Here is a 72089-nt window from a genome sequence, read left to right on the forward strand (position 1 = left end):
TTCTTAAAAAACTATTTATTAATAATGTCGGAAGTTAATTATGGGGCACATTCCTTCTATGCCTCTGAAAATTAAGCAGCTGTAATACTTTCACCCAGTGTTTTTATTTATTTGGAGAATAGTTCAGCATGCACCTTTTATAATATACTGCAGCATACTACTATATAATGCTGGATATTTAATCTCATAACAAAATATATGAAGTCCAATATGCAGGTGGAAATGTCAGTTAAGAAGGCGAGATCTACCAAAATGGAAAATTTACATTTTGCTTGAAAATAAAACTCTATGTAACAGGAGAGAATACCCTTGAGGCTTCTCTCTTCGCCCAAAATAATGTCAAGGGCACTCAAGCCATGAAGAATGTGCTTAATGTATCAAAAGAGAGGGCCACGCAAAGTGGGTCAATAACATTCAACGGAAGAGCTAAACAAGTCAAATCAAACTCAAGTCACTTTCAGGGTAAGACACACGGGTCGGAGTCATTGCTCACCCCTCTCTCTCATGCACACCGTGACTCTAAGCTCGTTGAGACCACTGGCTCGAGGTCGCTTTGTGCCCACTCCTTAGGTCAGAGGCAGCACCAGGATAATATTCTTCCACGGCGGCCACCCCATTATATCTGCTGCAGTTTCATCTGAGCTTAAGTGGGTGATCTAGTACCCCAGTTTCCCCAGTTAGCAACACTGTTTTGCCAGCAGTTAGCCAGGTGTAGTAGACCCTTCCAGTCCTTCATGGAATCTCTTTCATTCAAAGTAGAAAGTGAGTGACGCCTTGCTCCTCATGGGCCAACATGCCTGACAGGGTGAACACGCTGACTTACACAGGACCTCTTCTTGTAAAGGTGTCATTCCAGTCCTTTCTGGTCCAGGGCCGAATTAGTGCCAGTACGCCTAGTAACCTCAGACCAACTGCAGTACTTTCACATACTCCTAAAAGGAGCATAAAATCAGCACCAAAATCAACATGGCTATTTACATTTCAAATGTCAGGAGAAAGAACGATTGAGTATGACATGGATGGGGAGAGACAGATAAGTAAAATCAATAGAGGCTGCCAGCCAGGGAGCTTAAAAGTTAAACATTGAAAAGCTGTTTCATTTAATACTGAAAATGCTGAAAATTTAAACATGAGCATGACATATACAGCTAGGCCATTATCAAAAGGCAGAAAACCTGCTTATTAGGAAGTCTGGCAATTCACCATTTAGAATAATTCTTGGTATCAGGTATAACCTGACAGATTATTTTAAACCTTTGGCAACAGCAAAACTCCACCTCACAATGGAGATGAGGACCACAATGTTAAAAATAAGCATACATCCTGTAGTCAGAGAGACAAAGATGCAGCATTCTCTAATCACAATATACTGTATGTCCTTTTAGATTATGCCACTGGTAACTTCACTTACAGCTAAAAAGCCTCCACTGGGCACCAGGGAACTGATAAATAAAAAAAGAAAAGCCAGGAGACATTACGAAAGTGAATATCAAGGCCTATGAATAACTCGAGCAGTGCAAGGTGTGGCCTCCAGCACGAAACAGCACTGGTACCCATGAGCACTCCTCCATGCTTTACTGAGCTTGAGGTCTATGAAGTTGTGTCATGCACTGACTTTCAGGCCGCTAAATGCAGGAGTCATCATTGGGCTGACGCTCTAAAACAAACAAGTCCTACGAGCGCAAACAGTATGTGCTTATCGCCCTGACCTCGTCAACATGCCATGTTAATGTGCACACGACCCACTGAACTAGCCATATGGAGTGAGTTAATCACAAGGCAGTTGAGATACTACTGTTAATTACATCTGATTTTTAACCTCAGTAATGAGGCTTTGTTGTTAAGAAAATGGGGGTTTAAAGAATATAATTATCTAGTTTATGTTTTATATGACAGCAACACTGTCAACACAGTAATCAGATTTTGGAAGCCGTCATATATCAGAAGGCTTATGAGTGCAATGTTCATCTAAACAGGACAACTGGGCTGCCTAAATGCCAACAGGCTTACAGACACAGCATCTACAGGATTTATGATGGTGATAACTGAGGAAACAAAAATGAGCAAGTTTAAGATAAACAGGAAATTTGAGTGAATAAAAGAACATCACGTCTACATGTCAAGCAGACCAGGAGGCCCACTGACATTCAGTACCAGCCTATCAAAAGTTGGTTGGGTCTCACATCTAGCTGACAAAAAATCTGAAGCTGATCAATCAATTCAAAGCCAGTGGACACAGGAAATCCAAAGCAGCAGGGCCGTTTAAGAGTATACTAGGGTTGTTGTCACACAAACATTTAGAAATTGTCAATATGAAAAGTAAGTGTGAAACATGTGAGGAACACAGAGAAACAGTGTTGAGGGTCGCTCAGGAAGTCAAACATCTGTTTCTGTAGGTAGCCATCTCGTAGAAGAATCCATGACTCCAACCAACTTTGGCCCATCAAACTGCCTCTTTGTCCACTGGACTACGGAACAACCCTGAGAACATTTTTTTCCCGTTTTCTGTTTTTACTAAGGCTTTTATCAACGTAAGGTCAAGCAGCACTTCCAAATGAGCGGATTCCCTGATGAGTCTAAGTTACTCACAAGCACCACCAGATTTTAAAGACAAAAAACTGAGTAAGAAACGTTCTAAAAAATATTATCTAAGTTAAGTTTGCTTTCAGGGCTTCAAAGTATTGTTAGCTCCTCAAACGTTTGTTCCGATTTAAACGTCTGGTTAATCAGCCCTTTTGAAAACAATTCTCTTTCCAATGTTAAAAAATTAAAAAAGACATTACCTATTTGGTTCAAAATCACACCAGAGTACCATTATGCTCACTGATCTAAGGACTTGTGGAAAAATCAAACACATCACTTCATGTTTCAAAAAGGCGTTATGGAATATTACAGCTGTTAGAAAAAACCATTAGGTACTCTGAAGAACCAGCAGAAGCTCAAATGGTGAACAGGATACAGCACAGTGGTTAGCTCTGCTGCCAACCTCGTCCATCGCTCACACTCACACACACACACACTCCGCGTCCACGTTTGGTTTGTTTTACAAACACAGACTTTCCTCTCACATGTAAGAGGTGTGAGTGTTACATTAATTAGCCATTCAAATTTGATCTTCAATGAGTGAAAGCGTTATGTGATGCACTGGCGTCTGTCTCGTATCTAATGCTACTGGGGACACTGGTCATTACCCTGCAACCCTAAAATTGGGTTAACTTGATTCAATGGGTGAACAAATCCCTATTAACTGAAAGAAAATGTGAAAACTGAGAAAAATGATGTTATGATTTAACAGACAACCACTGGCCAAAGTTAACTAGACCGAAAGGTAACACTTAAAAACACTGGCAGAAAAAAATAATCGCAGCACCAACAGGATGCAAGTGCTTTGTGAACAGTCCACAGGAAGAACAAGATGTGCACAACGCAGGGCTTCACGCTCAACGTTGCATACAGCCCCATCTCAGCAAACAAAAACAGGCGTCACTCAGTGTTACATACCTCATTGGACTGAAAACGACAAATGCAATACGAAGCGTTAACGTCTCCTGAAGAACAAAGAGCTATTCCGGAGATCACATCTCCAGTTATATGTTCCCATTTTTTGTGTTAATGTGATGGCTATGCGGTTACTAAGTAAAACGTTTCCTGCATCCTTTGACTCCAATCCTATTCTAGATGTCATGTCAGTGGTGACTGTGGAGGTTATCCAGCACTTTTGCAGGCAGGCATGATTTACCTCAGTGTCAGTAAACAATTCCAAGCAGCAAACAATTGAGAAGTATTTAGAAATGACTTCCAAATGAACCCCAGGGATGTGTCTTCCATTAGCTTCATAAACCAAATCAATACCTGCAGAATGGAGCGTGGAGTGGAAAATTAACAGTGCTGGAATAGATTTTTTTTAAAGCCTTTAGAGCAAAAATGAATCATTTGGAACAGCGAGGCACAGCCCTTTTCGAAAAAGACTTTTTCCACGGTTTCATATTTAGCTGATAAATGCAATGAGTCTGAATTTACAGCCCTGTGTACACCGCATTGTTCAAAATAAACAAGGGTTTCGCACTGAAAGCCATTGGGTGACTACTTCAAGTTTTACTGTTTTCTTAAATGATTAATTCAGCTCATCTGTTCTGTCAAGAAAAGGCCATGAAAGGACAGCTGCAGATTTTTCTTCTCCTACCTGTCAGCCAACTGAGTAACATCGGTTGTCGCCAAAGCTGCAAAATGTTCTATCCAGTCAAGTGGCACATAAAACAATACAGAGCTGGGAGTTCCGGATGTTATACATGCCTATAAATAAATAAATACATTTAAAATAAATAAATAAAGAAATAAAAGTGAAAATGGAAATTGGAGTGGAAAAAAATCTTATAGTTATATAAGAGCAGTAGGAGAATTTTAAAATTTAAGCACCCTTGTTTCCTATTTGTACCTTCTAGAGCAGAAGCCTGACAAAGCAAGTGTTCCCAGTTCATTCAATCTGCCAGTTTCAGTACGTCTGGTCTTTCAGTGCTGATGTTTTACTCCCTCGACAAGATGAGTCCAACTGACTTTTCTCTGCCATCAACTGATTTTCATTTGTTAATGAGTAAAGACTGGGAAGAAATTCAAACTTTATTTTATACTAATCCTTTCAGCGTCAGCCCTAAGCACTATACAAAGTTGTGTCTTACAAGTGAAGTCCTGGGAACGAATATGAATTCAGTTCACTGCACCCAACATACTGTAATGTGGACTGAATGGGTTACATTCTCATTGACAGTCCAACTGCCTGACCGCAGTGCCAACTACACCCTGCATCAAAACAGGTCCAAATGAAACTGCAATGTGACCTCATGTTTTTCTTCCAGTTAGTGAGGATACTGATTTAGAGTTAGTGATAGGACTACAAAAATGGTGGACTTCTTTTCAGATGTTTTCATTCAATTTAAACTGTCATCTTTTGACTATGAAATAATCCATTTCAGAATGCAGCTATCTTGGACATTAGAACATGAACTTAAAAAACATCCGGTGTGTTTTTGTATTTAACGTATGTTTCTTTGTTAATGTTCAACATTAAGTAATTTCTGTTCAGCATGCTAGGCAAGTGTGCTTATTAAGAATAAACTGGAATTAAATGAACCTGGGACTTTCCAAAGAAGCAAACAGCAACTTGTCTTCAGCCAACCCTAGTCCTCCTACTGTGAGAGCTGTCAAGCTCAATAAATCTACACCTCCAAGCATTTAGAGTATATATTCTAGTGTTGTGGAAAATGAATTCAAGCCTAAAGAATAAAGCACAATAACAGGCCTCGTGCTAATAAAAGAAACGGGGGCAAGTGCTCACCTGAAACAATAACAGCCTAGAAGAGTGGAAAATGCTGCCTCTAAAGAAAGGATGAGGTCAGTTAATTGTTAAAATTATAATCAGTAGGTCGCGTGGACTATTGACTCGAGGTCGGCCCATTGTGAGTGAGTGTGTATTTGGGAACGAGTGGGCCTGTGATGGACTGCTGCCCCAATGCCCTCAGTGCTTCTGGAATAGGCACCAGCTCCCTGCACCACTCTATTGGATAAGCGAATGAGAAAATGCATGAAGAACAGATAAGAGACAATACTGTACCGCTGTTTTAGTAAAAGAGCACATTACTGAACGCTGGGAGAGTGATTTAAAATGAAAACCTGCAGCTCCTGCAGGACGAGTTTAATACCTGTGACCTCTGCACTCTGTCATGTAAACGGAAGCTTTGGAAATGTAAAGATTTAACTGGCATCCTTCTAACTGGCAACACCAGCCAATTTCTCTTGAGGACCTGCAAATGTGTCTTTAGTGGAGTAATCAGACATTGCAATTATATTGCATTATAATTAAAGTGTACTCTGCGAAGGTTAAACAAAATGAAAATTAATGATCACTTAGTATGTAGTCATTTACCTCTGTAAATTTCTATGTCACAATGTGGTTCAATCTTTAAATGCTATGATTTGACTCTGACAATATAAACTAGTGAATTCCTCTGAGTCTTTTTGTCTCTTCAGTATCATATGTCTGTCAGGCGTTCCAGACAGCAATAAAAAACTACTTTCTTTGATAGTCACTAAGAAACAAATAGTAGGTGTAATTAACCTGGGTTTTCTCCCCAGAGCCTTTGAAACGAATTGTAAAATTAATCCTATGTTAAAATGCTTTGCTGATTGTCTCACACGGGAAAGGGAATACTCAGGAAAGCATGCAACTGAAAGTAACCTGAAAAAGTACAATAAATGGGTTTTTAACCCTCACACATGCAAGGAGATAGTAGACTGTGGGCCTGAGGTAAAGGTCTGAGCCCATGTGATAATTTATATTAGAGCCCTGGGCTCTCTCAATAACTTAATGCTAGTAATGCCAGCTGGTGTGCGTCTCTGCTCTGTGGCACTAATTCTGGGTCTTAGTGGGTGTGAACGTGACTTAGGATCTGTGTGCTATATATTTTAGATATTATTGTAAGAAGTAAACACTTTAAAGTGACATCAAACTGAATGATAGTGCGAGCTGAGGAGGTATTGTCCCTAAACCTCTTCCAAAGCTGACTCAATATTACTTCTGTTTTGAAGGCTGAACTTAAAAAAATCGCACCATTTATCTTACTTCTGTTTTTCCACTGTTTTATTTTGCTAAATCAATTCATCTTTAAATACAAACAGCTACTCTGAACTTAGAGAACTTGGCTTTTCAGGCCTATTGTTGTGTGTGCTGCGTCAGGGTAAGGGGTTAGTGCAAATCATTTAATATTATTCATGTTTCAAGTGTTATTTTTATTCTGTGTTTGATCATAACCACAAACACCCAAGTATGTATTTATCTTCTTTTCAATTAATGTCCTGTAGAGAAACAGGCATTTGCATTTTACCTATCAGGTGTGATCTTTTTATTCTAAATTTAATGTTGAAGAGCTCAAACCACTTTCATATCAGGGCCCAATCTTGACCTTTTTAATGCCTTTGAGACCCATTCCTTTTTAAATGCCAGGATGACCGTCAGACCACCTCATCTTGGAGAATCGTGGATAATAGTCAGAGGGGGAACTGTTGGTGTTGTAACTCTTGGTGTATGGACTGGAGAGTGGAGTGCATAGGGGAAGAAAAAGTGTAGACACTGTGATTGGGCAGGGGTCTGCACTCAGTCTTGTGGAGATGAAAAAATGGAAAACTGAGCCACTATGCCCACCCCAGTGATGTCAATTCTCTTTTAAAAAATGGACCAGTGTCCACTAAAACTTAAAAAAAAGTCAGATATTGTGATAGACCAAATGGTTTTAGTTTCTAAAAGACTTCTTCAAAGAACAAGGTTCAAATGCAAATTTGACAACAAAATGAGTCATGCATAAAATGGCAGATTCAAATCTGTAGTCCAACATTATTGTAGACCAGTAGCCAAACCTGCCCCAGATACAGTAATAATAATAATAATAATAATAATAATAATAATAATAATAATAATAATAATAAAGTAACCCCAAATACATATATATTAGTGTTTATTAAGTTTCAAGATATGCCCAGATGAGGTTTCAATCCTTACTTGCTTACAAACTGATCTGAGCACTCGTATAAAACCTTGACTTGTTAGGCTGAATGCATCCTAGTGAGAGCTGAAAGGTTCAAAACAGGGAACTGTCAGAGCTGACGCTAGTTAAAAACATTGTCGTTTCTTGATGACAGATGTAACTAGCTAGTTGATTATACTCTGAAAAAAAGAAAACCAAAAAATAATTTCCTGCTTTTTAGTAACTACAGTATAAAGAATACAGTGTATCTCTGGATCTTAAGTGAAATGGCTTAGAATACTTTCCAGTAACGTAATCTTTGGGTAGCTTTTGCTAACTGCTGTTACTGCCAGCCGTAATGAATATGAATAAGAAAGATATAAAGTGTATCCATGGTCATGCAGTATCATATGAGTAGATATTTTAAGTGATTTCTTCACTAATAACATTTGGAGAAATTGCATCCTCCAGTTGAGATTTCTGACTTGTTAGGTTAGAAATAAATGAATAATAACACCTGAGAGTTCTTTCTATTGTTGCTTCTTACTATGCCAAACCATATAGATATTTTTCTTTTATTGCAGGCTGGTAAATTTGTGATTCTTCATTATCTACAACCAAATGGTCAGCAGTGTGACTTCACTTAACCGTCACAAATCTCTTTTCACTTGACTTATGTTTGCTTTGAGATAAGTTACTCTAATGCCTGTTTCACAAAAAAATTCTAGTCATTTGTAAAATGATCTACAGTATATACTATTGGTAAAGGAAGAAGAAAATCAAATCTCCTTCACTATTAAGTGATAAGATAAATCACATTGAAAGGAATACTAGGTTGGTACCTTTAGACGAAGGATGATGGCCTGCAGTACCAAATGTGCCGTTGCTGCTTTCAGATTAGGATGTTAGGAAAGCGAATCCTGCAGGCCAAACAAACACGTTTCGTCTTTAAAGTAGGCCTCAGTCAGTGATCTGCATCAGACTGTTTTTAATGACATGTTCCTGTAACGTTTTATTCCACATACAGCTTTCATTCTGTGCCACTGCCCAGTTCCGTGGTGTTTTGCACTGGGATGCATGACTGTCATACAGCATGTGCTGCTCTCTATGTGTACTCCCATTTGTTAATTGCTTTCCATTGTAATTTCAGTAACATCATGATTAAGTACTAGTAGTGATTGTTTTCATACATTATTAATTTGTCTTTATTGCTGTTTCAATTTTTGCAATTATTCTGTGTTTTTCAATGAATGTTGCATTTAGTTGCTGCAAATGCAGCTTGTTGCCAGGCAACGTGGTACACACATCTTGACACAATCGCTCTATGAAAGAAGGCAGAACGCACGGCAAAGCTTCCAAACTTTGACTAATCAAAGAAAAGGCTTTGTTAGAAACTAGTCCTCAAATAATAAACCAAAGAAAAAATATTTTAAAGAATAAAAATCTGGTTTGACTAAAATTTCATTTTTTTTTCTGGTTCTGTCCTAATAACATAAAGAAATATTGGTAAAAGATTTTGTGTACTGAATCAGCTAGCATTACTGACTATTTGGCTGCCTACTCTTAAACAAAAGACCTTTACAATCCCGGACGCCTCAATATACACTTGTTCTCTGGACTTGTAGCTTGTTCCATTAAAAACTTGATAAATACAATGAATGGAAGACAGTTACATTGGTCACCCCAGGTTTTGAGACTTCTCGTCCATTTACAAAAAACTTAGTGAAGTGGTTAAACATTGGCCACTGTAGTTATATTTTATTTATTAGCATGTCTTCTACAGGTATATTTTATCATTTTTTGTATTAACTAACTAAATGACTATATGTCTGATTATGATCATATATAATCAAACTTATAATTTTGCCTATGGTAAAGATACATAAATGAACATATTCTGCACGGAACGTGACTTGTTTTTTAAACTTTAACTTGACCTACCTAAAACTGTAGCATAACAGTAAAAAAATCTGCTTGCACAAACATAAAAACATGAATAAAAGCAAAGAGTCTGACTAATCACTTAAATATTTATTAAATACTGTATATTAAAAGTACGTCACTCAGAATGGGTTTTCAGCAGCACTCATCTCTGCTCCTGTGTCTGCCTAATGAATTCTCTTTTGAATTCATCAAATGAAAAACTTAGTCCAAGTAAAAATTTCATAAGCGTTTGTCTTGGCTGTTTTGCAGGTATACAGTATAAGTCGCTTGGAGTACATGAAGTGAATGACACTAGAAATCTTTTTGAAATGTTGTGGACTATATATTCTAACTCTTTTAAGGATACTATAATAAAAATGTTTAACACTATATCCTATAATTCCTGTTTTCAACAATGCCACATAAAAAATGTCAAGTGTATGCCAGAGACCATGGAATGCCCGTAGCTACAGGGGGTTTGGGGGGGCCAGGTCTGCCCAGAATAAAGTAAGCAAACGAAATAAGCAAAGTCAGAGGCCCAAGTAAATAAACAAATAAGGATTTGATATAATTTATTTTACAGGAGAAATAATTATATCACCTGCGGTGGGTTGGCACCCTGCCCAGGATTGGTTCCTGCCTTGTGCCCTGTGTTGGCTGGGATTGGCTCCAGCAGACCCCCGTGACCCTGTGTTCAGATTCAGCGGGTTGGAAAATGGATGGATGGATGGAATAATTATATTAGGCAGCAGAGCAGACCGTGTCCTGAGTTCAAATCCTACGCCAAGTCACTGCCCATGAGAAATCTGGACATTCTCAAAATGTACTGGATATTTAAACTTTACAGTATTACATGCCAATTGTGATTACGGCAGACTAATGTAACTAATTTTGGGATCACACTTAGGGTTTGCAGCAGTACACTTCATCCCAAGGCCTGAGGATCAGAGCCCAGCCTTGCTGCAGAGAAACCCATAAAGGACCTGAGTAAAAGAGAAACATACGTTGATTTCAGAAACTATTCAGACCCCTTTACTCTTTTCACATGTTGTTATGTGGCAGCCTTATGCTAAAATCATTTATTTTAGAAATTGCATATTTATTACAAATAAAAAACTGAAATATCACATTGACACAAGTACTCAGACCCATTGCCCTTTGTGGCTCATTAGAACACTCTAGACGAGAACAGGCCATTCAGCCCAACATAACTCGCCAGTCCTATCCTATCTCTGGTGCGTCCCATTTGACTGATCATCACTGAGACGTCTTTACACCTTGTTTGCAGTCCACCTCTGGTCAATGAAATTAATTGGTTCTGATTATTAAAGGCACACAGGTGTCTAATGACAGTCCCACAGCTGGAAATATGCATCACAGCAAAAGCCAACCTATGAGTCCAAAGGAATTGCCTGCAGAGCTTAAAGACAGGATTGTGTCAAGGCACAGATATGAGGAAGTCTACAAAAAATCCTGTAGCTTTCAGGGTCCCCAAGAGCACAGACATAATTCTTAAATGGAAGAAGTTTGGGACAATCTTGCATCTTCCTAGAGCTGGCCGCCCAGCCAAACTGAACAAATGTAGTAGAAGGTTAGAGAGGTGACCAAGAAGTTGATGGTCACCCTGGCTGAGCTCCAGAGAACCTGTGTGGAAATGAGACAGACTTCCATAAGGGCAACCATCATTGCAACTCTCCACCAAACTGAGTTTTATGACAGAGTGGGCAGGCAGAAGCCTCTCCTCAGTAAAAGACACATGAAACCCCACTTGGAGGCATCTAAAGGACTTTCAGACTGTGACAAAAACGATTCTCTGGTCTGATTAAACTTAGATTAGTTTCACGTCTGAAGGAAACCAGGCACCCCTCATCACCTCTGCAATACCATTCCAATGGTGAAGCTTAATGGTGCAGCATCAGGGTTGAGGGAACACTAAACGGAGTTAACTACAGAGCTAACCTTAAAGAAAACCTGCTCCTGGGCTCTCTGAACCTCTGACTGGGCCAAAGCTTTACTTTTCAACAGGATAATGACATTAGGGTCAGCTCTGTGAAAGTCCTGGAGTGGCTCAGCCAGAGCTTGGACTTGAACCCAACTGAACATCTCTGAAGTAGTCTCACTGAAGGCAGACTATATACTGTATATTATATGTCTGGACAAACATGAGTAAATTTTGGTTAAAATTAGGTGGGAGCAATTAGACTGCTCACTGAGCGTTAGCTTTCTAAATCAATCCAATGCCTCATGAAAGCAGCGCTCAAAATACAAACTGCAAAGATCAGAGGTGCTCTTGTTAACCTGGTCAATCAGAGAGCAAGTTTCTGTTCATGATGAACTGTCTACAGTCGAAAACTCTCCTAAAAAAACCCTGTTAGACATACAAATGTGTGTCACATGTGCAGAGAGCACATTGCACGTTTTATAAATAAGCATAACCTGATGCAAGTGAAAAACCTTTCCATATCATCAGTTATTCAGTACATTACCATTGGAAGGCACCACTGGACGAGTGGTAAAACATGTGCTGTGGGTGCTCTCTGCTGTTCAGTGTTACGATGACAGTGTAGGAGTCCATGTAAGCTTAAAAGAACTGGCAGCTATATTCATGAAAATATGAACTGTAAAATATGCCTTTAAAGTAAATGGTGTGTTACTCCGTTAAAAGAACTGCTGCTGCTCCAGCTACAGCTACAGGACAGCCAAATCAACACATCTGCCTCACAACACCAGTAGACGCACAGTTGAGGCTGCAAAGTATCCACCTTCTGACTGTGCGTCTAAACGAACAACTAAAGGAATTTAACTTTACTCTCTGATTGGAAATGCAAACTTGCCATGACAAAATAGCTGCAGTACTGTAACACGTTATATATTTATGAACCACAAGGCCTATCTAAACTCTGTTTGCTGTAGTTATGTCATACAGGGATGCAATGACAGAAAGATATTGTAGCAGACAGACAGACACACTTCTCAAACTGTGGTGGCTTCAGTGTTTGTGCCTGTCTATCTGTCTCCACAGTCGCAGCGCTCATTACATGTAAGTTAACTGTTAAGCTTCAGTTACCTTGTGCTACTGAGCTCCTGGATGAATAACAGCAAGTTTGGCTTCTTATTATCTTTCACCGTCAAGTCTTTTGTTCAGTATCTTTTGCTCTTTCCCTGAAACCCCAGTGGTTGTTTAAAAGGCACAGACTGGAGAAACTGGGGGAAGGAGTTTTAGGAAGAAGCCCTGTGGATACAGCCTGTCTGGGCAGGATATAATGGCTATCCACTATGCACTTGTTAACCGTTGTTCCCTGACGTGTATTCTCATTTGAGACTATCTCTGCGCACCAACAGGCATCGTCCATCTTGACAGAGCTTGAGAGAATGAATGAATGAATGAGATGAATGGCAGAATATCCCGGAATCCAGGTGTGTGAAGCTTGTCATATCACACCCAAGGAGACTCCAGGCTACAACAACAACAACATTTATTTATATAGCACATTTTCATACAAACAGTAGCTCAAAGTGCTTTACATAATAAAGAATAGAAAAATAAAAGACACAATAAGAAAATAAAATAAGTCAACATTAATTAACATAGAATAAGAGTAAGGTCCAATGGCCAGGGTGGACAGCAAAAACAAAAAAAAAACTCCAGATGGATGGAGAAAAAAATAAAAAATAATAGGCTAGAATCATTGCCAAGGGGGCTTCAATGAAGTAGTAAGTAAAGGCTCTGAATACTTGTGTCAATGTGATAGTTCAGGTTCTTTTTTTTTTATACATTTAAAACAATTTATAAATCCTGTTTCGGCTTTGACATTCTGGAGTACTGAGTTGTAGCTGGATTAGTAGGAAAAACAAAATTAAATGATTTTAGCATAAAGCTGAAACACAGAAAAATGTGTAAAAAGTGAAGCTGTCTTACAACTTCTGAATCAACTGTATGTCACTCAGACAGTTGGCATCATGGGGATCTCACTGGGGGCGTTTCAGTGCACAGTAAGTCTTGAATGCTGAACACCATTATAATATAGCAGTAATAGCGAGATAACGTGCAGTGAATACACTTGACTTGAGCATTCCTAGTTTTCATACTCTTTCTCTTTACGTTTAGCATTTGTTTGCTCAGAGGTTGATGCGCTTGCTGCTTCCTGATCAGCTCTTCTTTTCTGCACCCTCTCGGCCCGCTTCTTCTCTTCTTTCGTTGGCATCTTTTCATGTTAAAACTGATTCAGTCAGTGTTTGTGTTGCAATTACTTAGTACATTTTCTTTTATTTTTCACTTAAGCTGGCACTTAAGTCTTCAATCCACCTCAAGAATGATTTAAGATATGAAGAGGTAGGGGAAGTGATGGTGAATGTGTTAGGGATGAGAACGGCGCCTGTACGTATGCACAGCACAGCCGTCCTGTTGGCTGCTGCTGAGAGTTGATTCTACAATAAAATAAAATAAAAATAAAAAGAGAAATAACCTTGGAGGTTAATCATTATCCGGGAAGTGGATAGTAGACATCACGTGGTATATGTGTACCAAATTTCAGGTCAATAGGTCAAATGGTTTGTGAGCTACTGGTGATTTAAAATCCTGGACAGAAACAAACAGCCACAGTAGCCTGTTATATATAAAGATTTGATAACAGATTGGACAAGAGATAAGGAAAGATTCTAAAGGAGAGAGAGAGACAAATCAACATTAGCAAAGGTGCAAAACAAGAAATTACTTTCAGACTTACTTCACCCAGCACAGTAACCCACAATGGATATCTGTTCACACAAGTACACATCTTACTACCTGCTTGGATATGAAGACTGAAAAGCAAAAAATCAGGATGGACATGCAAAGTTCAATGATAAACAGATAAAACAAGATACAAAAGATAAGGTAAGCAGAAAGTCTGTGATTTTATAGATATCATACTGTAGATCTACCAAACCTTAATAATAATAACACATTTTATTTATGTAGCACCTTTCATACACTCAAGGAAACTTTACAATTCAATTAACACATTAACTTACTAACTTTTCTTACTTTTCTTATATTTGTTTTACATATTTTCCTTATTTTTTTAGTGAATTGTATCTTGAGTTTTGTGAAAAAAGGCTCACAGAGTAAAAACCTGCGCTCAATAACATCTATTTTCAAGCAGAAACAGGAAATACCGTGACAAGCAGCTTGCAGTTACTCGGTCAGAGACACTCAACAACGACAGCCTACTAAAAGTACAAAAAAAAGTTAGGTTATATTGTGAGATCGGGTTAATAGACAACAAGCTTGAGTTAGGCCCAAACTTATAAATTCACTAATATATGGCACATTGCTGTACTGTGCAGCTCTGTTTACTACAGGAACAAAAAAAGAAATAAAAAATAAAACGTCAACACTAAAGTGTTACAGAAAAGAGCCACCAAGAGAAGGCCGTCTGCCTGTCTCCACTGTCTCACGCCTCCCCTGCCAATAGTTACTATACTGAGGACAGATTGAGGTCATCGATGTTAGGGAGAATGCCTAGAGGGGGCTGGGTGGTCTCGTGGCCTTGGAACCCCTGCAGATTTTATTTCTTTTTTTCTCAAGCTGTCTGGAGTTTTTCATTTTTGTTTTTTTTTGTCCTCCCTGGCCATCGGACCTTACTTTCATTCTATGTTAATTAGTATTGCCTAATACAATTCTTATATTATGTCTTTCTTTTTCTCCATCCTGTAAAGCACTTTAAACTACATCATTTGTATGAAAATGTGCTATAGAAATAAATATTGTTGCTGTTGTTGTACTGCTGATGCCCATTTCCAGTATTCATAGGGATTACTGGCAGTGACTTGACCCACAGCTGCTAAGTCAAACTTACCCCCACATTTATTTTAAACCCACTAAATTCAATTCAAGCTTGTGTGGGGCTGGAGTCTTTACTGGCAGAATAGCATGTGAGGCAAACTGACCCCAGACAAGCTGCTCATCTGTTACATAGCCCACAAATGGATACCTCAACACAGAGCCAACTGAGAATTGGCAATTATCCTATCTTTGGGATGTGGGCAGAAACCTGCAGTGCGCACAGAAAGGCTCGCATAGACATGGGTAGACTGCACAGTCTCCTCACAGATAACAACCTGGATGGAATTTTGCAGCCAAGGTGCAGGATCTGTGAAGCAACACAGATAACTGTTAAGCAGCAGTGTTACCACCAAGTCCGACTCTTTCTCTCTGGTTTTATGAGTTTCAATTTTGCTTGAAAACTTTGACTTTCTTATTCACCACCTTGTTGTCTGCTTCATATTTTTGATGGCTCCAAATTTCTGTTTCTGCATAGCTGGCCGTGGGCAGGTTCTTCAGGGGCCTGCTTCATGAATTCAAGTCCACTTTTAAGTCATCTTCACCTTTGTCCCATTGCTGTCATCTAATTTTCTGTTTTGTTAAGTCCTTTCTGTCATGACGTGTTGTCGATTCAACAGGAAACGGCTCATGATGGGAGCTCATCTGTGGTGATAACGTGCTCTGGAGTACTTTGACAGATTAAAGGAACTGAATATCTGGGACAGAGAATGTAATCCAGGTGTCTGTATTTGATAAAACCATCAATAAAGTAAAATTGTTACAGCTAGGAAGTATTTGAGGCTACCGATACAAACGGTGGGAATGGGATTTAAAGTCTGAAAACAGGAAGCACTTCTTAACACAAAGGGCTGTTGGATTTTGGAATAAACTACCAAGCCACGTAGCTGAAGCAAAGCCCCTGACATCTTTCACATGTAATGTTTTACTGCATGAATCGGAGAATCGGACCTGCTTGTTGGACTAAATTTTGCTTATAAACTAACTTATGGTCCTATCAGATCAGTTTTATTTTAACAACCGCTACATCATTGAATGTTTTAGTAGGGTGACACCTTATGAAGTATAGATTGCCAGCTAGAGGTCCACTTTTGGAAGTTGGTGCTGAGAATGACTCTTACAGAATTGAGTTGTACCACCAAGACGTGGTTATATTTGAATTGTTGTCAAACATTTTAAAAACATAAACCTGATTATGTTTTGCCATTAAGTAATGAACCCTGCCGATTTCCACAGAAGTTTTACAGCATGCACAAAGGCTGCTGCAGTAGCCTCGGAGATGAGACACGAAGTTAAATTTAAAGCAAATAGCAATCGCCCCAATCCGACATTTGCCTGTTTAGCTTGGAATCATATTGATTTTCCTATTAACACAGACCCCCGGACCTAACTGAAAGCAAACAGACTCTTCTGCCACTAATCGTGTCTCTGCAAGCTTCTGTGCCTTCAATTAGACTTCAAAGCCTGAGCAAATAGAAAACTTTTGAAGCTATTTTTTTTTTTAATAATGCAGTTTTTTGGATAAAAAATACTTATTACATTCAGTGACTCACAGAGGCAGCAAGACCCACAAATTGGTAGCTCTTTGGTGCAAAAGGCCATTTTTAATGTTTTTTTTTGTTGTTTTTATAATAAGTGAAGCTCCCTGCCTTTATTTTTTTTAATTGCTTGCTCGTTCGCTGTAATTGCAGCTACCCATCTCCTCTGTGCCTCTGCCCCAGTTAAGTTGCAAGCCTCAAGCCATTGTTTGGTTAATGGAGAAGTTATCTTCAAAGCTCTGAGAAAATGCTGTGGGCCCTGCATCCTAGCAGCTGGATTTGTCTGGCTAATCCGTGAAATTACACCTGCCACACTAACGGCACTTCATCTCTGATACTTCTTGAGCCTTGTGAAACTATTCAAATTAACCAAACTTTTTTGATATCAAGTTAATTAACATGCTGGCCTCTGCATGAAGGCCTTTTTTAGTAAAAGGTGAATTCAAAGCTAACAATGTTATCAAGGGTAGCGCTAAACCCAGAGGGCCATCTTTGTTTCTGCTTCAGTGGACTGTCCAGACTCCAGCCTGTGCCGTTTTATTAAGTTTATTTTTCTCTCTCCCTGGAGTCATTTTGTTTTTTAGCTGTTGTTTTTTAGTAGAAGCCTGGTGTCAAATCTGGGAGAAAAGGCCTAAGATGTGAACAGCGGGTAGCTTTGACAGGTCTGGTAGGACAGCACTTGATGCCAAACTGTTTAGTGGAGCCCAAGAGCTGGTTAGTCAGATTTGTCTGCTAGCATTATGCACATGAATGGAGCAAAGGTAATTCTGCTAGCACTATCCCTGTTACATGGAGCAAAGTGCAAAAAACATGCTGGGGTCCTTGAAGCCATGTATTGTAACAGTCACACTTTCAAAGCCAACTGCTAGGGAGGAAGGAGGAGGACAAGAAGCTTCTTTGAGTGTCTCCTTCATCAGCTCAACTGAGGTGGAGACACCACATACAAAAATCCTTTAAAGATGACATTTGTACAAGGGGTTGGATGGCAGGCACAAAACCCATCTCTCCCGAGTTTCATGTCTACGTGACTCTGAAGTTGGAGAAATGGAGAATTAATCCTACAGTTGAAGTTCAGCCATTCAGGCCAACGTGGCATCAGGTGCCCAGAGCACAGAAAAAGCAGTTTATAATATTTCATAGTCTCCAAGAAATCCAAAACCTTTTTGTGATTACTGCTTGGACAGACTGGACATTCTCATCTGCTGAAGGAACAGGAAACTCGTGCCACTTATAAATCAGAAACTCATCTATAGGGTGCATTGTGATATCATATTATCAAATCAATATATATCTCAGAAGCTCCATTTTGCTTAACTATATGGAAACATGAAAATCAGTTTTGTGGAGCTCTACCCGCTCGTATAACTGATAGACACAGGCACAGGGAAAGAGGAGACTCCTGCTGAGTACTTAACTGACCAACTCATTTATCCTCCATTTGCATGACCTATGCCCTTTCCCAGAAACACTTTCGTAATATCACATTGCAATTTCTTGTTTGAGACTACAAAATGGTAATAATGCAGTCAGCAAGGGAGCACTGGATGAAGTAATGTACCCGAATCCATGCTGGTTGAAAGACTGACAGGATGACTTACACAAACACGCATAAGAACTGAAGAAATTTGACACATGAGAGTCCATCATCGCTTGTTTGTTTAGCTAATAGCTCAGCAGTGCCAATATCTTACTTATCACTTAAGTTTCTCAAGATTTCTGTTTCAGCGACATGCCTTTTTGTATTCCAGATTGCCACAACTCTTTGCATGAAGAAGTGCTTTATGATCTCGGACCTAAATGTACTTCTTCTCAAATACCTTTGGTGTGTTGTAGTGTGCGATTCAACGTTAAGCTGAAAGAATTCTGCTGGATCTATTTTATCAAGGCCTTTGAGGATTTTGAAAACATGGATTAGGTCCCCACACAGTCTCCTCTGCTCGAGACTTACACAGGTTGAAAATTCTGAATCTGTGGGAGTAGGACAGGTCCTCAAGTCCTGGGATACACTTGAGTGCTCTGCTCTGCCCAGCTTCTAATGCTGCCATGTCTTTCTTGTAGCCTGGTGACCAGAACTGCATACAATGCTCCAGATTGCCATTTCACAAATAGCTGAAAGTGGTCTGGTGATATTTTCAATCATTTTGTTCTCTTCTTTTTTGTGAACACAGGAACAATTTGAAACTACAGTTGCAACAAACCACACCAAGACGTAGATGGCGGAAAAGTGGCTGTCCTCCACCAAGTTAGCAGCATGGATTTTTTATTTTGCATGGAAAGACACAGCTACAGCTCGACCAGACAAATAATAGTCCAAATGCGTGCTTAGCCCTTTGTGAGAATGTTGTGGAATTGGCAGGAAGCTCCCACATTGCTAGCAAAGGAAAAGCAGGCAGAAATTGCATTGCAGTTCTGTGGAAGGTAAAGCCATTTTTTGTAACAGTGATTTTCATAACAAATTTCTGCATAATGTGCATGAGAGTGTGGGCTGTTATCAGTACATTGAGGAAAACTTCACAGCTGTAATGTTAGCTTCAAAAAACAAAACTGATCAGCCCAGCAAAACAGATAGAGCTTGTAATCACATCAGGATGTTCTCTTTGCTAGTCATTTAATCGGCTTTGGCTGTGTCTTTGAAATTAACAGAAGGAAAGTAAAACTGGCCAAAACCGCTAGGCTGTTATGATCACCACGCTCTGGAGATTTGTAGAAGCAGTGCTAAGCATGATGGCCTCCCAGAACACCATAGGAAGGATAGGTTCTCTACACCTTTTTTAAGCTGTGGCATCAGAGCCAATCCTTTTTGTTAGTCACAGGTGATGACCTCCTAGCTTCTTTTGAAGAAAGTGAACACCTTGGTGACTCCTTCAAATTTAGAGCCTTCAGCCTCAAATGGTGACTACTCTTGTAGTGTGCCAGTGACCAACTCTTTGATCACCATAAAGTCTTGTACTTCAAGTACACCTTCTATTAGATCTGTTTTCTTTAATTCTAGTAATTGTGCTGGGCCTTTCATGGCTCATTGCTGGCTTACAATGTCTAACCTAAATGGGTAAAAATACTGTACTTCAAAATGAAGTGTGAACATGACGTTCAAACAAATGGCGCTAACCTTTATCCTGCTGAGCTCGGAGGAAACAGCAGGGACTTCTGTCACTTACTCTTTATCTCAATTATCAAAAGGCACTTCATAGCCACAATGTATTATTGGCTGTGGGGAAACAGGAAGTCCATCCCAGCTATCTGACTGTCAGGCTCAACCACTGAGAACAAACCTCCTCCCAGTTGAACCCTGGCCAGACTCTCCAGCCCAGGACCAGGAAACTCTTACAATTTATATCTTGGCAAGAAGGCTCTCTGGATGCATTTCAGCCATCTTAGCTGAACCGAGTTTTCCTTAGAGGCAATCCGTGTTTTTTGCTGAGCACTGAGAGAGGTCAGTTTAACATCGGTGTATCTAGAGCATTAATGAACAAAGATCTTAACTAAGTCAATGTGCCTGTTAAACTACAAAACATATCAGGACATGACACATTTTAATGCACTTTTACTTATTCAAAGGCTTCTATTTGAAGGCAACAGCATAAATTATATGACACAGTTTATTAAAAGGGGCAAAAACAATAATTACTTGCAATGTGAAATATAAAGCTCTGTCAGGATGAATCAGATGATTCACCGGACTAAATTTAGATAACGTTTGATAGACGTTGTCAGTTCTTGGTGGATCACGATCAAACTGGCCGTCTTTAAGAGCGTCTGCATAATCAGGTTCTGATTGCTGCAGTCTGTTATGAGATAAAGTAAAGGCTATTAAAGTATTCATCTGCTTCTGATTTGGCTGCAGACATCATGGGAAATGATCAGAGATTATCTGTCATCAGCGGAATGAGATCTTTATTTAATTGACAACGCCAAAGCATAAGAGAGACAGTCAGCCAATCAATCTTCATTTTATATAGCATCTTTCAAGAGAAACATTAAAACACAATGATTGTCTTTCTTAATTGGCTACTGACTGAATGAGGGAAACATTGTCCCAAAAGTGACATTTGAACCTATAACCATGGGAACTGAACTCCAACTAATTACTCAACTGCTTCTCAGACTGTGAATGAATACCACTGGAGTGTTTCTGACATTCACGTCTGCTCCCAAAGCTGTACATTATCTGCATTTCTCTTACAGCTGTCACAAACCTTTCTTGTCCTTAGATGATATAAAGCTGACCTCCATTATATAACCCAGCATAGAATTATAGCAAAAACTGAACACTTCTTTGGGAATTGTACAGCTGCCCGGTGGCCATTTGTTTGTAGAACTGATACTCACGCCATGTTCTCTGATGCCACTGGTAGAAGTGGCTCATGCTTTCTGTGACCCAGTAATAGAAAATGAAATGGATAAATACTACTTGATCTATTTTCATGCAAACTGAAATTAGGACAGAATCAACATTTCTGTTTGCTGTAAAGGTCCAGAAGAAGACAGACTGTCCAGAGGGCAAGTGATGTGTTGTGCTGCTTCTTCTTCAGTGTCATACTCCTCCCTTTTGCAGCTGGGATTCATCTTGCCACTTGCCAGTGATTCTTTGTTTAAAGCATGCCTAGTAGCTTATCTACTGCCCAGTCTTAAAGCTTCCTTTAAGATTGAAGTACTCGGCAATCTTGACTTTCCAAGTCGTGTTCTACAGCCCTAACGTTTCCACCGATGGTGACTTGCATTTACAGTACAAACAATTAAATGGCCTTTCTTTAACAATCACCTTCCCCATATTCTCCATCCATTGATGAAGTCCGACCACAGATGATTCTCTTTGCTGACCACTACCAGTTAAAGTTCAAAGCTTGAGTGAGTATTTTGCAGGTGTTGGAGGCAGAAGAAAACATCTAAAAATATGGATAGGATCTCACTGTGGCCACCATGGAGCATCTAAGAATACCCCCAAACTGAAGAAATGAAGAAAGTACTATCAGTACAAAATGAAGAAAGAGAACTGGCAGACATGGGTAAGAACACTTAATAACAGTTGAGTCTCATTTGTTACTTGGAACAAAGGGGAATAAACAATTTCCTGTTTCCATCATTATAATCCAAGTGAAGCTTCCTATTCCTTTGAGAATTCATCTTTAGTTTGGCACACACGAATCTGAAAAGGGAAAATTTAGTGACACCATGGTTAGCACTATTGCCTCAAACCCCAACCATTCCAGGTTTGAATTCAGCGTATGTGAAGTTCTCTTTGGATACTCTAGTATTCCTGTCAAAACCAAAAATGTTGCTTTAAGAGTGGTTTCTGATGTGTCCCACAATGATCCTGGGATAGACAGAGGCTGCTTTCCTGGGAACTGGAATAACTCAGTTTAGGAGAACAAATGAATGTAATTCTGCGTATTGTGCGCCTGCGGTGGGTTAGCACTCTGCCCGGGGTTTGTTTCCTGCCTTGTGCCCTGTGTTGGCTGGGATTGGCTCCAGCAGACCCCCGTGACCCTGTGTTCGGATTCAGCGGGTTGGAAAATGGATGGATGGATGTATTGTGTGCTGCAACTTGTTTCATTTTGTACTTTGGCAGGGCAGAACTAGGGGACTAAACAGGCTACAGTTAGTGAACAGGACAATGTTTTACTTTTAGCTACATATGTGGGATTTCTACTGATCTATTCACTGCAGGATCTCATACAAAGGTCCCGTCTCCAGGATTTTGTGTGATGTATTGCAGGATGCAGGCATACTGAGAAAAGGCTGTAAGAAAGCTAATATAACTTTAAATGGTTCTGTCTATCCATACCACCCTAATTCTTTTAACAGGATGAGCTAGTCGTTGCCAGCACACAACTCACAAAACACACCAGCAAAACCTGTCAACGAGGGTTTTGTTAGTCAGAGGCTGATATGCCGCTATGTTTCGTAAGAAATAAACAGAAATACTAAGTTATGGTGAAACTTAAAAGGTCATGGACACAAAATTATATAATAATATAATATAATGGAGAGATATACACATAGATAATAAAGACAATGCAAGAATGGTCTTGCTTTTATGTCAGCTTGTCTAGAATTAAACACAAATAATGCTTGGCCTGCAACTTTTAACATACCCCTTTGTATGGCGGTAATATGAATTGCCTCATTAACTAGGGAGCCATACTTGTTTAACACCCAATTAGTGTGGCAATGACCATATTTTAAATAACTGAGCCCATCGTTTATCTGAGCATTCCCATCTTTTCATTGATTAACTGCACTTAGCTTTCAAAACATTTTCAGACTGTTTAATTGTATCAGAGGAGGCTGAAAAATGAAATGTATTTTCACAAATGTGCAGAATAACTCGTGGTAATCGGGAGTTCCTGTTAGTGCTCATGTGTTGTCCTCTTGTACAGTGAAATATAAAATTAGTTATGTATAATACCTTTGCTTCAAATGTATGCCTTTCTTAAGCAGATGAATCACATCATGCATGGATATGCAACACCACCTTGTACGTCTGACTAGCATCACGCAGCCACTTTTCTGAGACACAAATGCACTCCTGTGAAGGACAGCAGACGCCACTGACTCCAAGTAGCCACGATGATGCTCACTTCAACAGCAGAGAACCTTCAGGTTCACATTTCTTCCTTTGAACCATTTTCATTTTCCTTTATTTTTTTTTTAATCCAAAATTTACACGCAGAGCCCTTGATCTTTTTCTCCTGTTTAATGTGGATTTCAGCTAAGTGAAATATTCCTAGCTAAAATGGCACAAGCAGGCTTAAATGAAAGGAAACACCATAACAAGGACTCTCTCCTCACTAAAACTTGGTTTTACATTTTTTTCATAGGCATCCCCTCAAATTTGATTCAATCTAATTTTATATAACAAATGTACATGTTGAGGAGGACGAATTTTTGAGGGCATGACAAAAAACCGAAATGTGCTGCTTGCATGAGTTAACATTGGCACTAACATTTTGTTTCGGTCACTTTCTACCTCAGTGTCAACTTGAAGTCTTTTGAGGTAAGTGTTATCTGGCATTTCACACTAGTTAGAGTGGTCTTCAACCATTTCGCTTGACTTTGACCTTTATACTCTTGAACCAGTTTACTGCTGTTTTGTGTACTACCATCGAAGATGGATAGAAACTAAAAAGAAGGACCAGGAAGAAAGGGTGCAGAGGAATAAGCAAGGGCCAAAAACTGGGAGGTCAAAAGAACTAAGAGAATAAACCAGGGATTAGGCAACAATCATAATTTAAAGAAAAACAAGGTCAAAGTCAAGATCAGAAAGGTTTTGCTATGGTACTCAAAAATCTGGAATGACATACCTAGAAGCTTTTTATAACCTCGTGGAATGTCGTGATGAGTGCATGTTTTTTGGATGGGGTACAGTATAGTGCAGGCGTGTGCCTAGTAATTGCGCAGCAACTTTTGTGACATCCTCAATGGTGATGTCAATAGAAATACAACATGGGGTCAAGGGATATTCATAACGCAACCACAATAATTTTACGTTTTTTCAAAACAATTTTCAATGGATTAACTCATCCCTGAGATTCCTGATATTCAAAAACATATGTGAAGAGCCTTAAATTCAACAGGAAAAATGTATTCTTTTCAGAATAAATTCAAAATAACAGCGATACAAGACACTTGGCCCTGTGTAGCTCTGGTGACAGGTGAATTTCTCCTAAGCTAAGTTTTTTAGCTGACTGAAATGCACATGCTGGCAACGATTTCCCTCCATCTCTTACAAGCTGTCCAGTCCCTGGTAATGAGACACATCCCTGTAGCAGGCTATCGTCACCATACGTTCCTACAGGTGTAGTGTTTTTGGGTCCTGTGAATTTTAAACCAAAATCTGATCACAAGAACTTTTCCTAAACATTACCTGGTTTAATCCCTGGTTTAATTCTGGGCCTTAAGATGGTTCCTTCTGCATGATGGCTTCTCCCAATAAGGCCTCTTAGGCCATCTTAATTCCACTCTCAGGCTCTGAACTCAGTCAGTCTTTAAGGGTGATTGCTGGCCTCTCACATGTTACTCCTCACAAGTGTCATATTGTATACTCATGGATGTTTTTTTATGCAGTAACTGGGTGTTGTGATACAGCTTCCATTTCTTGAACATTGAATCAGCAGTACTGAGAGCAGCGTACAAAAATCCAATCTCATTTTTTCCTTTCCTAAATTTTATTATCATTTTATCTTCAGTTTCCTTAGTATCTATATATATAATTCACTAAGGCAAGACACCCATGGAAAGCATGCCGGAAGGGGCATGGATTCACTAAGCCGCCGACAAGTAAGACGCCCATGGCGCATGCAGGAAGGAACCGCGCCCACCAACTCTAAGGCCATTGGATACGACGACAACTCGCAGAACCACGCCCACCAACTCAGACGCGACGACACAGGAAAAATGGCGTCATTTGTGTTCGTCTGTCATAGAGTCCACATGCAGCTCTGAGCCACGTTGACTGTTCATAGAGGCATGTTTCTCGTGGAAGTGAATCGCTATATGCAGCGTGTAAAACGTTTTGTGAGGGGTATCCCATGGGATCCTTAAAACAATCCTTTAAAACTGAGGTTAAAATACAATGAAGGAAGCAGTCTTTAAAAACCAATAAGCCCTGTGCCTCTGTTTCATTACCGTCTCACCTGCTTCACCAATGCAGGCCCTGCAACAGTCGAGACGCTCTCTCAGCAGCTGACCTTCTCTGTGCCTGACCGGTTCACACAGAGGCACCACATGACGCAGCAGGACTATCTAAGAAGAGGCATGTTTGTCACGGATGTAAATCGCTGTATGCGGCGTGTAAAACAGTTTCCGAGGGGTTTCCCATGGTCTTAGACTCGGTGGCCGAGCACATGACCAGGCAGTGTGTATGCTTTGAGTGCGAGGGTGGATGCAACAGGACCATCTAAGAAAAATCATGTCGTGGCTGTGAATCGCTGTATGCAGTGTGTAAAACAGTTTGTTTGTCGCAGATGTGAATGGCTGGATGCAGCGTGTAGAGCAGTTTGTGAGGTTTATCCCATAGTCTTATAGTTGGTGGACAGGTCTCTGTTAGTTGCTCTTGCGACCAGGCACATGACCAGGCAGTGTGTGTGCTTTGAGAACGTGGGTGGTCGCAACAGCACCATCTAAGAAGATTCATATTTGTTGTGGATGTGAATCGCTGTATGCAGCATGTAAAACAATTTGTCGCGAATGTGAATCGCTGTATGCAGCGTGTAAAACGCTGTATTGTATGTTGCCCTCTCCAGAATTGCATCTTTTCATTCACCTAAAGTCGTATACACAATGACGTAAGCAGTCTTTAAAAACCGAGTTTTCGGTTACGACGCACGACCGCATGCACCATAGCAAACTGTTTTACACGCTACATACAGCAATTTGCATCCGCGACAAACATGCGTCTTCTTAGATGCTCCTGCACTTTGTACACACCCCCCTCCCACCTCCTTACCACCGTGGTCGGGTGTCTTGGTTGATTATATATAGAAAGGCAGCGAAAAGTCTACGTGAGTCACAGGTGCATCTGCACTGTGCAAAGACGACAACGACTCGAGTGACGAGTTGGAGGTGGGCACATGAGTGGGCAGTGCATACTGGACGAGAAATCAGCAGACTAGCATGACGGAGGGAGCGGAGTGGACGTCCTTCTCCTCTCCCCCCGTTCCACCCTCCACGCCTGAGCGCTGAACGGACGATTGTGTGTTGGTACGTTCTGTGCATTGTCACAATGTTGCTTTTCTTGCTGATTTATTACATTACCGATTTTTCAAATGTTAATTTTCTCCCTGTGCTTAAAAATCATTAAAAAACCAATCTGATTATGTGGCGCATGGTACGCCGCGGATTGGCTAGTATTCATTATCACCTTAAACTTTAATGTCTTTGTTTCATTTTTGCTTTGTGACCAGTCATTTATTAGCAGACTGAAGTTTTATCTTGAGTATCGTATGTATCAAATCCCTCACATACAGGCAGATGCCACAGGGAAGACAAAAATGATGCCATTGGGCCAATGTACGAAAAGCTGAGCGACCAGAGCGTAGGGGTCTAAATACTAATGGGAGCAGAATATTTGACTGATAGTTTTAAGGCCCCTTAAGAAAAATGTCTATTTTTATTTATATTTTTGTTTGCTTCAAGTATGGGAGCTTCAAATAAAAACACAAGTGAAATATGACATTACATAGGATTCTAAAACCTGTTTAATCCAATTCAGAGTCAGGTCAGGATGGAACCCAACCCACTGAAATTCCGCACATAATCAGACTACAGAAATCACTAGTTAATTTAACATTCACATCTTTGAGGAGGCTGGAGGAAAACAAGGGTAGCCAGAAGAAAAACTTTGTCAATACACAAAGAAGATGCAAAGTCCACCTAGACAATGATGTATGTGCACAAAGGCCACTTGTGGGCAGCAAATCTGATTAAGTTCAGGCATCTGTTGTAGCTGAAGACATGTGTGCTAACATCACTTCTTAAAATGAATTGAGTAAATGAATTCCTAATTGTAAGGAGCTGAAACTTTGATTCATTCTTATGCATCTTTACTAATATTTCAATTGTTTGACACTACACATCCATTAAGATGGAGGCTACCTTAACAGCACAGTATCAATGATGGAGCCAATCATAGGTGGGACATCAGTTCTTCATAGGCCATGTTTGATTCTCTAAACTACTGTATATATGTTACTCAAGTGCAAATCAAGGGAACTTATGTCTGCTGGGACACTTTGACTGATCACTATCACTGATCCCTCTGCTCAGCCACGTCTGGGGTGTGTAGCTCATAGTGTCTTTGACACCCCAGTAATAAACAGACACTCCTCAGTGACTCCTCTGCAGCATGTCTGCTCCCTTAGCTATGTGCCAGTTTTACGATTGCGCCCGACTTCTATTATTATAAATCTCTTGCTACTGTTGCACACTGTCACGAGTTTACATTTCAAGGTTCAATGCATATTAAGAACAACGGCTATCAAAGAGGAGCTGGGTTACAATATTATTTATGATTTCAAGGCTGTTGCAAACTATTGAAACACCAAATAACAAAACTGCTGAGTGCTGATTTACTGTTAGTCACTAAATATTGGAAAGAGAGAAGGCTGACCTTGCTCTCTTATTTCTGCCAGAGTCCCCCTCCCACTTGTAATATTTCTGAGTTTCTATCAATTCTTTTTTATTTTATTAAGCGACCCTGGATAAGGATGCTTCTTTACAAAAGAACAGAACTGCAGCATTACACTGCAGATCAAGGGAACTTTCAAGATGTAGGGAATGGGGTACAACCTGAACCAAGGTAGACTCTACTGACAGAATGCAAAGATACCCACATCTGCATCCTCTAACTTACTAACTGATCACTTTTGAGCATTTCCAAATTTCTAATTCATATACCACTGGCACCCATTAAAATAAAAAAAATGTTTTTGCTACATTTAATGGAGAAAGTCCTTGAAATTGAGTGAAGAGGCAACAAAGAGAAACATGGCTTACATTTAAGCACTTATGGCCTTGGGCTGGGCAATTCAGTGCAATGGTACTATATGTGTTTATTCTGTAATTCACAGAAGAGATCATGGATTGGTGATCATCAAGTTTCATTTGTTGAAGAAAGAATGCTGTGTGACCACCACATGTTATTCGTCATGTGTTAGCATGCCAACAGTTACATGAACTACTCAAATCTCAACAAAACAGCTATCAGGATGGCTCACTTCAAACCGAAGTCACCTGTTGCTAAAAGCAGCCTTTCATGCTCAGGTTGGAAGTCCTAAAAGTAAGACGAGTTTATTGTGATTTTGCCAGGTTGGCAACACTTTTGAGAAACTGGATCACTGTCACAAGACAAGTTAGTGTAACTCAATACAACCAAGATCCAGAATGCATCAGCATCAGCATGGTCTAAATAATCAAAGAAGATCAAGTAGACTTTATTATCCCAGAGAGAAATTTGTTTGCAGCAGGAAACGTACAAGACATAAGGCATTGTTACACAGATACAGGAAAATAAACCAAAGCACGACAACTGAAAATAAGTGTTACCATAAGTACACACAGGCCTACTAAAGCAATGAAGTTGAGAAGGTTTAGTTAGGGAATTGGACAGGTCTTGGAGGTTAAGGGTCACCTGTCATATGTCAAAGATTTACTTCCATGTGATCCAGACAGCCAGAGGACTGTCGTGAAGAGCAAATGCATATGTTTCAAAAGATATTGAGAAGTTTGCCAGTCTTTTTTCAAAAGGTTAGAAAGACAAAAAAAGAATTTAATCCTCCCAAAATTCTATTGTCTTTACATCCATCCTAAATCCAACCCGCTATATCCTAACTACAGGGTCACGGGGGTCTGCTGGAGCCAATCTCAGCCAACACAAGGCAGGAAACAAACCCCGAGCAGGGCGCCAGCCCAACGCAGTATTACAACAGACAACTCCTAGCTAATCCTATGTATGTTCAACCTGGCAACTGCCACCCCCAATATATGAGATGTGTGAGGAGGGCTTTGAAATATTTATGGAGAGGCTTTAGCAACCAACTCATCATTTCACTTTTAAAAGTTCTGCAGGAGTGTTACGAAAGTCATCATGTTCTCAGGATATATTTAAATCCATCTCAGAAAGCATGCGAGTATATACTGTATGTACCTGACCTAGAATTAACCAATAAAAAGTCACTTAATTGGAAATGTTCTTTAACATTGTTCATGTGTACAAGTGGAGTAGCAAGGCTGCGGAAAAGTGCAATGCAATATATTTGTTCAACAAGTGTACCCAGAGTCTCAGTTGCTATCTTTACTCACATATCTGTGTATTGACACTTTATGTGCAACTTCTAATATCCCATCTCATACAAGAATTTACATTGATCATTTCTCAAAGTAAAAAAAAAAACTTTATGCAATAAAAAAATGGATGCGTTATTGTAAATATCAGGTAAACGTTTTGCTTCCTCTTTTGAGCATAAGAAATGAGGGTGCCTAAGAACCTCTTTTGTATTTCTTTTCAGTTATGAACAATTAGTGGGTCACTCCAAATCCACACCAAAAGGATAACCAGGAGCGGCAGGGAGCTTGCCCAAACCAAGACGTTTCCTGATGAGGCAATGGGACTACTCCACCTAAGAGGAGTCTAACAGGGTAGGGCAGTTCCACTCCGCTTTAATTAGGAGAACAAACCTCTGCCTTAGAGTCTGTGCCAGGCATCTCTACCAGGAAGTTCATGGCGTGATAGCCTTCCATCACATACACATTAGCCTTATTCTGTTAACAAGGGTTGGAAAACAAACATTTGAACAGGTCTGGACGTCAAAATCTATTGAGGACTCACTAGTGACCACAAAATAGACACACACACACAAAGAGGAAAATCATTTTGACATCATGTTCATCTGACCTGTACAAAAATCAACTTACACGGGGTTTCCAAGTAACTCCAACAAATTATGACATCACAATATTTCTTCCAACATTTTTTTTCATAAATAATTGATAGACATTTTGTGGTATTTAAGAATAGATTATTGAGCCTGACAGGTTGCCTTGATTCCATCATGCATCACCCCTCTCTGCCAAACTTAAGTACTCCAGAATAACAGACAGCCTAACCAAAATGACATGTATGTCACCCAGTGGTTTGATAAGCATGATCTCAAATTTATTCACATGATACAGTCTTCTCAGTCACCATATCTGAACCCAAATTACATTTTAGGGAGTTTCTGAAACTTTATCTAAGCCCCATTAAGAATTTCTAGTTCAAGTACAAGAATTGTGCTGCATCCTACTTATAGAATTCCCGACATTGATAGATTATTTATTAAAGCACATACTAGATGTTCTGATGGCACAAGGTGGATCGACATCCTATTAGAACATTTTCTTGATTGTCTACATCCTTGGAATAAAAATGCAACGGATCGACTGGTACAGAAAAAAGATGCTAGAGACTTAACAGTTATAAATGACAAGGACTGATGAGGAAAGCATTGAGAGAGACAGAAAACGTGAAGCACATATTTGTACTATGTGTCTTTGTATTGGTAATGGGTAGGGATACCAGTACAGAACAAACCAGTACCGGACAGAGAAATAGAGAGAGCCGTGACCTTGGATTAAACAATTTACCTTTAGATTGCTGCACAGCAAGACACCCAATAGATGCTTGGGATGCCTGAGATAACAGATTGAGGGAAGCCATGTACTGTATGTTGAAAGGTTGACATCAAGCAGTATGTGGTCCTACATCAAAAACTGCCCTTTAAAAGGTGAGGCTGGAAAAACTGGATGGCTTGTTATTACCATTTAGATTTGCCCAGTTCTAAAATATTCCACAAAATAGCAGTACATGGTTCCAGAATGGTGTCGCCTTTTCAAAGGGGCAATTCAACAGCTGCCTGAGATGCCTGCCTGGCTCTTTAAAGGCTATGGTGGACTCAAGTGGTGCCTGAGGGTATCTCTTATGGTAGCATCTCCCTTTTCCTTTCAGAAATGCCTGGCAAGACCCCAGCCTCAGCATGCTCTTATGCTGCCCAGAGGCTATACAAACTACCTGAAGTCTACTGCTTTGTAAATGACCGTTAGCTGACCTGCTTTTTCGCATGGCTCACGCCTGAATGCTGCCGCTGTCCCTGCTATGGAGTGTTTCAGATTTATTGTGAGTCATGATGGAGTATGTTGCACTCCCTTGGGCAAAGATTTGTAACACATGCTGTGATGTAAAGCAAGCCGAGCCTGAGAGTGGAATGGTCCCTGATGTACTTTGAAACTCTCCTGGGATGGGAAAAAAGCTAATAAATAAAAAAAAATGGAGAGACAACTTATGCACTACTGTGGCTAGAAGGCAGAAAATTAACTACTCAGAGCTGCTGGAGAACCCCTGTGTTCAGATGTGACCCAGTGTGGTGCACCAAATGCTAATTTTTATAAATAAACTCACTTCAGTTAAGAAAAGGAAAATAAATCCATCTGACATACTTGCTGAACAGCTTCCAGAGTTTATTGCATTAAAATCCATTGGTGTCTGGGAGTGGAAATGGAGAATATATGGGGTGGCGGGAGGGGGGTTGTCTAATAACAAAGCAATGTACAGTTTGCACAGTTCAAAAAATAAGGACATCACTGGGCAGGACAGAACATCGGGATGTGCCATCTTGGGTTAGTCATCCACCTCATTTACAGAACCGGATTAATCCAACTGAGGGGTCGGGAGGTGGCCATCCCATGCAGATGCAGTCCACTTTTGGAGAGTGCAAGACCAAGGTCAAGTAAAGACCAAGTCCAAATGATAGTGAGACTCAGTCAGAAAAGTCACACTGAACATGAAGTTACAATCCCAAGCAAGACTCTGATCACACTCTGAACTGTAGCAGCTTATAATACTGTTTTTCTTAAGAGTTAACGATTTCTGAATATTTCTATAGATTGATGTGTGCCACATTATTTATATAAAGAAAGGTTTTTGACCTGGTATTACACTCCATGTAAGGCATGCTGTTGATGACCGGTTTTCTGCAGCATTAAAGTCACATTAAGATGAACTGGACTGCACAACATCAGATTTAATCCTAACATATCACACAGAGCCACATCGGTCTTCTAGTATGTTGTACCAGTGTCATTATCTGTGTGTAAAACAGGAACAAACAGGGTTAGGGTCACAGAGAAAAAAGCTGTGCAAAACACCTCTTGTTAGCATATTGAACAATACAAATTGTAGAAGCGTACTTTATCAAACATTTATAAACTTGATATTTCCCTTACTGCTGTCAAATATGTTTTAGGAACTGTAGGCTTGTAGGTAAAGTAAATGTGCACATCTCTATCCTAACACACCAATGCTCCTCAAATGTGAGTGGCTGCATTAGAGAAAAAGAAGGACACTCATTTTTCACAAATTTAACATTAATTTTCTAACTTAACACTGAAAAACATAAAAACAGGTAAACTATACGTATATGTGTGTTTTTAACTTGGTTTGGAAAACCGATTCTTAACAAACAGCATGATCTTGTTATTTTCAGTTTTGCAGAATAAACCACATTTTGTTAGCTGTTCTTTTGTAACAAGCAGACGTCTAACTTTAGTGGATTGCTGCATTTAATCTGAGACCAAAGACCATATGTGGTGAGACCAATGGCTGAGAGATTGAGACAAATACAAGTTTAACACAGTCTTGCTTCTTTCACCTCAGAACACTGCCAAACTCAAACAAATGGTTTCCCAAACAGAGTTGGAGGTGATAGCACATGAACTTGTGCCATTTCGTCTTGATTAGTTTAACTCTTTGTTCAAAGTCATCCTCCTTGGATCGCCTACAGCTGGTCCAGAATGCTGCTGCAAGGCTCTTCACCAGATCATCTACAAGATCTCCTCTATCACACCTATTCTAATTTTTTTGCACTGGTTTCCCATGAGATTCAGGGCTCCTTCTGAAATACTCGTTCTCACGTTTAGAGCCCTGCATGGTCATACTCCTACCTCTATTATTGAGCTTCTGCAGCCATATATCACGTCAGTCTCTGAGGTCTGATCAAGATTTGTTAGCTGTACCGCGTACCAGACTGAAAACTAAAGGGGATATGGCCCCTAAACTGTGGAACTCTCTTCCTGTAGGTGTGAGATCAGTGGACATTTTTAAAAAGAAGATTAAGACTCCTTAATTCAAGCTTGTCTTTGGGAAACCTTACTGAGTTCTACTGTGTTTGTCTAGGCATTTTATCCTGGCTTCAATTTGTTTAATCTCGCATTTTATCCCTGGTCTTGCTCAAGTTTGCTCTTGTGTGTTATTAAGTTTTATTGTGTATGTCTTTATGTTTCATTCCTGGTTTTTAAAAGGTTTACGCTTGCTTTTGTTTGTAGTTATGTTTTATTGTGTTTATGCATGTTATTCCTGGTTTTAATTTACTAGCTTACTTTTGTGTGTGTGACTGTGATGACTGTTTGTAAAGCACCGTGTTCTTGAAAGGTGCCATATAAATAAAATTTACTTACTTAAAAAAACACCCAAATCTAAGACAAGTCCAAGACGACAGAAAAAATATTACGAGCCCAAGGCCAAACAGTATTACTACAGCCCTAGTACTAGGGACTGGCATCATCAGTTACTGGGCTAATCATGGCACAGAGAACAGTGGACCCTTGACAAGACGGAGTGTAGTAAACACGAGCCACAGCCTGAATTTAATGTGTGGCACAGGACGAGGAGGATTAACATCAGTGTAACAAAAATGGGGAAAATTCGATTGGATATTAAGAATTTTAGTGTAGGGATTTATAAAGAATGATATGATCATCACAGACCGCACCATCTCTCTAACCATGTGCACATAGTACATTCATTTACTGACATTTTTTGTACATTATATCAGTGACTCATTTTTAGTAAATACCAATATCAGTCATTTACAGGAACTCTTTATATCTGCTTTTATAACAAGATCCATTTATAATCCTATTTGCCAACACATCACTTTGTCAGGTTTGGGACATTTGCTGTTGTGAAATTCACGTTTCCATCAGAATATAGAAGAGACATTAGCTGGTTAATAACACTTACTGAAGGGTATCATTTACTGGCTGTGTGGAGTTTCCTCCAGACGCTCCAACTCGTCCCAGACATGTGGCAGTTAGATAGTCTGAAGACCCTCCACCAGTCCCATATAACTAAGGATGGATGTGCGTGACCGTGGTGCCCTGCACAAGGCGATTCACTGCTTGGTCTTTGAAAGGCATAAATTGGATGACCGGACGGACAACTGCTGCCATGTCCATTACATTCGCAGAATGAAGCCAAGTCTCCATTTCTTTATCAGGGTGATGCATGCTGCTTTATTATAAGACATATCATGTTATCATTTCTGACTCTTTCATTCAAATGTATGGCACTACAAATTAAAACTACTGAGACTCAGAGCTGATTTTTATTTATACAGTATGCTAATTCCATATCAGGAAGACAATAGCCATAATAGAATCCTTATAGTCTGGAAAGTGCTGCAGGGTTTTTCTAAGGAATTTTCAGCTAATAGGCACGATTCTCACATTGCTATGCTAAATTGTAAGCCCTGAAAAGTCGTAGGCACGGTCAGCTCAGGTTACTACTCTGACCAGTGCTACAGATACTGTTTGTCTTTCCACAGGAAGTTAGTTGTTTGATGGCCCTGAAGGGTGATCATGGCACCATGAATATGCACAAACCCTGAAATTTATCACACTTGGCCGTTCACATCAACAAGGCATGTCAATCCCCTGATCGATTTTCCACACTTTGCTGCCTGTTCTGTTCTAATCGTCCACTCCCAACAGAAGCAAAGAAAGGCCTGAGCCTCTGTGATTCCCAGAGACTCACTGAATGGAAGGGAATTAAGCCGTGAAACTTTTGGCTTCTCTCAAGAGACAAGTTTGCTCATCAGTTACGGAAGTGAAAGTTTAATTTTCATACCTTTGAAGTATTCCTCGGCAGATCGTGACAAGATCAAAAAGGCACTCATGAAGTGAGCGGTACTCTCCGCCTCGGTGGAGGGAGGCGGCAGAATTCAAGGCACAGTCAGACGATGATTATAACAGTAAATTAAACAGAAGTACGGATGGAACTGAAAATCTACTGTCAGGTCTCTTATCACAGGGAGGTAAAAAATGCAGAAAGAATGATCGCTGCTAACACCCCTTCTTTTTTTATTTTTACTAATTTGACAAGAAATGTTTTTAATATAAGAACAACTAGGTAATTAAATGCACCACATGGTGACATTTGCACAGAGTTCATGACTAAACCATGGCAGTCACTAGTGGGGGCCACTTGGGTGACTTAAAATGGCAATTAAGGAGAGCAGCACGGTGACCTAAAGAGGAAGGCAGTATGAAACTGGGATAAGTCAAATGTTAGCTTTTGACAAGACTCTGGCTGGGGCCTCTGTTTTGAGCAGGTGGGTAGATTCTGCTAAATGTCCAAAAACCAATAAGTGCTGTATTTGCCACTAGGCACAAGAATAACAGATGTAGTGTGAATGCTGCACTTTCTCGTCTTAAGCAAACAAGTCACAAAGTAAGGATACATCCTTGTTGGTAGCTTACTTATGGACTACACACCAGGAGTTCTTGGCAGCACTGTGTTCGACCTGACTATTAGATGCAATAGGTTATGAGTGACGTCACCCTGCTAGCAAGGTAAAGCCTGCACCGTTCAGTGCTTTTGGTCCTGGACTGCTAACAGGACCCTCAGCACAATGGGCCAAGATTATTTTCATTTACTGGCAGAACTGAGTAATATGTGATAGCCAACCTTACTGTTCAATGCTGACCAAAGAGGCCCACATATTCTGTCTCACGTTGATGGCTGCACGGTAGAGGATGCTGTTACAGCTCAATGTTTGGGTGCTGACCACACTGCGCCATGTGTACAAGCTCACCTGAATGTTTGTTTACTGGTTCATCCAACCAGAGAGCTATGTGGATCACCTGTGAAGTTGGCATACAGTATCTTCACAGAGCCCGCCACACAGTGCTAATCGACGAGCCTCCAGAGCAATACGGCAATTTGGACTTTTGGCTAAAAAGTGACTTGAATTGAATATGAGGCATGATTTTGGAAACCAACTATGAAGTTTGAAGATAGACAAGTGAGCAGAGCTGTGAGTCTGGTCATTCAGGCGAAGATCAAAAGACACCATTAAGCTAAATGACTGAAAAAGGGTTAAGACAAAAAGGAAAAAACAAAGGTCAAAAGCACAGGAGGCATAAGACACTAGAAAATATGTCAGATTTGAAAAAGCAGAATGTGGGCAACAAGCAAGGGGTGAATACCTACCAAGAAAAGACTATGTGATTTACGGGGAGTGGTAAAGTGTGAAAGGGTGCAAGGCCAAATGCCCCACCACCTGAGTTATGGAGACACCGCGTCTCTTTTTGAAGGTTTGTTATGAGACAAAACACTTCATTAGCTCTGTCTCATCTTGTTGCTCCTCGTATTAGGACAGACATATGCTCATTCTGCAGTCTGGGTGCTAGTCACACTTAACTGCAGGTCGTTTCCCCAAGGATCGACAACACTGGGTCATATGTTTTGGCTCTTCATTTCCTGGAAGCGGGTCACATATTTTGCTTCTTTTGATTACCTAGGTGGTCTCTGGTCTCTCACCTTCCTGCCTGAGGGATGGCCACACTGGGGCATTTATTCTCTCTCTTCTTGCAAACTTGTCACAGTAGAAATTAATCCGTGTTTTGTGTTGCCCTGCCATGTGTGTGTTGCCCACATGTACAGTTTTTGCATCGGTCATGCCCAATTGTATTTTCAGTCCTAACTTACATTTCTGTCCACGCTTTGGCTGCACAAAGCCATACATTTTGTCTCTTTGGTTGACACATTTCCCCACATTTTAATTTTTTTTTGGCTGCATGTGTGCTGGCAAAACTAAACTGTATATTTAAATTGACTTTGCTGCCCCACTGTTTGCCACACTGGATGAAACATTCTGTCACTAATCGTTTTAGGATGCTTGCCACATTAGACCAAGATCCTGTCTCTTTTAGTTTTTTTGATATTGTCACATAAAAAAACTGTTTTTCTTTTGGCTAACTGGTGCTGATGACAGTGGGTCATGCTCCCTGAGAAATGTCTGGATGTTGATTTTTTTTCTCCTGGGTGCGTGCCACATGGTGTCTTGCATGGTATGTCGCCTTGGTTCTGGTCAAGCCTGGCCCATGTGTTGTTGCTCACCTTAAGGCCTGGGCATTGTACACTGGACTAAGTGTACCAGCTCACCTTGCTCCTTTCAGCTGCCATCAGCCACTTCTCAAGTCTGCTGGCTGCTGCGCGTATTGAAATCAGCCCTCCTGACATCTCAAGCTATCTGCTGTAAGGATGATGGATGGCCGGCGCGGTGCCTGCCAGCGCAGCTCTTCAGAAGCTGTCAGCCCCTCTCCGAGTCGCCATCAGTCTTCCATTAACTCCGCTTCAACATCCCACAAACCCCTTTGTATTCTTTGCTGTTCTGGTCAAGGAATACTCCTTTATAGGTTGTCTCGGCTGCGTGCCCAAACACAAATCCTTTTAGCTGTGGGAAACAATGAAACAGAAACACAGCGCTCTTACAGCAACGGAAACTTTTGAAAAGTCTAACCTTTCGTTTGAATGCTGAAATGATCAGGGCCATCAGCACCTTCAAAGGCCTGTTTTTGTCACTGATATCTCCTTTTAATGGAAAGAGAAAGGCATTTCTTTGCTTTGAAAGTGTTGTTAAAAATAACGAGTAAACAGCAGAACGGTGGGAAGCAGACGGGGCTTTAAAGAGACAGTCCTTCCTGCAGCGTCGCCGCCTCGCTCTCTGACAGCGAGATAATTAGCCAGCGCATTTCTTTTTGTCATTACAGGCTATCTGGAGAAGAAAAAAAAAAAAAAACACAATAGGGCTAGCGTATTAATCAAACAAGCAAATCAGTGGATGGCGAAAGCTGTTGCGCTCACTTTTCAAAGCAGTTAGCGTGCTTTGTTAATAATCACGTTAAAAAAACATTTATAGCAAAAAGCAGAGTTGAACTAACTATTTAGTTCACCAAGAATGCACAACTAAAAACAAGAGGCACCTTTTCAAAGACATGCAAACAACAAAAGCAAAAAGATTAAAGAATTTTACAGCAGTATTGTTGGTGCTAGGAGTGGAGCATTAGGACAATAACTGTAGCAGTTACAGCACAGCACCCAGAGGCTGCTCCCTCGTCACAAGTGAGTGCAACGACTCCGGTTCTCCCACTTGTGTAAGGATCGGGGAGCTCACTCGACAAGAGCTCCGCTTGCAGAAAGATTCCAGTTAAAAGTATCCACCTGAACATGGAACTGGGAGGCGTCAATCGAGGAGAACACCTGAAGGCTCAATATTGAATCAGAATCTCCGAGACCCCTAGCCAGACCGTCTGCACACCTCTCAAGTGGAAAAACTAATGGATTTCAATCAATTTGCATTAAAATGAACAACCCACACTGATTCCACTGCTAAACTTTTGAAATCTCCAAAAAAGAAACATGTTAGATGTGTACAGAAACAAGACCCTTGGTTCAGGAATTTCAATAGAGCTCCCCCAACTCTTTCCGTAAATGCCTAAATTTAACGTTGTCTAGCTTTTGAGATAAAAAATCTTCTTTTTTTTTGTTTTCTTTAATAGCTTTGTGTACTCATCAATGATTTTTAATGGGTGGCCCAGATCAGAATGATACACTAGTTTAAGTTCATGTAGAGAATCCCACATGTCAGCAAGGTGCCTCAGTATAACAAGTTGCTGTGGTCTTGGCAAACTCACACAGTAATTCTTCTAATTCCAGAGTTCTAATGGACTGTCAAAATTTGTCATTTTACCTCATCATCTTACTCTTCTTCTGCTATAAAATCTTTAACTTTCATTATATATTTATGATTATTATAAAAGACCTGGATGAAGGAACACCATCTCCAGCTCAACCTAAGAAAGGCGGACCTGCTTTTTATCCTAGCCAGTCTGATTGTTCAACAAAACATCTCTGTTCAGCTCGGCTCATTTGTGCGAATGCCCACCAAGCCATTAAGCAACTTTGGCTTTGTAATCGATGACCAGCTATCTTTCACTGACCACATTACGACTGTCTCTTGGACCTGCAGATCCACCCTGTATAACATCCACAAGATGAGTGTGAGAGAGACCCACCCGGCCACAGACAGACAGACACCGAATGTTCTGAATACACAAGCTTTATTTTCTTTAACTGTGACAGACAGCACCACAATGCCAGTCAAACTCAGTCTCTTTCTCTCTTTAAGTCTTCACCCACCTTCTCCTCCTCCTCCTCAGGCTCCTGTCTTCTCCCTCCCAACTCTGGCTCCGATTGCAGTTCAGTGGCCTCCTTTATACAGCACCAGGCAGTGCTCCAGGTGCTTCTTGATTAGCATCCCGCAGCATTTCAGGGTGTGGCAGAAGTGCTGCATGCCGATTCAGCTCCTCTTCTGACAGCACTTCCTGTTGTGGCGGAAGTGCTGTCGACCACCATTCTGGAGCTGTCCAGGTGCCTCCTGGCGGTGGCCACATCCTCCCACAGGGTTGAGTGTCCCGGCTCCATGGCCCCCATGCAATCCAGGAAGGTTGCCATCTCGCGTCCCTCTCCCGGTCCTTCCCATCTCCCAGCATCCCACTGGGGCAATGTCCCCGGACATATGTCACATGAGATATATTTCACGAAGTACGCAGAATAACTTGTGCTATTGGTCTTCTCAAATCTGGATTACTGTAACTCTCTACAGGCAGGAATCCTGCATGTGCTACCAAACTGCTGCAGATGATTCAAAATGCAATAGCACATCTGGCTGCACAGCCAGCCAAAATGGATGCAAATCTTTCCTCTTTTCAGGTCGTTACACTGGCTCTCCATTGCAGCATGCATTAACTTCAAATCATTGATGGTCACCTTCAGGGTAAAAAATGGTTCAGCACCTAGGAATATGAAAGAACTCATGAAGTCCTGGACTCCTTCTCGGCCTCACACGTCTGGTGATAACACCTCTGGAAGACATCCAATCTCAATTCAGACTCTTTTCACATGTAGCTCCTAGCTGGTGGAACGAGCTGCCCACCTCCACCTCAACTGATGACTACCTCAGTATAGTTTCAAAACAGTCCCCAGGCTGATGTTACTCGATTATGTTTAATCACTTTTGTAAGTCACTTTGGATAAAAGCATCTGCCAGATGAATACAGGCAAATGTAAATGTAGAAGTGAGGTGGATCCTATCCCAGAAGGAACGGATAAAGGGAAGGAACCAAACCATGATGGGATAGCAGTCCACTGATGCACACATTACTAAACACCTGCACAAGGACTTTGGGGATATGAGAGTTAGAGTCGAGATCTCCAGGGAAACTTGTGTGGACATTTAGAGAACATACAAACTATACATCGAAGAAACCAATAAAAAAACTCATCTCCTAGATCACAATGCCACCTTAGACACATTCAATTTATTCAGCTCTTTTCAAGATCAAGGCATAATGCAGGATCTAACTCCAGATATGATATCAGTCTATCTCAAAGCATAGATGTTAACATTCATTCCTATGAAGTCAGATTAGGATCTGTAGTCCACATGACTTCAATGCTTTACACTGGGGAAATATGGAAATGCCACAAGAGGATAGTTATGGATCAGGGGTCATGGCACAGTGATTTGACACAGCTACTCACAACTCCGCCATGGCCCTGTTTCATATCACCCAAGTTGAACTTCAATCAGACTATGTTGACATAGGATCTTATGGGTCAGTAGGTCTCCGTCTGATCTACATTCTACTTTTGTTCACCATATGGATTGGCTAGAAATGGGTGACTAAACTGTAAACCTGTTAGCCTGACTAGAAACCCTGACAAGTAAAACTGCTATTTTACAAAACAATACCAAATCTAACATGAATGGATGGTGTAAGTCCTTGTTGAACGTGTGTAGTGTTGAACATTGTGAGCCTAGGCAGTCAGCATCAAGACAGTGACTTTTAAAAATTACATTTTTGCTTCCACACAGTTAAAATGATGCCTTTTCACTTAAATAGCACTTATGAAGTTCGTATTTTAAGCCCAAATTAAAAAATTGAATTTACTTTAAATAAAAAACTTTTATTGAACTACCACATAGAGTTGAGGGAATTCATGTATTTCACATAAATTTACCAGATTCCCATTAACTTGTTTAGGTAGCTGAAGGACTATCCGGTAGTCAATTATTATGCTTTTTAAGAAATCTGTCCTACAAGGTCAGCCAAAGAGCAAAAAAATAACGGGCCAGCTCCTTTCAGGTATGTCTCAGTTTTGTCCGACCACCTCTTCTAAAATGTAAATGTCTGCAGAGGAAAGGCAAGCTGACAGAGAAAGTTAAAATGGCTCTGAAATGTGTGAACTCCTGTCACATGATTGGGTCACCATGGAGAAATCAAATTTTGTGCTGAGCACCAGGGACCTCAGCGCTCAATGACAAGAGGCATCCCCAGAGCTCCAAATAAAGTTAGACAAATGTGTCTGTGTCTCAAGGTCCCACACTTTCAGAAACCAATATGGATGCGCTGGCTCTGACGGGTCATGAGTAGCCCAGGAGGGTACAAATGGATTTGATTTTCTAAAGGAGGTCTATAGGCTGTTCAGCACTGTAGGCTCAGACCCACCATGTTGCCTCAAGCGCTTCATTAATATTACTCACGAGGTTAAGGATGAACACCCTAAAAGCAGGAAATGTGTTAAAACTACCATTTAGAATTTTAATTTTTCTCCTTAATAAAAGGCCACTTTAGGAATTCCTAAAAACAGTTAGCGTACTCTCTCCTTAATGCTCTTTGGCCTTTATTTTGTATGTGCTTGTCTTTTTTTCTGCTTGCTGTCACAGGCATGGCATTCAAACGCAGCGCATGCACTACAACTCTCTGGTGTCCTCATGTTGCGTTTAATGTCTTTTTAATTGTTATTGAGCGAGACTAGAATTCATTTACCTCAGGAGAGCTTTTAAGGCAGCATGTGAAGACGACCAGGGGAATTACCCTTTTAACGAGAACCCCAGGGAGTCTGGCTAATATGCTGCCAGCTGGTATCATTTAAACTGACCCTAGGGATAATACCCCATGGGCACTTACCAAAAGGGTCTACCAGGCTGATACAGTATTCACTAATATTAGTGGATACGTAGATGGGACTGGTAAGTATTTGCCCAGTATTAGGGTAGCAGTAACGAGTATATACTGTACATCCTGGCAATAAGGCTGGCAAATGTGGTAAGCTTGTCTAACATCTAATAAACATGCTTGGCAAGGTAGGCATAATGAGTAAATGTCTATCTGCTGGAATAACAGGCCCAAATCCCAGTGGAGGTGCTCCTTAAGGGAAATCTAAGACTATGAGACTGGCAGGTAAAGTAAATTACACTAACGCAAGAGGAGCGGCCCAGAAGGCAAGTAGGAACGCCACATACGCCTAATATCACAAGCAGTGGTCTTCAAAGCAGCTATTATGGATTTGCATCTGACAGGTGGGGTAAAAAAACAAAATCAATTTATCAGAAGGCAGATAGTCCAGCTAACAGACTGCAGTTTAGAGTATTTGTTCCTTACACCAAAGAAGAGGACATTTAAGGTAGCTATTCTGACAATGAGGCTGTCAGGTGGGTTAATATATTGTTAAACCAGAGAGGGTGCATCCTAAGGTAGATACGTAGGCTATCAGATTTGCACTTATGGTATTTTTTTATGATTATCTACTTATTTGGCAAATACCTTTACCCAAGTCAACTTGCAGTGTCAGGATAGTACAAGGTTTGGTCAGGGATACACAGTGAGACAAAGACGGGGACTGGACCAGCAGCCACTCCACAGATTACACTACTGTCTGGACTCATGCCTCTATGAAACACCATCTTGCTGGGAGTGAGGCAACCTTGTCTGACCCCTACTTTTAGAATCCATGAGAATGCAGCAGATTGGGTGATGACAATTAGAGGTCCAGGAATAACACACAGGTCTGCTCACCAGTTTAAGCAAGACAGTGTCCCCTTTGAGGAAAACACAATGAGCTGTATCCCACAAAGTTACTGGTTTAGTCCCCACAACATGGTCTTGTGAAAGAGAAGATGCAAAAACCCACACACTGCACTAGCTGTCTCCAAGCCAATGAAGATGTGCATCATGTTCAATACAACAGGCAAATTCAATACAACGTGTGGTAATCCTCACTATTAGTGATGCTCCACTCCTGGAAGATGTCAACTTTAAAAGCACATATTGATGGATTCTTCCACTCCTCGTTTTGCATTTGGTCTTTCTTTTTATCCCTTAAGGTTGTTATGTTTCATTCAGGCTTTGTGTTTTGTTGTTTATGTTTTAGAAATCTTGCAAGTTTCTGGCTGCTCCCTTGGTTTAGCAGTGCCTTACATTACTATTGATGGAGTACTGCAAAGACCTATGACCTACAGCCTGCATTCATGGGCTACTTCCTGCGGTGGGCCAGTAGGAGAGTTTCAAAACTGAACAAAAAATCAAAAGCCTTGAAATAGCAAGATGCTCCTTCCCCCTGCTTGCTAGCATGCCATTTCAGCTTCTCCATATTTCATTACAATGTGTTTGATCTGCCATGTCTATGGTAATTGTCTGACCCCAGCCCCATATTTGCTTGGGGTGGCTTCCTGCTGCTTCTCTATTAGTCCCTCACAGAGGAGATAATTATTCTGGAAAGCATGTGGCACAACTAGAGTGAGAGCTAAAGGCAATAGCAAGCAGTATGACCACAATTATACAACTTGGCACTTTTTATTTATCATTTTGGTATGGAATGTGAGGACCTAGGCTATGATTAATATCATGCAACACTATAGTGCCTTTCATAGTTCACACTGTAGCTGACTGGCAGAGGTGACTACTAAGTACTGAAGGCAGAGAGGGGCAGGCGAAGGAGCTTGTGACTTGTGGTGACCGACTCTAACCACCAATCGAACACAAAGTGCTCTATTAGCTTGCATGCTACAGGATGTGCAGCACCTTCTATAATGATAGCTATCACTGCAACACTAAAAAGATAACAATTGAAGTTTCAAGAAGGTTTCAAGCTAGCCTTAGGTCAGAAAAAACATGCAAGTTGTTATATTTGTCAGTATTCCTGCATTAATTTGAAATCAACCTAAATTCAAATAGCAACATGAAAATCAGTGTTTTTGTGTCATTTGTCCATTTAGATTGTGTGACAGATAGGGTGCACTATCGCTCCCTTGAACCCCTTTCCAAGACTCCAGACACCAGGTAGAAGTCCAAAAGTAGACTATATTTATTAATAACAGTGCATAAAGCACCCTCTCCTCCACAATACTCATTAAACACAATACAAATACTCAATAAACAATTTCACCACTCCCAGACGCGTTGCCCTACTACCACCCAGCTCAGCTCGCCGTCTGGGAGCTCCCACAATCCTTTTATATTCCCTGACCCGGAAGTGTTCCAATCCCCAGTCCATGTGATTTCCTATCACTTCCGGGTCAGATAAAAAGTCCTTTTCTTCACCACCGGAAGCACGACGTTCCCCTTGTCCATGTGACTCAGATGTACTTCTGGGGCGTAAGGCAAATAACCATCGTTCCTCCCTGCAGCTTCTCCTAGTGGCACCCATGGTATCCAGCAGGGCTGTGTATAAAAACTCCAATGTCCATGATGCCCTGCTGGTCTTCAGGGGACCTCCATACTTCAGGGAGGGCTCCACCTGGCAGCTTGGGGGTATTGGCTGGGATGAACGGCCGGCCATACGTCACAATTGTCACTACCTGACTTATTTCAGACACATATCAAGTGTTATGACTATGAGTACCAAAGTATATAAGTCCCAAAATCACTCGCAAAAATGGCTACTATGGGGCGTATCTGGTCAAACCCTAACTAGATATAAGGGCAAACGCAGGATCTTCACAAAATGAATTGTTTATTCTCCAGTGTTCTGCTACACTGTTAAGGTCTGAAGAGCATGAAAGGCATAAAGAAGTGGGCAGCAACACAAGTCAATCCACATAAACACAAGTCCCAGTACAGAATTTAAAGCTTAGTCAAAAAAACAGAGCATGGGTTCAAAATATCCAAACAGTTACAAGCACAGAAAAATGACAGTAACCCACCAAACACCCCTAAGCACCTTCAAAAATAACTGCCAGTAACTGCGGAAGACCTGTCGGATTTATGGGGCTGAGAGCCACTCCTGGTGGTGATTGGCAGCTGGCCCCGCCTCTTGGAGGACCACCCACAAAACACATGGAACGTAACACGGGCTTAGATATTAGATACATTCACATAAAAAGTAAAGAATACTGCAAATCATAAACAAAAAAAAAAATAGCAATACATTCAAATAAATCAAAAATGTACAACAAAGACACAAAAAAAAAATCACAAACACCAGAATCGCTGGCTGAGATTTAACATCTGCAGTATACTTTTTATACTTTATGGTGGTCTTTTTCTAAACTTATGCTCTAACTGAATGTGTCTTGTTACGCTGTGACTTTGTACCGTTTGTTTACTGCCATTTATATTTCCCATTCTCGTTATATACAATGCTGCTGATTAATAAGGGGACAGATGTGAATAAAAATTTCAGTGAGACACACTTGGTACACTTGATATTAAGCCAAACCAATTCAGTAACTAAGGTGAACGTCAAACCACAGTGAGCTCACATTTCAGCAGGAATACAAAACACTGCAAACTTATGCCAATTAGATTTGTGGTCATGTGGTTGTTTATGTGCTGAACTGCAAACCACAAGGCTGCCAGTGCAATTGCTAACCCTGTTGTCCTACTCCACTTTGATCACTGCACTTCAGTAGGAACAGATTAGAAAACACTAATGGGTGGCACGGCAGAGTTCTGACACAAACCAAACGTATTGTACACATCACCTTTTAAATGGCTAGGTGACACTGACTTCTGGCCACTTATTGTGTGATCTTCAATACTCAGTCAGCCCTTCAAACATTGCGAATCACAAAATTTGACTTGCTGTACAGCTTTATGCCAGGCCGGCAATACCAACAGCTGCTGCAGCTGCTTGATGTCAAGGTGCCATACATCTGTATTTTATCTCCATATCGGTAAAGAGGGTTTACACAGATGATTGGAGATTCTCTTAAACACTTTTTGATAGTGCTTATGTCGAAAGGTGCTATTGAGAAAAGTCAGTATTGGTCACTGTTCACCATATAGAATGAAGACAGCTTAGTTCATTTGAGAAGACCTTTGAGATAACATTCATACAAAGGGAGCTTTACAAAATGAGGACAGCTTGTTCAATTTGGAAAGACCTTCCCAAGGGGGATCAGTATGAAAGTTATCTCAATTACTGTAAATGTGACAGACTACTGTCCTGCTCACGCATGACTTCAGTCAAACACCTACTGATACCTAAGCTCATAACAAGATTAAGGAATTTTTCAGAAAATAAATTACATGAAAGACCTAATCTTAATTTTGAAACCATTGTGAAAGGCACTATACAAAATGAAGACCGTGAATTAATATGGAAGTAGCTTTGGTAGTGTGTTTACTAGGAAAGACACTGTGCAAAACAGAGAGAGTCTGTCTAATTAGGAACGTCCTTGAAGACAGTGTTTGCCCAAATACTCTAATGAGTTTAGAAAGTGCTCTGTGACAGTGTTTGTTCATCGTAGCTCGTTACAAAACAAAGGCAGTTGGTTTCATTCTTTGGAAGTGGTGAAGAGTAAATGGAAATAATCAATAATTAAAATGCTTAACAGATAGATAGATGTGTACATTTATAGCAAGTGGTCACATATGAAAGTTCTTGTCTCTGTTGCAGCTACCTTTTAATTATAGTTTGGATGGCAGATAACATAGTTTCAGTTTAAGCTTAGAAGTAAGTGTATCTACAAAGGCCTGGCAGTTATTCCAAGAGAGAAGTAATCAAAACAATGCATCATTGCATGGTTTTCATTTTTACTTGTTTACCAGACTGGACTGCTTTTACTTGTATTTTATTAACTTATATTGAAGTAAATATCTTTGCCTTGCATTTCTCTTTTTTTGTCTTTATCTGTAATTTAATGATTGTTGAGAAATTCTCTCATTAGAGCATACATTCACTGTTGGTGACTTGTGCTCTCTGTATACATTTCAAATAAACAGCGCACGGACTAACAGCTGATCCTCTCGGGTTTATTCCACAACACAAATAGATTTCATAGTTCATGTTGCCATGTTGATTCTTGGAATTTTGAGCTTTTCTACAAGCTGAAAACTAGACCAGTCATTGTCACCAGTCTGGTCTTTTCTGCTGATTTATATGAAAATGGCAGCATTGTTTCACAATGTAATTTTTTCAAAGTGTACTCATGAAAGAATAATTATTTTCTATTAAAAGATACAGAAGTGTGACTCTTCCCTACTAAATGTAAAAATAACATTCAAAAAGAAAAGAACATAGATAGATAGATAGATAGATAGATAGATAGATAGATAGATAGATAGATAGATAGATAGATATGAAAGGCACTATATAATGATAGATAGATAGATAGATAGATAGATAGATAGATAGATAGATAGTCAGTCTTTGGTTACACATATGGGACCTTTTGTGGAGAGGAGGATAAATTCCGTGAAAACATGTGTTTGTAAACAACTGCCAATTTTAGTGGGAATTGTAGACATTTTTAATTGGACAAAGTTCTAAAACAGCGAACAAAGTTCTTCTTGCAGCCAGTCTAGCCCTCACACTTTTTCAGATGCAATATAAGACGACTGTTGATTTCCTGCCTTCACTGGAGTGAACCCGAGATACTTGCTTGGATGATGAACTGCTTTTTAAATTTGTTTGCCCCCGAGAAGCTAAATGAATATTAAAGTTCAAGCTAAGTGATATTTTCCTCTTTAGTGATTGAGTGCCCTATAATTGCTGACTCTGAAGTAGATGAAAGAGTGCTTTCAAGAAAAAGAACCATAGGATTAAGGAGCCCGGGCCTGTGCAAAATGCAGAAGAACATGTAAGAATGTAATATAAGAAATTACACATGAAGATGTAACATTTTGAAAGATCACTGGACAGTGTTCATTATGAATGGCACGACACAAAAGGAAGAAAGCTTATTGAAACAACAAAATCCCATTTATTCAGTACAAAGGCACTACTGTAAGAGTTGAATTTGAACCCTGCTCCAATGTGCACCTGGCATGTGTCCGAGTCTCATATCCTTCTGAGCTTATGCTTAAAAGCTGATGCTTTTATTTTATTATTCACTATGATAAATGTATTTCTTAATATTTTATATAACCCCTTAAGAGAAATATGTTATATTTATGGCATAACCATTCTTCTATAGTACTAAGTTTCCTGTCTTTGTACCCAGCTGGATCATAATATGTATATAGGCCATTGTTCTTTTCTTTTAAACCATGAGAAACAAGCTGCATGTGGAGAAACTCACACATCTCCTAAAATAAGAATAAAAATAATACATCTAAAATGTCATGTACATCCTAAGCAAACAGGACTATCAATCAAATTGTGGTCATCTAAGGTATCAACCTCTACCATGTCCCGCTAGCAACTAGGTGTAGCCAATCATGTCGAAAGTTTTCTGAATATGTAATGAATTCCTTTTTTTGAGTAGTGACTTAATCAATGGATTGTATAAATAGAGCGCAGAGGACACTTTTTTCTTTGTAACATGTGGCTAACATATAATGCACTTGTTACCTCTTTGGAGATTTATAATAAATAAAGAATAACGATTGACGCTTCCTCCTGCCTGTGTTTTATTGCTTAAATTCCAGTAAGTAGGGGTGTCTGTATTCATAGTTTTCTTCCACACTACACAAAACAAAGATAGCCTTCTTCCTGTGCAAATTTCTTTGGGGCAACAATAAGTAAAAAGAGTACGCAAAAATGTAAAAATGAAGATATTGTGCTTTATTTATCAAGTGGTCTGGTAAAATGTTTGCTATGAAGGACATAACATGACAACAGCTGAATTAATTCATTTTAAAAGCACTTAGGGAGAGCGTTCAATGTGAATGACACTACATATAACAGCAACTGCTTATTTAATGTGAGAGTTCATTAGGGAGGCTTTCACTACTAAAGCCACAATACAAAACAAGGCAAGCTTTGCTTACTTTGAAAATTGTTTGGACATGAAAATCTCACTTTGGAAGACATTTGCAAGGGTGTTCACAGTGAAAAGGTGCTATACTAAACTATACAGCTTGTTTAATTTTAAATTGTTCATGTTAAATAAGAGCAGTGCTTACCTTAAAAAGTACTGTGGAAACTGAAGGCTTTTTCATTTAGAGCCTCTTCTTTTAGATGGCAAGCGATTTAAGCTCCTCAGTGTTAATGATTCATATTCCTGTCACAGAATTACATGTGACATTAGCAAAATGGCGGCTGATAAGGACCTTCTTGCTTTATAATTGATTGTGAAATGGGCACTTTTGTTCTTTCAGAGGCAGAGATGGCTAAATACAGCTTAAGGTTTTGGCAAATCTTTCAATATCTCTCACAATTACTTTTTTGAAGTTTCACACACCATACCACACAGATGACACAAGAGTTTCCATCTTTGTAGATAAAAGTTGAAAGAACTTGCAGGATTTTAGATAAATGTTTAGAGTGGCTGTATTTACTGAAATGATCCTTGGAGACACCCATTTATGGATTCTTCTATCCAATGAATCTTTTAAAATGCAAAATGCCTTTCTTGGTAAACCCTGTCAAACGGTGTATTTTGGCAAATCTATCAGAATCAATCCCGAGCTAAGCACTAAAATTAAATTGCCACCCCTTTTAGTCGTTAAATACCAATTTAGGTAGGGCCTGATTTGTTGTTTTACATCCTGACCACATTCTAAAACTTTTGATCTTGTCTTTAGTGCCAGACATGTGACTACTCTTATGGTTCCTATTCCATTTCACTCCTTTTCTTTCTTACCCCTACTTTCCCAGGATACACAGGTTTTTAACTTACGTTCATCTACCGTGAGAACAAACTCTTTAGGGATCTCCTTGCACCAATACGCAGGATGTGAATTTGCAGTCAGCATGAGTGATGATTACAGCCCTATGTGAGTACGAGCACAGGTGTGTGTATAAGAGGGCCCTGCATGTCCCTGTCCCCATCCAGGAGAGGTTCCTGCCTTGCATATGGTGACACTGGGAAAGGTTCCAGCATGCTGCCACCTTGAAACAGACTAAGTACGTTTGAAAATATGAATAATTCACTTAGTCCTGTCTACATTAAATACAAGCTGCAGTTTGTTTTCTTCTGGTCAGTAATGTACCGCAGCCAAATGAGTGTATTTAACACAGTTCAAGTTCAGAAAAATTAGTCACCATGGTGCAGTGGTTAACACTTGGGTTTAATTCTTGGCCTGCTCACACTTTTTGATACCTCATCTGGACAATCTTCCACTGGGAATTTTTTCCAAGTACAGTGCAATCCTCTTACATGCCACAGATGTGCACATTAAGTTCACTGGCGAGTTTGAACAGCCAATTTGTACTGCAAGGGACCAAAGTCCAGTGCAGGGTTAGCCTCTGTCTTGAGTCTGTTTTCTCCAGGACAGACCCTGAAACAAAAAAGGCCACTTTAGTAAATTCATTTATTAAAGTCTCTCTCTAAATTTTGAGTTTTGTCTTCACTATGAATATCAGTCAGTGTTGCAATCTAGTAGTAAATGTGTTCAATTGTGAAGCCTATGTCACATAATGCAACTTTTCTAGTGATTTTCAGTCGTAGCCTTCATTTACATAATCTTAGCGAGTCTGAGGCAGTCGGCGGTGTGATCCTGTGACATACTCAGCGACTCACTCCAACTAGTTTGTGACTTGCTCTAAAACAATCAAGCAGGTTTGATTTTATCTTTAGTTGAAGGGATGAGCTCTGTGTGCATGAAACCTGACAATCAATGGATGCTCATCCAGAAGTACAATGCACAGCAACAAGAAATAAGGAACACAGGAGTTTTGGAGCTCACAGACAGACCAGGAGCGAATAGTTTTTTACGTACTAAAACAAAATGGAAAACAGAAAAAAAGGCAGAGTCTGCAGTTGAACACACCACAGCTAACAACCCTTGGTACAGAGCTGGCTCCTTCAGGCAGTGTCTTGTGTGTTACATACTGTACCATAACAGAACGGGCAAAACAAATACAGAGCAGAGATTGCTGCAGAACACGCCACAACTGTTAAATCTTTCATACAGTGCCAACTCTGTCAGGCAACATGCCATTGGCTGTCAAAAAAGGGACGAGCACGACTGTGCTGAAAATAAGCAATCGCTCAGCAAAATGTGACATAGGCTCTGATTTCAGTCATGTAATTTGACATGGTGGAGCTGACTGCGGTCAGCAAATCTTACATGTCCCACGACAAAAAGTCACATAATGTGATATTGTCTTAAATCACATAGCTTTGCTCTTACAAGGCCGAGTTAACCAAGGCAGCACTCCACAAACATCACACATCACTTGCATAATTTTCCAGTGCAACTACAGCATACGTTTTGTGGGGGATAGGTTGTGCTCTCGCTCCCTTGAACCCCTGTCCACGACTCCAGACTCCAAGTAAAAGTCCAAATGTTGACTTTATTAAATCGCCACAGTGCACAAAGCACCCTCTCCTCCACAATACTCATAAACAAATCAGTAATAACAATAATAAGCAATCCTCCACTCCCAGACGCGTTGCCACCCTTTCACCCAGCTCAGCTCGCCGTCTGGGAGCTCCCACAGTCCTTTTATATCTCCTGAACCGGAAGTGTTCTCCATCCCCAGTCCATGTGACTCTCAATCACTTCCGGGCCAGGTACAAGTTCTTTTCTTCCCGGAGGCACACGTGGACAAGAGGAATGACGTGCTTCCGGGGCATAGGGAAAATAGCCATTATTCCTCCCTGCAGCATCCCCTAGTGGCCCCCACGGCATCCAGCAGGGCTGTATATAAAAACTACACTGTCCATGATGCCCTGCTGGTCTTATGGGGACCTCCATACTGCAAGGAAGACTCCACCTGGCCGGCCATCCACCACAGTTTCTAGAATTTTAAAAGCTAAAGGCCACATAACATTGCTAAGTCTTCATTCATACTTTGCAAAATGTTCATAACCAAGCAAAACTCCTTTAGCTTACCGAGTCTGAAGAGCAGTAGTGGGAAACGCAGGCCACCAATAGAAAAAATTCCAAAGAAGGCCTGATGTCCAACAACCATGAGTCATGACATCAAACACGTAAACAAAAGGTTATACAAAAAGCTATTTTAATAAGTTTTAAATTCCTTAAAATAGTTCACAAAAAATCAGGCATCACCAGCTATTAAGCTAATTGGCCACTTTATTGCATATACCTTGCTAGTACCGGGTTGGACTCCTTTTTGTCTTCAGAACTGCCATAATTTTTCATGGCATAGATTCAAGATGCTGGAAACATTCCTTAGGGATTGTGGTTCACATTGACATGATAACATCACATAGTTGCCGAAGATTTATTGGCAGCACATTCTTGAAATGACTCTCCCATTCCACCACATCCCAGGTGCACTAGTGGATTGAGATCTTGTGACGGTGGAGGCCATTTGATTACAGAGAACTCATTGCCACATTCAAGAAACCATTTGGAGATGATCAGAGCTTGATGAAGTAGCTAGCAGAAAATGGGTACACTACGGTCATAAACAGATGGACATGGTCAGCAACAATACTTAGGTAGGCTGTGGTATTTAGAAAAATCGAGACTTCACACCATGCAACATCTTTCTAGTTTTCTATTGTCCAATTTTGGTGAGCTGTATGAATTGTAGCCTCAGTTGCCTGTTCTTAGCTGACAGAAGTGGCACCCGGTATGGTCTCCTACTGTTGTAGCCCATCTGCTTCAAGATGTGATGTGTTGTGTGTTCAGAGATGCTCTGCTGCATACCTCAGTTGTAACGAGTGCTTATTCGATTTACTGTTGCCTTTCTATCTGCTCAGACCAGTCTGGCCATTCTCGTCTGACCTATGGCATCAATAGAGCATTTTCACCCACAGAACTGCCACTCACTGGATATTTTCCCTTTTCACCCCGTTCTCTGTAAACCCTAGAGCTGTTCGTGAAAATTGCAGCTAATCAGCAATTTCTAAAATACTCAAACCAGCGTGTCTGGCACCAACAACCATGCCATGTTCAGTCACTTAAATCACCTTCCTTCCCCATTCTGATGCTCAGCTTGAACTTCAGCAGGTCATTTTGACAATGTCTACATGCCTAAATGCATTGAATTGCTGCCATTTGATTGGCTGATTAGATATTTGCATTAACAAGCTGTTGAACAGGTATACCTAATAAAGTGGCCGGTGAGTGTATATGAACGCTAGATTCTCTAGGAGAACAAAAGGAAGAGGCACCAGGATAAGACAGAAGGAGACTCACAGCCTAGTAACAAAAATGTAATGTTCCTCAAAAAAGAGGAGATGTTCTACCCAGACAAGGAAGACAGGAGAATCCAAGGAGGAAAAGCTGAGGGTCGGTTTTCTTAGGCTCATTCAATAGAGTGTAGGAGAACCTTGGTCTGATAAAAAAATGGACAGATGATTGCTATTCTTGGATCCCCAGTTCATTATGGGTATCTAAAGGGTCAATGGTGCCACTAGAAAGAGTTCTAAACTGTTATCTCTGTAGTAAATGTAGGGCCACAATGACTACAGTTGTCTGGACCTTCGACTGTAATGACTCTACCAGGGAGTTCAATGTTATCTCAAGACAATGGTGTTCGAATCTGTTGTTGGGGAGAGAGTTTGGTGCAAGGACTCATCTGGAAGAAGGAGGACACCAGAGTCAACACCAAGTGTGACAGACAGAGACAGAGACAGACAGGAGGTGACAAAAGGAATGCTAATCACACCACTGGAGAGGTATGCAAGTCAGGGAGCCACCTTGCCAGGTAAAAGGGCCTCAAGGCTTCAGTTGTCAGGCCCAGAGAAATAGGTGGTGTTCTTGCCTCCTTGGTTTTACATCAGTCCTTTGTGTTCTAGAACAGTTTCTGTATATGTTCAACCTCTTTAGTGCTATTCTGGATATTGAGGTTGCAATGTGAAGTCTCTCCAATAACACACTACGAAAAAACCTTGAAGTGTTCATTGCATAGTAGTAATATTTAAAATACATTATTATTTATTTTAACTAGTAATTTGTATATCACTGAATCAAATTATCATCTAAAAAGTGTAAAATTCAAAATCCCAGAAATTGAACAAACATCCAAGCATTCTTTAATGAAGAGAGTGTGGAATTGTAGGTAAGATGTGGTCTATAAAGCCCAGTGAGATCCAAAAGCAAGCAGAGCTGTAAACGTTGAAAAGACACTATAAAGATGAAGTATTCTCCTAATTCTATAAAAAACTTTCTGTTGTCCACTTCAACAGATAATAAATACATTAACATTTGTACGGATTTCTGCTTCAAAAGTTTGAAATTTTCAATATTTGCTATTTGAAATGTCATTGGCATGGTAGCAAATGCTTTAACAAAGCACTAGCTCAGGTGTGACTTTACGGTGGAAAGGACTGCGGACAGACAGTACTCACCGTTTAAAGGCAACGGCAGCTGGGATCATTTTTAGTTGCCAACATCACCTCCTTTTACAGTTCAGACCCACATTTTCTCTCCTTTCTAAAACTAAATGGTAAAAGATTCCAATTCATTTCTTTAATGCAAAATGGCAAAAAAGGAAGAAATCTGCAATGCAAACCTCGAAAGCCCTGCACACCTGTGCTTGAATTGCTTCAGGACCCTCAGGCTGGTAATTATCCTGCAGTTCTACCTTATTTCAGCCATTAGAGCGATTATGAAATGCCATCCTCCAGCTGGATCTAGGTGCACGTGTTGGTTTGGGACTCCCCGGGCAGATGGCAAGTCCCCGTCCCACACAACCAGGTACAGCTGCCTTGATTTACTGTGGGAAAGCCGGTGTGCGCAGATGACACAAGTCTGACTGACTCCCCTACTTTTGCCATTGTTGCCAAGTGCTCTGCCTGGTCAGCAGTGGGCATGATGCTTCAATGACACTGGTTCCTCTTGCATCTGCATAAACTTGCACTATGACAATAATTCAGGAAAATGTATGATAAGCTCATAGTGGGGATACACACACAAAGAAACACATCTTTAAACTTTCCTAACTCTAAGATTTTCCTTATTATCACAGCTCTGTTTCCTTCCTTGAATCGCAAGTTCCACTCGGTCATCAGAGATGGCTGTGTCTTTCACCATTCAGTTCTTTGTTATTTAAGGCTTTTCAGCCTACTCTTTATTTTTATTCAAACACTGCTAATGCAGATCTGTACCTATGTATAAATAAATACATGTGCACTAGCCTTTACAATGACATGGCCATGAAAGCTACACACTGGCCTTGAGCTACCACTCACTAATGGCCAAGGTTTGCTTCCTCTGAGCCTTGCAAATAATGCATGTTGTATGCCTATCTATCTATCTATCTATCTATCTATCTATCTATCTATCTATCTATCTATCTATCTATCTATCTATCTATCTGTCTATCTATCTATCTATCTATCTGTCATATAGTGCCTTTCACATCTATCTATCTATCTATCTATGTTCTTTTCTTTTTAAATGTTATTTTTACATTTAGTGGGGAAGAGTCACATTTCTGTATCTTTTAATAGAAAATAATTATTCTTTCATGTGGATACTTTGAAAAAATTATAATGTGAAACAATGCTGCCATTTTCATATAAATCAGCAGAAAAGACCAGACCGGTGACAATGACTGGTCTAGTTTTGAGCTTGTACGAAAGCTCAGAATTCCAAGAATCAACATGGCAACATGAACTATGAAATCTATTTGTGTTGTGAAATAAACCCGAGAGGATCAGCTGTTAGTCCGTGCGCTGTTTATTTGAAATGTATACAGAGAGCACAAGTCACCAACAGTGAATGTATGCTCTAATGAGAGAATTTCTCACCAATCATTAAATTACAGATAAAAGGCAAAAAAAGAGAAATGCAAGGCAAAGATATTTACTTCAATATAAGTTAATAAAATACAAGTAAAAGCAGTCCAGTCCATTAGTAAAAATGAAAACCATGCAATGATGCATTGTTTTGATTACTTCTCTCTTGGAATAACTGCCAGGCCTTTCTAGATACACTTACTTCTAAGCTTAAACTGAAACTATGTTATCTGCCATCCACTATAATTAAATTAACTATAATTAAAAGGTAGCTGCAACAGACATTTAATTTAAATTTACAGCAAAACTAAAATGGCTCAATACAAGTATTGATCTGAAACATTGTCAGACTACTCATTAAAATGGTGTAGTCACGCAGCGTTTAAATGTGAAGTAAAGAGCACCTTGTGTAGGGGGTTTGTGGGGTCAGGCAGACACACAAGGTCGCCAACGCCTTTCATTTCCTCATGTTTGCCTTTCTTACTAATTCTGTACTTTGAGTCAAGCTGATCACCTTTAGTAGCAGACAGCCAGGAAGGCATACCGCTACCTAATGAGCATGTGGTGTGCCCCCTTTCAAAGCGGGCAGAACTGCTAGGTCCAGCCAGCAGGCAGGTGCACTAATCGGATGACTCTGGGTACCAACTCTACAAAGTGCTGATCAGACGCTTTTATGCTGCCCTCTGCAAGTACGTTTCAGAACAACTCTTCATATTTCCTGTCTTTCTGCATGCATAATGGAGAATATAGTGTGTCAGGGGGAGGGGCTTGGTGGGGGAACACTTGGATTGTCCCCGCTCCATTAATCAACTTTCAAATCAGTACATTTCTACAGCCTGCAAAGTCAACCTCGTGTCAACAGTGATTTCACATTTCACCGCTTTTACATCCAATGATGTTTGCTTCCAACAGAGCTGTCAGGAAACAAAGTAAACCTACAGGTTTGTGGGATGCCTGATCTTTACTACAAAAAGTCATGAGGACAAAATGTGCTGTTCACTGTTGTTTGATTAAAAAGAAGAAAAAAAAAAAAAGATTTCTTACTTGAGGCCGAGGCAGTTTGATTCAGCACTTTGCTAAAAGGGTGCATGGAACACTCTTACTTTATGAGTGCGCTCAGATTCTTCAATAAGCAACAATGCATCAGCAGTATGTACTATAAAAATTGATTTATTCATTTTGGTTCTTATTTTGCAGTGATTTGTTGTGCATTACATTTGAGCAAATCCTTTGCTATGCCTCCCATATGGTGATAAAAATCACTTGTGAAGCTAAATTATTTAAGTTGGAGGCTTTCCATCCTGAGTTAACTTGCTAACATCATGTGTCTTTGTCTTTTCTCAAGCATATTATTCATCATATCTTATATGATTGTTGTTGAATTTTTTTTTTTTCTTTTCTTATTTGCGGCACTTTGCCTGACCTCAATTTTTGCCTGTTTCTGTTACAATGTCCTCACATGCACCTCACCTCCCATTTATGACAGATGGGTGAATTCAACCTTATATGGCTCTCTTTTGGTCCCACAAATTCCTCCACCTCTGTTCCCTTCTTTTATATACTGCTTATAGTTTACCATGCACCTTTAGCTCTGCCTCTTTAATTAAGAACCACAAGAGCCCTGCTCATATCCAGGCGCCAGTATTCTGCCCTTCAGTCAGTGTCCCATCAGCCTTCAGTTGGTCATGATCATGCTATGGGTTTTGACCTCATCTCACAGCCTATATGGACAGCACAGCACAGCTCAGCACAGCCATGAAATATATAATGAAATATACACTGCCTGGCCAAAAAAAAAGTCGCCACCAAAAAAAAAACGTCACACACTCTAATATTTGGTTGGACCGCCTTTAATTTGATTACGGCACGCATTCGCTGTGGCATTGTCTCGATAAGCTTCTGCAGTGTCCCAAGATTTAGTTCCATCCAGTGTTGCATTCATTTTTCACCAAGATCTTGCATTGATGATGGTAGAGTCTGACCGCTGCACAAAGCCTTCTCCAATACATCCCAAAGATTCTCAATGGGGTTAAGGTCTGGACTCTGTGGTGGCCAATCCATGTGTGAAAATGATGTCTCATGCTCCCTGAACCACTCTTTCACAATTTGAACCCATTGAATTCTGGCATTGTCATCTTGGAATATGCCCGTGCCATCAGGGAAGAAAAAAATCCATTGATGGAATAACCTGGTCATTCAGGATATTCAGGTAGTCAGCTGACCTCATTCTTGGAGCAAATACTGTTGCTGAACCCTAAACCTGACCAACTGCAGCAACCCCAGATCATGGCACTGCCCGCACAGGTCTGTACAGTAGGCACTAGGCATGATGGGTGCATCACTTCATCTGCCTCTCTTTTCACTCTGGAACAGGGTAAATCTGGACTCATCAGACCACATGACCTTCTTCCATTGCTCCAGAGTCCAATCTTTATGCTCCCTAGCAAATTGAAGCCTTTTTTTCCAGTTTGGCTCACTGATTAGTGGTTTTCTTATGGCTACACAGCTGTTCAGTCCCAATCCCTTGAGTTCTCTTCACATTGTGCGTGTGGAAATGCTCTTACTTTCACTATTAAACATAGACCTGAGTTCTACTGTTGTTTTTCTTCGATTTGATTTCACCAAACGTTTAAGTGATCGCTGATCACTATCATTCAGGATTTTTTTCCGGCCACATTTCATCCTCAAAGACGATGGGTCCCCACTATCCTTCCAGTTTTTAATAATGCGTTAGACAGTTCTTAACCCAATTTTAGTGGTTTCTGCAATCTCCTTAGATGTTTTCTCTGCTTGATGCATGCCAATGATTTGACCCGTCTCAAACAGACTAACGTCTTTTCTACGACCACGAGATGTGTCTTTCGACATGGTTGTTTAAGAAATGAGAAGCAACTCATTGCACCAGTTGGGGTTAAATAACGTGTTGCCAGCTGAAAGATAATCGCCCATTCTGTAATTATCCAATAGGAGGCTCGTACCTATTTGCTTAGTTAAATCCAGGTGGCGACTTTTTTTTTGGACAGGCGTTGTCTATGAAATATATAATGCATGCAGCATTATCGTAATTAGACTCATGAAACAGAAGCAGTCATGAAAAATTAGAAACAGAAAATGGTGGCACAAACACCTAAAAAAATCACAAAATTGTACAGCCCAAAAGAAAAACACCTTAAAAGAGGAAAATAACCATCATTACGGAAAAATTTTAAACAAATGGTACAGTAAAAATGAAACAATGTTAAAATATTCCTGATAATGGGAGCCCCAGCTGTGCATGGTGCTCTCTCATTTCAGGAAACCTACCTTACATGGAATAAACCTGTTGAGGCTTTGATTATCGGATCTAAGGTTTTACCTCTGTAACAGAGTAACTTGTCCAGGATTATCAGAATAAGGGTTGAACAACATGGCTGTTTGCAGTAGAGGTGGGATGTCAAGATTCCCAAGATTCCCTATGGAATCTGTTGACAAGATTTATAGTGAGAGACCATAAGAGAAGAACACTTTGCAGGCTGGGAGAAGCGGCAGAAAGAACCTCCTATTGGCTCAGTTTAAGAGGGAGGACTCAAGCTGGATGCCTGAAGTAGAGGGGAAATGCCTGGCCACCTCTGCAAACCCACCAGCTGGAGAGCGTTGTGGTTAGGGGTCAGAACACTCCGTGAAGGTTAGTAACCGCCTGACAACCTCTTGTCCTGACCAAGGCTAGATCCATTCAAAATGATTGTAGGATGACATTTTAGATGTAATGTTACTCTGTTTCACACCTGATGGGTGGCTATTGTCATTTAACATGAGAGGACTGACAGGCCCAAAATAGTTCCACTAGTTGACACACATTTTCAAATTTAAAATAATGCATCTGCATTTACTTAAACTTGGATGCCGTACAGAAAGAGTGAGAGTGCAAGGCTGTGTGATGACCTGGGGGGAGTTGATACCAACTAACAGCAGTTGACTGCAAATTGTACTTGCTTTGTGACAGAGTCCTTAGGGTTTCCACTATACGTTAACTGTTAATGAAGACAACAGTCACCATAATCTACTATATGTAATTGCAAGTTCCTGTAGTTTTGTGAACTCTAAAAGGTGAGACTTATTCTACTAATGCTCTCCACCAGCATTTTTATAATAGCGCACCTCCCTCAGTGATTCATTCTTTAACTACCATCATTATCGTACAAAACATCCCACACAGCTCTGTAACGCCCCAGGTCTGTCATTCCATTTATTAGCCCCTGCAAGCTCTCAGCACCATCAGATTCGTGCAAAAAAGTAATACAAAGTACTTCTTACTTACTGGAAGCTGTAATCTTCAAAAGGTGACACATTTCTGTAAATAGGACACACCTGTCCCAGAGAAGCATCTTGTGCGCCCTTAGCTGACAGCAGAATGAAGCTTACACTAAGCAATACAATAAATTAAGCCAAGATTCTATCCCTTTATTAACATTATTTTTAAAATACAGTTCTGGGAAGATGCACATTGCTTTGCTTTTCTTCTGATGGAGACATCTTCATTCAATGTTGTGACCTGACAGAGATTTAAATTTTACAAAACTGACATATGTAGAGTTGTGCTGTGACAAGCTTACCCCCTGGCAGCCTTGGGGCGAGCTACACAAATGAGGGCAGACAGCAGGTACATTCCAAATACTGCGCTCTCTTGATTAACTGTGCCTGACTCTCGCTCACCCACACACGCGCTTACACAGGCAGCAGAATGACATACCCACCAACAAAACTCCACACGGCACAGAAGATGACAACTATCAAAATGTTTTGGCACTTTAAATACTTACTTACAAATAGTAGATGTACTCATTCAAGGTAAACAAATTTTTCTTTAAATCTCTCTAGTTATGAAGCAGAGCAGCTACAGTTGTGAAGATTATCATTGGGGTTGCTCCTGCCCTGCGCCCAATGATTGCTGGAATAGGCTGCAACTGCCCTGCAACCGCGCCCTGGAATAGTGGGCTACCATGATGGACTAAGTGATGGATAGATTACTGTTGGACTCTTTGAAATCTTCCTTCCCTTTCTCTGGTTAGAGGCTGACAGTGTATGCACCAATAATTATCAAGCATATTTCCTACAATATTCTGTAAATTTAAATATATCGTGCAGAAACATGGGGATGTGAGGATACTTTTGATCTACAAGGAGTTACTACCTTATTAATTGGGTTCTGCTATTCTTCTTATTATTATTGTCGTTACAAGTGCTCATTGGACAGATGCCTTTTTTGCAAAATTTAACCCTAAATTCAGGTTGCATAAAATACATGAGAGTTTCACAAAACAGCCCAAAGTAAGCAGGCAAATGACAATAAAAAATCTGAAGTACAGTCCATGTCATTTAGAACTGTAACTAGCGCCAAGAGCAGCCGAGAAACTAGCACAGCAAGTGCAAAGTCATGCAACGTTGGGAGATATCCAATAGTACTAGAAAGTTTAATTAGTCCCAATATCTGGTGTGAAACACTAGGTCTTTAAGAGGCATACAAACACCAGTGCACCATGGGAGGCTTGCTCTACAGCTTGAGAGAAGGGAACATTTATAGCTTTAGACCAGGGGTGGGCAAAGTCATTCGTGGAGGGCCGCAGTGGCTGCAGGTTTTTGTTCTAACCCAGTTGCTTAATAAGAATCACTTATTGCACTAGAAACACTTCTGCTTCATTTTAGTTATCTCTCTCATTAAGATTTTGAACTTTTATTGCTTATTTAAGTCTTAAACAGCTGCATTCTTGGTTTTTAATTGCTCCTTATTAGCAATAAGATGAAAATGACAAAAGAAACCAGCAGTTATCCATTTTGCTTGTTCCCCTATCCACCTGTGTGTATTTATTGTGCACTATTTGGTTTAATTAAATACTTGGAAGGAAAGAGAAGAGAAAAAAGTGAAGGGTTGAGAATTACCCATCCGTTTTACAATTCAAAGTATTTGGATGATATCCTTAGAATGGAAAACAAATCTAGGATATGAGAATGACTTGAAATAGCAGAGTTAAAGCACTAACAAGCCATGAAATGTAATTATTGGCAAGGATTGTTTTCTAATCAAGCAACTGGGTTGGCCACTGCGGCCCTCCAGGAATGACTTTGACCACCCCTGCTTTAGACAGTAGAGCAAAGATTGTGTGGAGGAAAACGTGGAAAGGGACTGAGACACTGTGTAAGGCAAAAAACAACAGGGTGTCACGATATAAGACGTAAATAAAACAGAAAACTCATCAAAGGCTGACTTACTGGAATGGCAGGAAATCTTGCCATGTCTACCTTCAAATCAGAGGCTCTGACCAAGACAATAATTAAACTCGTATTTCGCTGTTCCCCCGATTGCATCCTAACACTCTCACTCTCTCTCTCTCACTGGTCATAAAAACAAAAGTCCCTCGATTTGCTGACTGATTCTCCCACAGTAGCCCCTTCTTCTATCTATCTATCCCTTGATCTCCTCATGCCAACCACCTAATCTACACAAACGTTTCATCTGCAGCTCACTTCACAATGGAGAACATTCCCCACTGGGCACTTTGAGCTATAACAGGAGACAACATGTCACTTATATCGGGTCCCTCTGGTAAATTCAACATTAACCAATGGACCTCTTGCTTGTCTAAAAATCTTATTTACTGCATTTCTTGTAGGAAATGTCCAGCCTTTACACAGGTGCAACAGGGCTGGCAGACTGGCAGGCCATTAAGAATCAAAGACCTTACAAGGCTTACTGTAGATCTCTTCACATCCCTTGATCATAGTCACATTGATTTCTCTGTTTGTGTTCTTTCACAAGGCTTCAAAGACACTTCTCACAGAAAAACCGAAGACGCTAAGCTCCCTCAGCCTGGGCTCACCCATTTCTCCAAGTCTACTTTTTAATGGCAGCTTTTTCTCGGCTACTCTCACCTTTTCTCCATTTATCTGCCCTGACTTTGTTTCTTCCATCCCCTGCTATACATGTTACTTGCTCTTTCCTTTTTATTTGCACGCCTTATAAAGTCTACACAAGCCAGATAGTGGGCCTTTAACCTTCTTTCCTTTTCAGCTTGGTAATAATCTTTAATATTTTGTTTCCTTTTCAGATTCATGCTGACACAACCCAACACTAACTTTAAGGGTAATATTCCTTACACAGCAAAGTTAAATGAATCATATAATCAGTTAATTTGTTTGGTTTAAACATTTATTTTAAGGTTAATCAAACAATTACATGCTAATATCACTAACATGCGCTATTTACACCCCCTTAAAGGTGGCTGGTTTAACCTTTTATTAGATTTAGATTTCTATCTATATTTTAAGTAGGTGGACTTAAAGTGATTTTTATGAAGTCCAAATGCTCAACCCTTGAGATCCTAAAGTCATACGTTTAACATGATTCAAACATGATTATATTATTTTACAAACCTCCTGATCTACTGTATATTCCAGATTTTTAGGGGAGTTTATCAATTTCCTATTAATATTAGAAATGAGCTCTGAAAGAATAACCTTGTTGGGTTACTTTAATATTCACACAGATATGGAAAATGGACAAATTCAACAAACCGCCCTATCCATTCCTGATGTCGCAGGGGATTTTCACACTGTGAATGGTCCTTTTCGCTTTTCTAATTGTATGTTACATGTAATTATCCATAGAGTTAACATTCAGAATATAATTTACTCTCCTGCTAATCAAATCATGTTAGGTGATGAGTTAACTGCCTTTGAACTATTTCTGCCATAATAAGTAAATGGTTATTTAAGATCAAGAACTATAAAGATTCTAAACAACCCCAGTATAGCAACATTTTTTAATCCAACCAACCCAATGAAACCAATGCCTAGGTAGTAGATGAGTTTACAAATAACGGCAACATATACTGTAGATGTTTTAGTGTATAGAAATTTAAAGGATAGGGCTAGGGCTGCACCCATGAAATTTAGATGTCATCTTTGAAACAAATCTTATCTTTACTTTTTACATTTCCATTCTAAAAAATATTTTTTCCAGATTTAAAAGATAACTAATGACTGTTATTTAAAATATCATAGAATCAAAAATCCAATTTAATCTTTTTTTCAAACAAAACTGACTACTTTAATGCTTTACTGTTATACTCTTCAAATTGCTGTTGTATTTTGTAAAAGTTAATTCAAAATATGACAGTAAGATTTACAACATGAACTTAAAGAAGCCTGACAAGAAAACTGCAGTTCTTAAATCTTTAAGCTGGCTTTCAGTTAAAATTGTGCTTTTTTATATACAGTATACCATATGCTGTAAAGTTCAGTCTTGACCTTTAAACCAAGACTGAAAGTTTGTTCTTTTGTAATATCATTCTAGAGCTAAAGCTTGAGCTAGGATACTCCATGTTGCTTTTTAATTATCGAAGCATTCATTATGACTAGCTGTTACTGATCCTTTCTCCTTTCTTTTCTCTTCTGTGTAGTGTGAATGTTTCATAATAACTGGACAACCTGAAGTCAAAAGCTGGGCATTTCTGGAGCACCAAACAAGGAATGGACAAGCAGCTGCTTAAGGGGAGATGGATTTTGAATAACAACCACAATGGTGCTATGGGGCAAATGGCTTAGCAGCGAGCACAAATGCATGGCAATCTGGTCTGCGGCAGTGTAAGTCAAGGCTGGAATCATCAGAGATGGCAACATCTCTTGGCTGCTAAAGGTCAGGCATTCAGCGTGATGGGATATGAGGTCAGATTGAAAAGTTAAGAATAATTCTGACAAGAACAGAACAATCAGCCCAGTCCCTATCAATTCCTGTTCTGTATATGTTTGCAACATATCAAATGCTTGCTATGTACATCAAATCAAATAGCCTTTTATTGTCAATTCACTATATGTGCAGAACATACAGGAGAATCGAAAAACTGTTTCTCTCTCAACTTCGGAGTACAATAAAATATCTATACATATATAATTCACTAAGGGCACGCAAGACAGTGAGCGCAAGCAAGACAGAGCCCTGCCCGCCAACTCTACGACCATGGGATACGCTCGACAGAGCCCTGCCCACCTAACTCTAACCTTCCTACCGCGTCATGGGATACGCACGACAGAGCCACGCACGACAACTGTAACCATCCTCCCAAGTCCAGCGTCGCTCTCGAGGCACGCAACAACTCACCAGACACAGCCTCAGTCACTTTCGTCTGTGCAAAAGTTCACATGCACCTCTGAGCCACGTTGACTTTACACCACACGCAAGACAGAGAGCCACGATCGCCAACTCGCAGAGCCCCACCCACCAACTCTAACTAAGGGCACGCAAGACAGAGAGCCATGCCTGCCAACTCACAGAGCCCCACCCACCAACTCTAAGACCATGGGATACGCACGCATTTAGTGTATAAATGGATATACATAATTGCATGTAAACGATTCGCCAAAATCTGTTGTATGTAAACGATACTATTTAAAATGTTATTGTTTTTTCATCAGAAAACCCGGTTTCCACGTCTACCTGTATTAGTTTAAATGGCACTTTTACCACTCTCAATAGGGCCGACGCACTGACTTATCGTGTCGACTGGGCAACACGTACTGCGACGGTGGTTTCCTAAGCCTTTGTTATACTGAATTACTTTCTCACCGTTTTCCGTTCCTATTCTTACACCGCCGTATGCTACGGTGGGCTTCGGCTAGTAAAAAGTATAAAGTATAACATATAAGATAAATAGCATTAGAACTTGTAAAGTAGACCTGTGTACAATGTGCAATAGTCATTAGTGCAAAAGCCAAATACAGCAAAAAAAATGAGAAGGTGCATTATAGAGTAGCTTATAAGATTTACAAAAAGATAGACAGTAAGCAGCAGATGTAATATTGAGTTCTTATATAATACCAGCTGAGGTAGGGTACTTGGTAGATAGTGACTCTTGTTACAGTCCAGGGGCAGGGGGGCAAGGGGGGAAGGTAGTGGACAGAGTTCAGCATCCTGGCAGCTTGGTGGATGAAGCTGTTGGACAGTCTTGTGGAGCGGGTCTGGAGGCTCCATTACCTTTTCCCTGAGGGGAGGAGGCTAAAAAGTGAGTGAAAGGGGTGGGAGGAGTCACCAGCAATGCTGATGGCTCTGCGGGTGAAACGGGTGTGGAAAATGTCCTTGAGGGAGGGCAGCGGGGCACCAATGATCTTACTGGCCGCATCCACTATGCGTTGCAGAGACTTCCTACAGGAGGCAGTGCAGCTATACAGCATGTGGTAATTTTCCTATGTATCTATAGTTCTCTGTGTAAAGAAAAAAATGTATAATGTCTAGTAACATTAACCAGGTTACAAGCGTAACCCCATGTTCCAGTGGAAGAACTCATTTTGAAATCACAGCTGGCATACATCATAAGAACAAAGTTCCAAGTCTTGTCTTGAGAGCAAATGCAGGACCATTCTTCAGCCTGTGTTCCCTGGGCTTTGGACGGAGTGGTGGGATAGAGTTTTAAGCCAACTCCCAGCTCAGAGCTTAATACTGGTTGAAAGCTGAACAGGAGGGAGAAGACAAAGGCCAGTGAAAAGAAAGAAAAGAATACGTATGATATAGAAATAGAAGTGAAAAAGGGAAGTGCCTGATGCTGCTATGGTAAAAGTAAAATGGAGAACAGACCAACCTACATGGGTTTAAGTCTCCATATATTGGGTGGGGCAGCTTGGAGCTTTGACCTCATACTATCAGTAAGCACTTCTTTCTCAGATTCCATCTCTCTTTTTCTTTCCTATTAGGAGTCATTAACCGATAGAGCCCAACACAGCAGCATCAAGTGCACTCACTACAAGAGTCAAACCTGCATAAGGGGGCATTCAGGTTTAGGAAAATATCTAGTCTAATATATTTGACATCTACAAATATTTTATTTTGTACAATATCAGGTGTAAAGTATATTATAAGGGAGCTGGCATGCAAGTCTGTAGTTTCAGAACAATGCAACAGAAGTCTGTTGAACAGCCTCCCTCTGTGCCACATGACCAAAATCAAGACACAGATAATTTAATTGTTATTTCTGCATGAAAATTAAGAAAATATATTTACATTGATTTCTATAACTTAGCAAAAGACCCTGGTGTTACTAAAGTAATATAGCGGACAGTGGTAATTATCTAGTAGACCTGAATTTCATCATATGAGGATTATGTAAAAAAAATTTTCAAAAAAAGTAAATACATTGAACTATCATTGTGAAGGAATAGACATAACTGTAGCAACCATCACACCAGACACGACAGACAACATGGAGAGAAACAGAGCATTTGTTTTGATGTCTCCATCTCCACAAACTTGGCCAACACCGAGTTTTAAGCTCAGGGCAGGTCAGGTTGGGTAGCATGGACTAGTACAGCGTGTTGCTGCATCCACTACATGTTGAAACAGCTTGGTACCCTGGTTGGCATCTTCCCAGACAGACACACGGTCAAGTCCCTCCCTCCAGAAATGACCCTTTATCTGCCACAGGCAGGTGTTACATGAGCGTCCCCTTGACTAGGTCCAGCCACCTGGGTCCTCAACAATGACGATTCTTCGAGCTGGATCACCCTCGGGGAAATCGCACCTTATGGCTGTAGTGCCCTAACTGACGCTCCCTCACAATGCACATAATGTGCCTCATTTGGGACTCTGTGAGCAACTGCTCATTCGACATGAAGTCAGACCAGCGGTACCCAAGGATTCTCCAAAGAGACACAGAACCATGTCTTGCAACTATATAGCAAAACAGGAAGCACCAGGACTCTAAAGATGTGGATCTTTGTCCTTTTTCAGGGATATCGGGAGCACCATACACCCCTTTCCAGCGACCACAGTAAAAGTAAACCTTCCGATGTGGTCAGCACTCTCTCCACAGACAGCAACACTGCTGATGGCTATGCCCAAGAAGGCATTAAAGGCCTGGCTCTTGGTTTTTATCAGGACACTCACACGCCCAGACATTCAGACTCCTCACTCAGTCTCTCCAGTGCCCCAATCAGAACCTCCATTGACTCCGTGAAGATCACAGCATCGTCAGCAAAGTCAAGATCAATGAATCTTTCTTCACCAACAGATGCCCTGCAGCCACTGGACCCCATTACCCTGGCCAACACCCAGTCCATGCAAGCACTGAACACACCCCTGACGGACTCCAGAATCAACTGGGAAGAATGCAGGGGGTCTGCCTCCACTGTGCACAGCACTCACAGTACCAGTGTACAGGCCGGCCATGATATCCAGCAACTTTGAGGGGATTCCACAAAGTCTCAGGATGTCCCACAGTTTTAAAGTATAAAGAAAAAAAAAATACATTTATTTTCAAGGTCAAAATTACTGATTTTTATTTATTGTAAACATGAACATAAACTCAGATGGCACTGGATTAAGTACACTTCTGCTGTGTCTGGTATGAAACCCCTTTGCCTCTAAAATGGCCTTAGTTCTTCAAAGTCTGTATTCAACAAGGTGCAGGAAACAATCGTTAGGGATAATGGCTCATGCTGACAAGACAGCATCACTCATTTCCTGCACATTTTCCACCGCTACGTATTTCACCTCATCCTAGTGGTGTGTTGTTGGATTGAGATTTGGGAATTGTACAGGCCACTGGAGCAAACTGAACTCTTCGTCATGTTCATGGAACCAGACTGGGATGAGATTACATTAAGAAATAATCCCCACCTCATTACACTACCACCACCATACCTTTGAGAAAAGGTAGGAGGGAACCACAGGTATGCACTATTATGGCAAACTCTAACCCTGCCACCAGCATACTGCAGCAGAAATGAAGACTCATCAGACCAGGAGATATTTTTCTAGTTTTCTGTGGTAATCACAAGCTTACTGTAGCTTCCTCTTTCTGTTCTTAGGTGACAAGAGGACAAAAAAATGTGGTCTTCTGCTATACTTCTACTATAATGCCGTTGTTCGATGTGTTGTGAATTCAGCTTATTCTTTTGTTATAAACAGCTGTTATTGGAGTATGTGCAGCCTTTCTGTTTGCTTGAATGAGTCATTGCATTCTCCTGTGACATCCCTCATTAACAAGGTGTTTTCACCCAGGGAAATGCCACTAATTGAATGTTTGTGTTTACTGCACCATGCTGTGTAAACTCCAGAGAATGCAGTGTATGAAAATTCTACGGGCAACTGCTTCTGAGATGCTGGAACCACCAAGTATGGCACCAACATCCAAACAAATCTATACAAAAATGTGAAAATGACCGTGACAATGAAAACACCTAATGTACAATATACTGCTATCAATGCCCAAAGAAATGTACTAGCAAAGCATCAGAAAATCTACTTGTGAGACTGCTGGCACTAAAAGACAGCTGACATGGCAGAGATTCTTCCAATCATAAGATGCAATTGAACATCGCAGCCTCTCTTATACTGCACATGAAGTAAATGATGGTTGATGAAGCTGAAATTCAGACTGACTCAAAAAAAAATCAGTCGGCGACTACTAATTGGGCAAAGTTGCAGAGTGTATGCCAAGCATTAGCAGATTGCACACAGGACACTCTCTTCTGCTTGGCTGGCAGATTGTGCTTTGCAATGGACGAGTATACCATGTTTGCTTCTTGCCTTACACTCGGTGCATCTGCAATAATCACTGCCTCACTGTGACCTTAAAACGGCTGGATAAAATGTATACCTGTAATTGTATTCAGTTCTCTTAACTCAATGGCACACTACACAAGAACGTACCTGCTTCCTCAGTAGCTGTCACCAAATGTTTGGAGCGAGCGCGCACAGAATGTCACAGAACAGCTGGGAATGTCTTAAAAAGGCAATACTTGTGCAAAATTGAGCAATATTTTTTCATAATCTTTCAAAGTAACACAGTCATTTATATCTATTTGTTTTTAAGTAACACAGGTATTTTTACTCGTTACTTCAAAAAATAATGTTTATGTTTTGTATAAAATTTTCACGTTTGGCTTATCCGCAGATGATGCATTTTTCAAGGTATTTTTGTTAAAAATCGGAGATTTGCCTTATCTGTGAGTATATATGAATATATAATGTTTCATGCACATGGAATCTTTTTTAGCATATAATGTATGTGTGAAGTACAATTGCAAATGTGTCTTAAAGATACAACGTGCAGCAACTGTTTCCATATTTCAAGCTGAAGATTGACTATAATTTCTTGTTTTTTTCCAAGCTGTATTTCAAAACGTCATAGCAGTACATCTTAGAACTTAAGGACATGTTCTTCTGCGATAGACTCAGAGAATTAAACCTGTTTAGTCTTGAGCAGAGGAGATTGTGTGGGGGCCTAATCCAGGTCTTCAAAATCCTCAACGGCATTGATAAAGTAGAACAGGGAAAATTCTTTCAAGCAAATGACGAATCAGGTATGTGAGGATAGCAGTGGAAATTAGGGAAAGCTCCATTTAAGACTGAAGCCAGTAAGCATTTTTTTACTCAAGAAATTGTGGGAATCTGAACTACCAAGTCATGTTGTTGAAGCAGAAACCTTGACAAGCTTTAAGAAGTACATGAACGAGTCATTGGGACAGCTTAGCGTTTACCTACACAAAATAGCAGCAGATTGACTGAACAGTGTCTACTTGTTTAACAACTTTCTTATATTCTTGTTTCCTTTCTGTTACATTCAAATTTATTAATGCTGCCACTCTGACCAGGCTTACAGATATGCAGTTATTACATAATATGTAATTGTTATGTAGTTACTGCATAGTGGTTATGCTGTAATTTAAATGCATCCTGTCTGTAAATATGTGCAGCTTTCTGAACTCCATCTAATGAGGACAGAGGACTCTGCCCCACTGAACTGTGGTTCACAAAGCAGGGTCTTAGCTACTTGATAACCCTGAATTCACCACTCCTCAAGAGCAAACAAATCGAGGCAAAACGTGGTTGAGAAAAGGCAAGCATCTGGTAGAAATCCATCCATCCATTATCCAACCCGCTATATCCTAATTACAGGGTCACGGGGGTCTGCTGGAGCCAATCTCAACCAACACAGGGCGCAAGGCAGGAAACAAACCCTGGGCAGGGCGCCAGCCTGGTAGAAATCCCCAAGCATTTAATTCAACTAACTTGTTCTGTTAAGCATTATGATGGTCTCTTGTGGATTGTATTATGTCAGTATTTATGTCCAATTGGATGATGAAGATGATAAGAAGTATTTCAAATTGAAAGAGATGAATGAATATAAAAATAAATCTGCCTCAATCTCACAGAAACAGTTACTAGTATTAAAGCAAGATGGGTGTTCTCATTAGCTAATTACACTTGCGCCTATGTCACTTCCATTGATAATTTACTTTAAATTACGGCACACGAGAAGAGCAAAGTCGAGTTCTTGTTAGAATCTGCAGCATTAAAACACTCAAGAGGTTTCCCCCATGTAAAATTTGTTTTAATGAAAAATGCAAAATCAAAAGCTATTCAGTCTTTCTGACCCTGAGTCTCGGTTTTGAATAATGAGATTAAAATGTTATGTTGCGCAGCATAGCAACCACATTAAGAATAAAAGTAATCTGCATAAGAACAAGGCACTCTAGAAAGCACTTAAAAGCTAACGATGTAGGTGATTATCTATCACAAACATCTTATAGAATCCTGCAATATATTGATTTATTGACTTGCATAATGCTGACTCAGCATCTTACTTATCAGGCATCGTGCCAATGCCATCTGAACTACTAGAAGTACTGGAGTCAGGCAATGGACATATTTAGACTGGTGAACACGTCCAATGCAGCTTTTCATACAGCAGACTGCTGAGTGTGATATTCTTAAAGGGGTTTCATCTGATTGTGTACACCTAATCTTGTTATGCATTTTCTGTGCCCTCTTAAT

At 40.3% G+C, this 72089-nt stretch overlaps 1 long non-coding RNA gene across 1 annotated transcript; it reads left to right on the forward strand.

The window, feature by feature from the left end:
- The first annotated feature begins 14030 nt into the window (after positions 1-14030).
- LOC120541139 lies at positions 14031-33609 on the forward strand. Its single transcript, XR_005635950.1, has 3 exons — positions 14031-14313; positions 18968-19217; positions 29807-33609. It is a non-coding gene; the product is annotated as an uncharacterized LOC120541139 (long non-coding RNA).
- Positions 33610-72089: the final 38480 nt, after the last annotated feature.

This window comes from Polypterus senegalus, chromosome 12, assembly GCF_016835505.1.
Source record: "Polypterus senegalus isolate Bchr_013 chromosome 12, ASM1683550v1, whole genome shotgun sequence".
NCBI classification, from domain to species: domain Eukaryota; kingdom Metazoa; phylum Chordata; class Cladistia; order Polypteriformes; family Polypteridae; genus Polypterus; species Polypterus senegalus.